The sequence below is a fragment of the Melanotaenia boesemani genome, chromosome 17 (assembly GCF_017639745.1).
Source record: "Melanotaenia boesemani isolate fMelBoe1 chromosome 17, fMelBoe1.pri, whole genome shotgun sequence".
Taxonomy (NCBI): domain Eukaryota; kingdom Metazoa; phylum Chordata; class Actinopteri; order Atheriniformes; family Melanotaeniidae; genus Melanotaenia; species Melanotaenia boesemani.
In genome coordinates, this window is record NC_055698.1 from 31,246,989 (window position 1) to 31,311,085 (window position 64,097).

General features: G+C 39.5%; 4 protein-coding genes across 7 annotated transcripts; 3 read left to right on the top strand and 1 right to left on the bottom strand.

The window, feature by feature from the left end:
• Nucleotides 1-2,657: 2,657 nt before the first annotated feature.
• LOC121656280 (cilia- and flagella-associated protein 69-like) lies at nucleotides 2,658-16,739 on the bottom strand. 3 transcript variants are annotated; one of them, XM_042011303.1, is made up of 23 exons: nucleotides 16,473-16,739; nucleotides 15,222-15,281; nucleotides 15,084-15,149; nucleotides 14,738-14,847; nucleotides 14,585-14,661; nucleotides 13,070-13,168; nucleotides 11,923-12,075; nucleotides 11,609-11,786; nucleotides 11,408-11,531; nucleotides 11,268-11,316; nucleotides 11,058-11,179; nucleotides 9,806-10,037; nucleotides 9,085-9,249; nucleotides 8,882-8,997; nucleotides 8,371-8,489; nucleotides 6,405-6,486; nucleotides 6,099-6,291; nucleotides 5,303-5,440; nucleotides 4,939-5,015; nucleotides 3,907-4,104; nucleotides 3,675-3,761; nucleotides 3,511-3,576; nucleotides 2,658-3,294 (listed from the first exon to the last, which is right to left on the bottom strand). In XM_042011303.1, the coding sequence occupies exons 1-23, from the start codon at nucleotides 16,551-16,553 to the stop codon at nucleotides 3,154-3,156; spliced, it is 2,733 nt and encodes a 910-aa protein (XP_041867237.1). In that variant the 5' UTR covers nucleotides 16,554-16,739; the 3' UTR covers nucleotides 2,658-3,153. The 3 variants fall into 3 exon arrangements, with proteins under 3 accessions (XP_041867237.1, XP_041867236.1, XP_041867238.1); XM_042011302.1 differs by having other exon boundaries at nucleotides 15,222-15,284; XM_042011304.1 differs by lacking the exons at nucleotides 2,658-3,294; nucleotides 3,511-3,576; nucleotides 3,675-3,761 and having other exon boundaries at nucleotides 3,943-4,104; nucleotides 4,955-5,015; nucleotides 15,222-15,284.
• Nucleotides 16,740-16,831: 92 nt separating this feature from the next.
• Nucleotides 16,832-30,067, top strand: LOC121656889 (lysine-specific histone demethylase 1B). Of its 2 annotated transcripts, none has more exons than XM_042012106.1 (21): nucleotides 16,832-17,003; nucleotides 17,274-17,416; nucleotides 19,455-19,576; nucleotides 19,650-19,739; nucleotides 19,826-19,937; nucleotides 20,041-20,154; nucleotides 20,230-20,268; nucleotides 21,623-21,824; nucleotides 21,910-22,094; nucleotides 22,179-22,349; nucleotides 22,441-22,515; nucleotides 22,635-22,769; nucleotides 23,575-23,746; nucleotides 24,885-25,012; nucleotides 25,287-25,418; nucleotides 25,508-25,582; nucleotides 25,658-25,774; nucleotides 25,925-26,050; nucleotides 27,065-27,187; nucleotides 27,981-28,133; nucleotides 28,894-30,067. In XM_042012106.1, exons 1-21 carry the CDS (start codon nucleotides 16,988-16,990, stop codon nucleotides 28,975-28,977), a joined length of 2,514 nt encoding a protein of 837 aa, XP_041868040.1. In that variant the 5' UTR covers nucleotides 16,832-16,987; the 3' UTR covers nucleotides 28,978-30,067. The 2 variants fall into 2 exon arrangements, with proteins under 2 accessions (XP_041868040.1, XP_041868041.1); XM_042012107.1 differs by having other exon boundaries at nucleotides 21,623-21,815.
• A 582-nt stretch (nucleotides 30,068-30,649) lies between these two features.
• LOC121656890 (nucleolar protein dao-5-like) lies at nucleotides 30,650-39,148 on the top strand. Its single transcript, XM_042012108.1, has 10 exons — nucleotides 30,650-30,966; nucleotides 32,616-32,747; nucleotides 32,884-33,006; nucleotides 33,086-33,208; nucleotides 33,296-33,418; nucleotides 33,502-33,627; nucleotides 33,723-33,845; nucleotides 33,926-34,072; nucleotides 36,711-36,854; nucleotides 36,934-39,148. The coding sequence occupies exons 1-10, from the start codon at nucleotides 30,915-30,917 to the stop codon at nucleotides 37,002-37,004; spliced, it is 1,164 nt and encodes a 387-aa protein (XP_041868042.1). The 5' UTR covers nucleotides 30,650-30,914; the 3' UTR covers nucleotides 37,005-39,148.
• Nucleotides 39,149-41,651: 2,503 nt separating this feature from the next.
• Nucleotides 41,652-58,447, top strand: LOC121657029 (probable C-mannosyltransferase DPY19L4). Its single transcript, XM_042012383.1, has 19 exons — nucleotides 41,652-42,032; nucleotides 42,192-42,314; nucleotides 42,954-43,078; nucleotides 43,160-43,250; nucleotides 43,340-43,461; nucleotides 43,827-43,972; nucleotides 44,134-44,257; nucleotides 45,266-45,400; nucleotides 50,777-50,908; nucleotides 50,994-51,095; nucleotides 51,167-51,240; nucleotides 51,336-51,494; nucleotides 52,723-52,842; nucleotides 52,934-53,054; nucleotides 53,183-53,239; nucleotides 54,466-54,548; nucleotides 54,641-54,773; nucleotides 55,147-55,305; nucleotides 57,057-58,447. Exons 1-19 carry the CDS (start codon nucleotides 41,942-41,944, stop codon nucleotides 57,219-57,221), a joined length of 2,262 nt encoding a protein of 753 aa, XP_041868317.1. The 5' UTR covers nucleotides 41,652-41,941; the 3' UTR covers nucleotides 57,222-58,447.
• The last annotated feature ends 5,650 nt before the right edge of the window (nucleotides 58,448-64,097 follow it).

Below are 64,097 nucleotides of genomic sequence, written 5' to 3' on the forward strand. Positions count from 1 at the left end.
AGAACTTTTTCTTTTTTTTTATCATCTACAGAGCGGGATGTTGGGAGAAGTTTCAGGAAGTCTGGAAAGGTGAAGGAAAGAAACCACTGTTGGATGGTCAGGACCTTTATGCCATAATCAGTACAGACACATGGACTCAGGAGAACCTCAGAGAACCATGTTTACTCAGCAGAGTCCATCACTAGATCCAGAACCGGAACCTGGATTACACAACGGGAAGTTATACTGTATATGAAGTTCTCTGGACACCAGCTCATCTCAAATGGACAGAAAGACAGTGGACACATTCCTGTGGACAGGTGAGTCCACGTTTCAGCTGCTTCTGGGAAAAGCTGACATCTGATTCTAAAGAGGAGGAAGATCATCCAGGCTCTTATCAGCGAAAGCTGGGATGGTATGGAGGACTTCATCGCTGTGAAGGTACCACTGATGCAAGAGTAGGTGTTGGAATTTTGAACAGACATGCTAGATCCACATCTGCTTCCTACTGAAAACGTTCGGAGCATCATGAAGGGGAGAATCAGACAACAACAACCACGGACTGTTGAGCAGCTGAAATCTTTGATTCAGCAGGAATAGACAGATTCTTCTGGAAAACTACAACTATCAGTATCATTAGGTCCCAAACCATCAGAAAATTAAAAAGGAAGGTCATGGAACACAATAGAAACACGATCTATCCACCGAGTGTTGCTGCAGCACATTAAAGATGAGTTTTTATTTAAATACTTTAGTCAGTAAAGACATAAAAAAATCTGTTCTTTGTTCTTGTGCCTGCTAAATGTAGAAACACATGGAAATGGGATTTCTCCATTATTGTTTTAATTTTCTTCTTCAGTTACTTTTTAGGGAGAAATTGAGATAATAAAGCCTGTCTGAGTGAAAGGTAATTTCCAATTACATGTTTAAACTCTTTAGATTTTAGAAAATGGACAGAATTAGACAGAAGACAAATGCAAACCATTTTTGTTCCTAACAGGACTTATTCCTATTATAACCAGATGTAAATCTGGGTTTAAAACCCACCAAAAAGGTTAAAAGATCACATTTTTATAGACATTAGAATTTGCATTAACATTTTGAGTCATTAAATGGTTTACTGCACATTGCAATGTAGTTGTTAGCAGATATTTAATTAATGTATTTTTAATAAATCACAGCTGCAATTATATAAAATAGAAAATGTGACAACTTTAACTAAATTTGACCTTAATAAAGCATTTAAAAATCCTTGTATCTGTTTAAATCTACATTATAGTGTCCCACACCACACATTAATGTCTCTTAATACTAAAACCTTTTCACAGTATCAGCATTCTTTAGATAAAATACGTTCTCACAGATTTGGTTGTTCAGAAGTCCTCGGAGCGTTGCATCCAGCCTGGATCCGGGAACCCGCCTTCACCGTCCCCAGACCCTGACGGCATGTGAAGCCCCTCTGCTGTCTGCTGCACTGAAAAGGCTCCTGTGTTTTCCAGCTCTTTTGTACAGCGTGAGCATCCCAGTGTGACTTCATGAAAAAGCTCAGGCCTGTCAGGGATGATTTGGCCATCCAGCCGGTGAAAATGGTGAAAGGAGGGAGAGAAGAAGTGCTCTGTGCAGCGTGTTGCACGCTTGAAGGAACATGTGTGTTAATTCGCTGCAGTGACTTATATAACCCAAAACATGGGAGACAAAACTCTTTTAAAAACTGTTCTAAATTTAGAGAAAACCAGCAGGTAAACCAGCAAGCTGTGGGTGTTTATCAGCTTTCAGTGGATATCAGTAGTTCTTTTGGTGTTACATAAGACCTCTGCTTACATGAAGCCATTTAATTGTCCAGGCTGTCATGTTCATGGTGATCCACTGGTCACATAACTGCAGCACGATGGAGGAAGAATTCATAAAAATGATCTGAAGTTTGAATCATTTATCAGACAAGCTGAAAGAAGACAGCGCTTATTGGGTACAGGTGTGTGTTAGTGCATGTTTTAGCTGTGGTATGAGGACATACGTCTGTCCACAGACTGTGGTAACTCAGCTCACCTTTGCACAGATGGCCCGAAACAAAAAATATGGGGTCCCCCAATTAGTTGTATCAGAAAATTAGGTTATGGTTTGTTTTTCCAATATTTATTTTCTGACTTTCCATATTGCATGTTTATTATCTTGGATTTAATACTGTTCTTACCACGGCCTAATTTTTATCTGTTAGTCTCTATTTTGACACATATTTTTCCTTTTAGCGTGGTCTGCTCTCTTGCCTATGCTATGTATTTATTTATTAATTATGGAGGGGTGTCAAACTCCGGTCCTGGAAGTCTGCCACCATGCAGGTTTCTGCACAATGACCCATCAGGTGTGTTGGAGCAGGAAAGATTTAAAACCTCCAGGACTGCGGCCCTTGAGGACCGGAGTTTGACACCCCTGCTGTTAAGGTTGATCTGCAGACAGCTGATGACATAGTTACTGATAATTCTTTGTGTAGGAGGAGACCTTCACTTCATCTGATATAGATGATGTGACAGAGAGAAGATTCTTTGAGCCGGAATTCCTGAAATGCTGAGCTGCTTTCTGTCATTTATGGTACTCTTCCTGATCAATCGGTTTAATAAAACCCAGAAAGACATTTGTTTGACTTGAGACTCATTCCCTAAGACTTTACTTTACTTTAATTTCCTCCACAAAACCCATAGAACTGTAAAACGACCCTCTTCTGCCACTACCTGCTGAATCTGCAGCCAACGTCAGTGTTGTGTCTTATGAGGTGGGCTGTGATGAAACCAGAAGAAAAGTCTTTTTTTGGGGACTGATAAGAGTGATACACACTAGAAACAGGAAATGACATCAATCTTTTGTCACATTTCTGTCCAAACTATTGTTCCAACCTTTTCTGTGGAAAAAACTGTTTTTAAATGCTGTGTTTTCACGTGTGTGTGTGTGTTTTTCAGGGATGGGTGGCAGACGAGACAACAAGGTTCTGATTGTGCCCATCGCGTGAGCTCATGTCTGCATTTTCTGCTAATTCACTTGATATCTTCAGTAACAGGAAAAAGCTGCACCGAGAAATACAAACAACACAAATAATTCACTGTGAAATGCGTTGATTTGCTTTCAGGTTCAGTTTGTACTATGACATATACATGCTGTACTGAACCAGCCTCCTCGCTGGGATCAATCTTTTACGGTGCTGAAGTTCACCAGGTCTAACGGTGCTGGTTCGGTTCTGATCGGAGCTTTGGCCAGCATCACTTTCATTCCTGCAGGACCCTGAAGATCAGTGCTTTCCATGGCCACGACGTGCCCGATGAAATGCTGAAAGATGCAGCAAAACACAGAGAAATATCATTTAAGAACACATAAAACCTGAAACCGCTTACAGTTGGAGGACGATTTAAGTGTTCAAGGATATGCAGACTATAAATCCACAAAATGATCAAATTAACAAATATTACATTTCAGTGTTTATGCAAATATTTCACATGTGTCTGTAATGTGGGTGAAATCAGATAAAAGCTGTGTCAGTTTGACCTTTGCAGGATGATTTGGTTTTGATCTGATTAATGCAGCATGTTTCTCCCTCTGAGCTTTCTCCTCCTGTGTTAAAAACACATGAAGTCACGGCAAGGCTGCATATAAATAACAACACACATGTTCAGATTCATTCTTAGTAGAATTTGTGAAAAATATGAAACCTTCAGGATCTCATAATTTGAAGTCTTGGAAACATATTTGTTCCAGGATTTGGATGTAAGCTCCTGTTGCCTCAAGCGAGACTTCATCTGCAGTAAAAAAGACAAAAAACACTAATACAAGGTCCTTTAATGAGAACCATGATCAACTAAAATATACCAGAAAGATATTAGACGTTGGCTGAGATTTCAGTAATAGCTTGTGCAGCTGTTGGGGTATTTCTGTTGCCAGCACCTCTCTGTAGACCAGCTTCTCCTCGCTGATGTCCTCTTCCTGCTGCTGCTCCAGGATGCTTCTTTGCTCTGCCATGATCCTCCTCGCCGTGTCCTCTGAAATCCTCTGTATGGTGCTCAGAGCCTCTTCATCAGGGCTGATGGGCCTCACGCCATCCAGACTCAGTTCCCTGCTGATCTCCTCCCACACCTCTCCAACCTGCATCATACCAGGACAGGCACCTTGCTGTTCAAACCACTTGCTTCATCTGAAACTGAAGTCTGTACAAGCAGTGAAGTATTTAAATTAGATATATTCTGCTCTCTGGTCGGTGAAAATATTAATTTAAAGTCTGATCAAACTGATCCTTGAGTTACGATGCAAATGTTTTTAATATTGACACAAATGACAATAAAGAAGCACATTGTAGGGAGAGCCTACAGGAGCTGTCCACACTAACACACACCAGCCTCGCAGAAATACGTGTGGCTTGAACTTAAACTGTTAATCTAGGGGTGTCCAGCTCTTGTTGTCTGGGTCCACAATCCTGCAGGTTTTAGATGTCTCCCTGATCCAAATTAGCTCTCCTCTACAGCTTTTTGTCAAGTTCTGCACAAGCTTTCTGACCCATTAATTTGATTCAGGTGCTGCAGCATGAAACATTAACACCTGCAGGACAGCAGTCCCCGAGGACCACCTGCAGGACACACCTGATCTAAGCTTTCAGAAGTCTGGGTTTAATCTCAGGATCCAGTTTTAAAAAGAATCTGTTCTTCAACATGTTTGCAGTTTAAATCTGCATCTTCAATGCTTTAGTTCAAACCATGTCATTAATGTTCATGTACATGCATTAGAAGACACAGGACACGATTCTTTTAGAGCTGAAGCTTGTACATATTGAACATATTTTATATTACTGTGGTAGAGAAAGTTAGTTCAGTTTTGTTGTTGCTTCAGTCCTTTCAGTTAAATTCTTCAGAGTGTGTATTAGTCATATGCAATGAACTCTTTAAGATGACTTGTATGACATCGTCATCTGTGTTGATCATTTACCTTAAAGTCCAGATACCTTTTGATAATGCTCAGAGTCACATAATCTTCTGTTGACAATCCAGGAAGTCCCTGAAAACCTGTCGGTCCAAAAGTAAAACAGCTGATCGGATTTATTGTACTGCATTTTATACTGAATGATGTACTCTTTTGTAAGTTCTTCAATATAAAACGCCACACTCCCAGGAGACATTAAATCAGCATTGTGTTATACATACATATTATTATTAAACGCTTATGTAAATGTATTAAATACATAAGCTGAAGCTGACCTGTATGATGTCTGAAGAATGTGAAATGAAAAAATACTGCATGAAATATCTTTTAAATGAAGTGAAACTAAAGAAGTTTGCAGTTATTCTTTTACCCAGACAGCAGAAGATTAAATAAATCTTTGCTCGCAGGTTCTCTGATATTTCCAACACTGCTGTGGTTGGTGTGGCGGCAGGAAATGACAACAAGTCGCCGTCCTGCTGGAAACAACTGAGAACAGGACTCTGAGGATCTGAAGGACAAACACAGACATAATAATAAAATATTAAAATATGTGAGACATGTTCAGTATGTTGTGTGACAGAGCAATGGCATATATATATATATATATATATATATATATATATATAGTATATGCAGAAGTTCTGGTTCAGGTCTTGGTTCAGGTTTGTATTTCTTTTTCTTTATCTGCTGTAGATGGTTTTAGTCCTGACTTTTCTTTTGTCCTCCACCTGTCCAGTTTCTTTCTGTCAGCCTGTTTTTATTGCTGTTTTTCAGGGAAAGTAAAGAAACGGAAACAACAAACCTACAGATCAAATTTACTGTAGAACTGGTTCTTTGCAAAGTTGTCCGTTATGTGTTGACACAACACTGGTTTGTCCCTGTTTACGCTTGAATGATTCATAGATCAGTCTTATGAGGCTTAAACAAAAACACATTCCTCTGAAAATGGTCAGGTTCAAGGATGGGACTGAAAACTTTGAAAGGTCTTCAGAACGATGAAGAACTGTTGATATACATACATACATGAAATATTACAACAAAGTCTGGCAGCTTGGAAGAGAAAGATAAAGAATGACTCAAGATTTTTGCATAGGACTGTAAGACTAACAAAGGTATAAAAAGCAGATAAATCTACTCACAGTCTTGCCTTTAAGATGCAGACTGACCTGTAATTCCTCCATGTTGGTTTCGGATCACACCCAGCTCCTTTTCCTCCTCCCTCCACAGCTGCAGCAGGAGTCTTGAAGCTGTCTGACCGGCAGCATCCCTCCAGCTCAGGATGAGAGATGGCGTGTTTGGGTTGTCATGTAGCTCCAGCAGGGTGGAAAGCACAACACCGTGCACACATCTGGGGCTCGTCTGACAAAGATACCCATTTAGATTTCCTGAATCTTTTATAAGACGCAGCATAACCATTTTTTATTCTAAAATAACTTCAGGAGAGGGCAATCTTACAGCCAACAGCAACTTACACTGAGCAAGCTGAGCAGAAGAAATGCCCCGTCTTTAGCCAAAAAGTAATCTTCTGTGCTGCAGCAGCCAACAATGCAGGACCTGGAGGGATGAAGAACACAGCGACAGAAACTTCTGGAGCTGTAGGAAATCCTGCTGGGTAGTTTACTATGAACCAACACGTCTCTGAAGAAGCTCACATAGATGTTTAAAAAGCAAACGGTTTCCAGATGAAGTGATGACGGCGAGAACAATGTGATGTTTGGATGAGAGGAAGGTGAGAGTTCTGGTGTCGTTTGACAGACATTTTATAAATCATAAAGATGATTTTATAGATGTTTATTATCCTCCAGGTTTGGTTCAGATTCGTGAAAAAACATCCTTAAAGTGTCCTTAAAGTAAATTAAATCTTTAACAGCAATCTAAAAGTATTCAAAGCTCCTGATTTGTTTTCTTTTTATGCTTCTTACACATGATGTAAGAATGAAACAGCAACCTAACGTAACCAAACAAACATGCAGGGAGTTTCACATCTGGTCAAATTATTATTTTTTTACTTTTGACATCAACCCAATGTTCATTTTTACCAAAAAAAAGTTCTAAGACTCAATAGTAGAAGCAGATATAGAGATTTATCAAGTCCATTATTAAAGTTACAATCATTAAAATTTTACTTCAGCATCTCCCAAACTGGAGGTTGGGGGTCTCAAGATCATTTCAGGGGATCACCAGCTCATTCTTAATTAAATTAAAAAAAAAAAAAGCCTAGATTTACAAATGAATTTGAGACTTTTATTAGGGCTGTCAAAATTAACACGTTAATACAAAGAAATTAATCTGTGAAATTAAGTCACTCTTTTTTTTTTTTACACATTAAAGCATAAACAACAGTCATCAGTCAAGTCACAATAAAAATCTGAATTTGGCATTATCTTTGCTGGAGGAGCTGATTTTGGGCGTGCAGGCGCTTTGTTACTGCGGTGAACCGAATCCACCAAAAACAACTTTATCCTCCTTATTTATGAAGTTCCTGAACACCAGTGATTGATATCTTGGGGGTCGTGGTTGATTACAGAAGGTCATAGCAAATGTTTATCCATCAATATCCATTAAAAAAAGATTAAAAAAAGACAAAGCAATGAACATTTAAAAGGATGTGAGATATTTATAAAAGGGTTCAGAACAAAAGTGTTTCTGTGCCTGGAACAATCTGCATAAAGAAACTAAAGATGCTAAATTAAATATTGTGTTTAAAAACTGATTAAAGATGCTATGATAAGAAAATAGAAGAAAAATATAAACCTATTTTTTGCTCTGTGGTGATGTAAATAAAGTAAACGAAGTGTAAAATGTTGGAAATCGGTGGCTCGCTGGGCTGAAACTGCTTTTACTCTCATTTTATTATACGTTTGATTTGAATAATGATTTGTTTTAGAGTGGCAGATTATAGAAGGTTTTTCTTCTTCCTTTTCCTTTTCATTCACGCGTTTGAGATTTATGTTTGTATTAATTGTTTTGTTTGCTAAAGAACTGAAAAAAATTCATGAATAAAAATTTTAATACTTGTATTTTTCAGTCTGAACTTTTTCACTTGTAATGGAGCAAACAGATGATGTCTTTTTAAACTAGATGAAGTCTTTTTAAACTAAAAAAATCAGTATTTCTACAGTAATAAAGAATATTTGTTCCTTTGCCGTCTGTATATATGAACACAGATGTTTGTGTTTTTTGTCTGTTTGTTTTTATTGGAAAACATAAAATCAAGCTAACAAATCTGCCATGTTGTGTAGATGTTAACACCACGTCCCTGCAGGTTTTAGTTGTTTCTCTGCTCACATTTAGGCTCAAATTACTGAATCATTAATGGACTTGTGGAGAAGTTGAGGAGAAGCTGTGGAAAGGAGTCTCCAGGAGTCTCCAGGAGATGGGAAACATTTCAAACCTACTCTCAAGGACCAGATCTGGACTCGGTTTAGCTGAACTGACCTCACACAGTCAATGGTGGAAAGAAGGAGCTTATTGTGTCCCAGACCGCTGTAGAACTTGCTGGAGCCTTTCTTCAGGAAGTGAACGGTCATCTCAACTCCCTCTGATCCAAACAGCTCCTGAAACACAACATTAAAAAATATTCCAACATCATTTTTCTTTCTGTTTGTTCAGAAACTGTCATATGAAACCCCGAACAGTTAGAATGAATATGTTCTAACTCTGGTCTCTTTCTGCTGAACTTTTTCTTTTGGTCACTGTTTTGGTCCCAGAAATTTCTAGTCATTCACAGCTGGAAATGTGATCCACACCTCACCACAACAACCCTCAGTGTGCAACACCTGCCTAAAAACAAAGCTTTGACCTGAGCAAACAAGAGAAACAAACTCAAACTACACGTTTGTATTAAAAATGTCAACATAAGGAACAAAATGGTTCAGTAATCACTTACAATTACATTCTCAACTTAATCATTTTAAGTTGCTCTTAAAATAATTTGTCTCTGTTTGACCTTTCTATGAATGTCGGTCTCACACAGCGATGAAAGGATCAGCTGAATATTTGACATTATCTCCGTGGTAACTTCATCTTCTTCATCAGATCGTCCATCCATCTGGTTCAAAACCCCTGAGAAAACACCACAGCTCAGACTGAAGTGGATTTATTAGTGGCCACAGGTTGACATCAATGTATTGATGTCCAGTTTGAAGTTACCCAGAAGCTGGCTGATTATTCCCTGATCACACAGGTCCTGGTTCACAGACTCTTCGCCCAGAGACGTGACAGATTTCAGCACTCTGATACAGTACCGCAGCTGAGCCTTCTTACTGCCTCTGCCTCCGGTGCCATGGAAACTGTGCCCATGAGCAAAGTAAGCATCTGAAACAAAGAGAGGAACATAAGAAACACACTGAGAAACATCGGGGATGCCTTGAGATTTGGTGTTTTACAGAAAGAGACTCTGTGATAAGATAAGACTAATTCTTCCTCTTTCCTTCACCCTCCATTTAGTTATGAAGTCACCATTCACCTGGCCTCCAAAATAGACTGCCAATCTTTTAGCTCTTAAACATTTAATTTTGCCAGGTGCACAGATGATATGACCCAGTATAAAGATTTTTATTGCAATGGGATACTTTATTTCACACTGCTCCTTTTGATTATTGTCTCCATGATTACATCAGCTTGTAGCATCCCTTCTGAAACTCTAGGCAGGTCTTGTCACTGGAGGTAGAAAAGTGTTCATTTAGGTGTTACAGATGAAAGTTGCTCAGAAATCCGCAGTGAAATGCGCTTTGCTGACATAGGCAAGGCAGTTTATTTGTACAGCACATTTCATGAACAGGACAATTCAAAGTGCTTTACATAAAACAAAGACATTACAGATATTTACAGCTCAGCACTTCTTTGACCTCTCGACTTTCTGCTGTCTGACCTGTTCTGACGCACCAGTCCAGCAGAAGCAGCAGGCAGGCGTTTCCCTGACAGGACATGTAGTCATCCAGCATGAGTGGAGCGATGCTGGTGAGGGTGGCCAGCGCCTGCAGCTGGAGCTCCTCCTGCTGGACAACAGACCAGTGATGAAGACCCGAGCGACGCTCAGACGAACCGGCGAGAGGCTTGATAAGCTTCAGCAGAAACAGCATGACCATTTCTTCTTCATAAAGCTAGAAAGATAAGATAAGATAAGAAAAGATAAGATAAGATAAGATAAGATAAGATAAGATAAGAAAAGATAAGATAAGAAAAGATAAGATAAGAAAAGATAAGATAAGAAAAGATAAGAAAAGATAAGATAAGATAAGATAAGAAAAGATAAGATAAGATAAGATAAGAAAAGATAAGATAAGATAAGAAAAGATAAGATAAGAAAAGATAAGATAAGATAAGATAAGATAAGATAAGATAAGATAAGATAAGATAAGATAAAATAAGATAAGAAAAGATAAGAAAAGATAAGATAAGATAAGAAAAGAAAAGAAAAGATAAGATAAGAAAAGATAAGATAAGAAAAGATAAGAAAAGAAAAGATAAGAAAAGATAAGAAAAGATAAGATAAGAAAAGAAAAGAAAAGATAAGAAAAGATAAGATAAGATAAGATAAGATAAGATAAAATAAGATAAGAAAAGATAAGAAAAGATAAGATAAGATAAGAAAAGAAAAGAAAAGATAAGATAAGATAAGAAAAGAAAAGATAAGAAAAGATAAGAAAAGATAAGAAAAGAAAAGAAAAGATAAGAAAAGATAAGATAAGATAAGATAAGAAAAGATAAGAAAAGAAAAGATAAGAAAAGATAAGAAAAGAAAAGAAAAGAAAAGAAAAGATAAGATAAGATAAGATAAGATAAGAAAAGATAGACAGCTGTACAATGAAATTAAAATAATGCAACTGAAGGTGCATTAAAACAACAAAAAAAGAAAAACATGCAGTTAAAAGTCCAAAGAACTGTCACAATTTGCCAAATAAAACTACTTAAAAATGTAATAAAATGCAGAGTAATATATAGAGATAAACAATTAAACCTATACATTAGATACTATAATTGCATTTAAACCAAACTATTGCACAAACTATAAACTTCAGAGTGAAACAGTCGTGATGTGTGACTGTTGAGTGTTCTGACTGAGACTGAAACTCATCGCTCTGATCAAATCTAAACAAAGGCAAACACAGAGTGTGACGAACCTGCAGGGCAGCACAGTCTCTGGACATTACAACTAACAGATTCAGCAGCAACTTCTTCATCTTCAAGTCTTTGTTACTGTAGGTGAGCTTGAGGTTTTGGTCCAACGGGCTGCGACGTTTCACTGAAACACAAATGGATCATTTTCTCTTTTACAAGTGCATCAGTTTATAAGAATAAAACTGAAATCTGGACAGGAAGAGCAGCCTCACTCTCTGGAAACATGACGAAACCCACAAGCTGTTTGGTAAATAAACTCTCCTGAAAATGATAAAGACGTTGTCAGACAAACCACAGCTTATGTAACACAGATACACGCTGGGCAGATATGTTCATCATGTCCTGTACTCACGACAAGCGGAGAGTTTGGATTTCCAGCGATGAACGTTGTGATTACAAGCAGATCATTTCTGAGTTGGAGGTCAGAAGTTTGAGAAGCTTTCAGCAGCAGGTGACAAAATGCTTCTTTCAGAGATCTGAAACACAAATCAACCCGGAGATATTTACTATCTTATTTATCACAGTAAGATTTAAGGATAAATTTAAAACGTACATGACACACTCCATGCTGCTGAGCTGACCGATGATCTCCTCTTTGTTGCCACTCTCCAGAAGGTTCCAGAGGATTTCCGAGGAGCAGAAAAGGACCTGACTGGACCGGCCCGGTTCATTCATGTGGAGACAGATTGTTTCTGCCCCATGTGCTTCTACTATTGATGTGCAGATCTTGTCTGTGATTGCAAAGTGATTGAGATGTGATCAATAATAACACAACATGATCAGCTGAAATCTGCAGTGATTCATCCATGGAAGAATGAATCACTGGATTACCCCCCATCGGTGCATGCAGTGACACCAGCTGCTGACCAGAGGAGCTGGAGAGGATCTGAAGCGTCTGCAGGAGCTGCAGCTTGATGGCAGGCTGGTTCTCCAGCGCAGCCATGGAGAGGAGCAGCGTCTTAGGGAGGTCGCTGCGCTCCAGCAGCTGCAGCTTGTAGCCTAGAGAGGTCTGCTGGAGCCCTGCAGAGACGGAGCGGGAAGGGTTAAAAAAGCCGCGATGCACTGAAACACAAACAAACAGAGATGCTGCTGCAAGGAAAAAAAGTTCAAGAAAAAATGTTTTCATTTAATTTTGTGTCACTTGAAGGATAAATAAGATGGAAGCGTTGATCTTTTTCTCTTTTATTGTGCAATTTGATCTCAACTCAAATATCTCACTGACTACTTCATTTTCTTAAATCTTTGTGAAAATACAGATGATGTCCAGAGGATGAAGCATGATGATTCTGCCATCATGTTTTCTCATGATGTATGAAAGTGAGTCAAGCCAATTCCCTGTGCCCCTCCTTTTGTTTCTTTTGCCTGTTTGTCTCTGTGTTGTTAATGTTGTTTTTGTTTAACATTGTTTAACATGTTTGTTGTTTGCATTTTTAGAGTAATAAAATTAATTTAAGAATAAAAGCTAGCTTTAGCAAACAAAGATGTTTGGCACAACATCCCCAGGGATCACTAACTCCAGACCTTTGGGGCCAGCGTCCTGCAGGTTTTAGATGTTTTCTTGATGCAACACACCTGACTCAAATCAAAGGGCCATTAAGAGGCTTGTTGTAAACTTGACAACAAGCAGCTGGAGAATCATTTAGTTTGAATCAGCAGAGAAACATCTAAAACCTGTGGCACACTGGCCCAAGAGGTCCAGAGTTGGTGATCCTCATCCAGACCATCCCTCTGTCATGATGCCAGACACAAATGATCAATTTGATGATTTGCTGAACTGTGATGCAGCAGCATCTTGAGGGTGAAAGGGTAATGTTTTAAACTCTTTTAAACCAAATGCCTGGAAGGTTAGCAGGATTCTGAGCTTACATCTGCATGTTACACGTTGCACATATGCAAGCAAACATTTCCTCGTTAGTATCTTTGCATGCAAGTACAGAAGCCATGAATGAAAGTGGAGGAGGTTAACTGTGAGAAAGGAAAGTTTGAGGTTATGGTGTGGTGAGGTGGTCCGTACCATCGAGCAGCTGTGGGGGAGTCACATAGTTGTAGAACGACTTCACACATTCAACCACGTGTTGCTTCACTTCATCATGTGAAACCCTCATCAGATACCCTGCCAGCAGAAAGACATCTGCCACAGTCACTCCCCTGACTGATCACAGCAGCAAACAGCAGTAAACAACCATGTGAAGAACCATGAGGATTTTACAATCATGATAAGGATTTGTATTTATTATCACATTAACACTTACATGACTGAGATCCGTGACTGTGCAGCTGTGTGTGTCCTGTGTGTGCGTCTGAGTGTCCAACACTGATTAATGTGCCCTTCATTATAATATACAGTATATTTGTCCTGAAGTTTATCTCAAACAACTGACACATACTGTGAGTTACACTGTGAGAAGCACCATAGATACAGAAATCTAGACGTTCATAATCCTTTTGCTGCTGATGTACGCTGCCTCTGTGTCAGAAAGGACTGAATCTGCTTCTAATCTGATGTCATTTCAAAACCTTTTATTTATCAGAATTTCAACATTTTGGACTATTTTCTTGTGTTTTTCCCCCCAAAGAAAATCCCTCCCAAATCCATTTAAATTATAGGTTGAAATGCAACAAACAAACAAACAAAAAAAAACAGAGCTGGTTAAATCGACAGCCAGAAACTGAACTTAGGTGTCCTCTTCCCCATAACATGGATACACAGACACGTTGGTGAAACCAGAGCCTGGGTTCTGATGGAAAAAGTTCCACATGTGTTTCAGTCCACGGCTGATAAATGTAAAAATGTCCCACTATCTCATCTGATTCACTAAATATCCCTGATGTCACATTTTAAAAACTATATATTATTCTCAAGACTTCAGAGAGAATTGATGTTTTGTGTCACCAGATTCATTCAGGTCAAAGTTCTGCTTTAAATATGTTATTTATGTTAGTGTCTGTTTAATTTGATCAGAAGAATGTTTTCAACGTGAATTTCCTCAAAATACTGTAACTGTTGTGTCGCTGGATTATTATTATTAATGCAGAAATGTGTGAACAGAAGATCAGATATGCTCATTTTTAACTGTTTTGTTTTAGACTGTAGCCAAAAGTAATTAGTTGTTATTCATTTAACAATTACTTCATTTTTTGTTAGTAAAAATAAAAATCTCCACCACTTCAATCTGAAAATGTTCAAGAATCTTTGCATGAAAAATATTTCTGAGGATGGTTTCTGATTCTTTTTTGTCTAATCTAACAGATAATAAAATGAAATTAAATAAATAAAAATCTTTCTTAATTCCCAGAGGGAAATAATAAAACTATTCTTATAATAAATAAATACTTAAGAAAGACAGAAAGAAAAAAGAAAAATATTAATAAAAGCATCTTTATTTAAGTTTCAACTCATGAACTTTATATTTCAAATAAATTGAAAGAGTAGAAATGAAATGCTGATGAAAGCATCAAAACAATCCGTCTGTATGTAAATGTGATTTACAGAAGTATTTAAATGTCCCTTCAGGCCGTGAACACGTACCGATATGAGAGAGGATTTCTGTGGCGTCCTGAGCGTACCTCATCTCATCAGAAACTCTCTCCTTCAGGAAGGGAAGCCTGAGATGAAACAGAGCAATGCTGTGATGATCACATGATCTCAACAGATCTGAGTTTTAATGTCCAAGTTTCTTACCCGCAGATTTTAAGAGCTTCACAGAGAACAGCTGCATATTCAGGGTGATCCTTCGCCTTCTCGGCACAGACGTTGAGAACTCTGGACATGCCTGTCAGCTCCCTGAGCAGCTGGAAATACTTTAAGCTATTTAACATTTTGGTATAGAAGGATTTGCTCATATGAAGGTGGAGGAATCCCTGTGACACTGGGAAGTAATGTGTCATCATGTTGCTACCTGAAGCCAGATTTATTTCCATGACTGTGTCAAGCTAATTTAATGTGGTAAAACTTGGTGATGAATCAGCTGCAGAGGAGCAGGACTTGTTGGAGAGGGAAATCCAACTAAAGCCAGGAGAAAGGATACAAATCCAGTGTGGTTCCTCTCAAATAGTTTCCTCAGTACGAAAAGGTGCTTCTCCTTCATGTTTGTCTTCAGTAAAAACAGGATTACGATCAGCAAAACTTCATAGAGATGCAGATGAATGATAAAAGTTTGACTTACAGTCAAAGGATCCTCAAGAAGACGAACCACCTTACTGATGTCAAGACTTTTAGCAGAGACCTGCTAAGAAACCACAAGACAACTTTGCTCTCACTGTCAAAGCGCTCCTGGGTTTAATAAAACATGCACACTCATTAGGGTCCTCTGAAGAAATCTCAAACCATTCTGCATGCAAGATAAATCTGGGTCACTGGCTCCTAAATACTCTTCACGAATGAGATCAGGTGGTTATTCGGTCAAGTCCATTATACAAAAGAGACTACATACAATCCTCATGATCTAAATAAATCATTCAGAAACAAGTTTTTTTTGTAGCGGAGGAACAACATTTTCCAATGGTAAATACAAAAAGATGTAAGTAAATCATGGGTTTGTCTTAAAATGATGGGTGAGCAGGTGTTGATGTAAAATCTATTGTCTATGTGAAGGACTCATACAAATCAACATGACTTCATTGGAATTTATTTTTTAAGGTGCTGTTGACTGGAAATAAACTTTTCGGTAGATCTGCCGAAATTACGAGATAATGGTACTGCAAACATAAAGTGAGTAGCATTAGTGAACATATTATGTTGTGTTCATTTTTTTATGCTTTCGTTGTTATCTAATAGTGACTTTGTCATTCATGACCTCTTTCATTTTCTGTCCATGTGTTAATATACTGCAGAAACAAAGCGGTTTGCAAAGCTGAATCTGAAAAAACCACAAGACATCTAGATCAATTTCCTTTGAACAGACCAGACCAAAGTGGAGAAAACCAAACAATACAGATGAGCACAAACACTTCATACCATATGTCAAGCAAGGTGGTGGAGGAGTAATGATATGGGCTTGTTCTGCAGCCACAGAACCTGGACAGGTCGTAGTGATTAAGTGGTTCCTGATCGCCTCTGGATACTACAGTATTCTAGAGTCAAATTTGAGTCCATCTGTCCCACAGCTAAACCTTGGCTGAAACCATTTCATGCAACAGGACAATGATCCCAAACATAACAGATTTACAACAGAATGGCTGAAAAAGAAAATAATAAAGGTGTGGATGTGATCCATTCAAATCTCTGAACTCAACCTGACTGAAAGGCCAATAAAGGCCTCAGAGAGTTGTAAAAAAAAAAAAAAAAGATTCCTCCACAAACATGTGAGAAACTGACCTTTCTCAATTCTTCTTCTTTTTTCATTTATCATTATCATTTTCAAGCTGTTGTACAGGTAGAGTTTTACCACGACGACAAGTTAAAAAAAAGTGTTTACCTGCTGGGACTGCTGTGCTACTTTCAGACGCACAGCTGAATTTTCCGACATTTTTATGTGCAGAAGTTTGCCTGAAGCCATTTGTAAATGTCAAGGGATTTTGCCTCAGCGTCTTGATTTGAACTTATTTATTTAGCTTAAACAAGTATTCTGCTTCCTTTTACATTTGTGTTAAAAAAAAAGCGTTAAGACAGAAAAGACCCACGCAGTTTCTGCCTAAAAGGATCGCCCAACATCTTCTTGTTCAGTCCTGTTTATGCTACAGAACCTAAGAGCACAAATCTGTTGCTATGGCGACTGTGCAACACGGACGGAAGGCGACGTGGTACAAAAATAATCCACACCGAAACGCCCATTTCCTCTTAAACACAGGAAGTCGTGGTCTTGTAACAACAGCGGCAGAGATTTCTACCCACAACAATAAAGGGGAAAGAAATTCGGTGATTTTTAAAAAGCGTTTCAGGAACGAGCGGACGTTAAAAAGCTCCGGTTAAACAGAAGCGCGACTGGCCGCCATGCTGTCGGACGCAGGTCAGTGTTCGCTCCGCTACATGCTACATGCTAAAAGTGAAGGCTTGACGTTTGTTTGGTGGATTTAAAGAGCTGTATAATGTTTACGTGTCGCCACCTGTTCTGTGTTTACGAACCCCTGTGCCTCTCGCCTTGGTCATTTTCCCTGAATATATTTGACACGTTATCTGATACAGAAGAGTCTTTATCAGTGAGAACAAAGGCCCGTTTGAAGCTGAGCTGCATTATTTCCCAACTATAACAAATTGAGCATGTTTATTGTTATTGTAGATTATTCCGGGAATGCCTCTGGTGCCCGGAGAGCCAAGAAAAGGAGCTCCGGGGAGTCACCGGGGGAGGGCCAGACCCTGCGCACCTCTGGGAGGCAGATAAACGTCCGGGTGAAGCGCACCAACAACCCTCCACCTGGACAGGTGAGCTGCTGGACATTGGCTCAGTTTCTCTGCCGTTAATTTGTTTGTTTTGTATCTCAAAATTAATATTATCCATCAAACGAATCGTAAGCGCTTTGTTATTATTATTGTATTAAATATATGATAGTCTTTTAAGACCAATAGTGACACAATTTTTGTTGGAGTAATGGGGGAAGTGAGGCTCTGAACCTCATCATATTTCAGTTTTAATCTGCTGTAATCTCTTGAGCAACTCGTTTGCTTTTCTTTGTGTTATTGCGTGTTTTTATGGTTTGGTTCAGTTGCATCTCTTGTGTTGTTTTGTGTCTTTTTAGGTCCTTTTGTTTCACATCTTCACATTTTTGTCTCAGTTTATTCTTTCAACATCCCCACCTAATTGTCATTTATAGTGTGTCTCCTTTACGTCCCAGGTAAATTTGTTTGGAGGCTCTTTCTGGGATTTATCCAGTTCTAAAATCCTGGGATAAGACCAACACCCCTCATCTGTAATGTACTCTTAAAGGGCTGTGTGCTATTAGATTTTTAAAGGGCTACTATAATGGGGTAGATCAACGCAGATGGATACTGACGTGGAACCATAAACGAGACATAAGACAAGTTGCCCTCTTCAGTAATCTGTTCTCTGTGTGGAACTTTAAGATGTAATCAGGGTGTATCTGTATTTTTCCCCAACATCTTCTAGTTTGATGGCTTTAGTCGTCTCCACCTTCACTAATATAATTGATAAATAAGAGTGTAAATGCCATTTTTTCTATGTCTCTTCTTGTTCTGCAGTTTCATGACATTTTATTCATTTGAGCCTGAATGATGTTTCATTATTCAGCATGGAGACATTTCTTAATAATCTATAAAAGTAATGGCATGCACTCATTTTAAACTTAAGCCTTTTCATAGGTTGTGTGCAAATGTATGAACCTCTGCTCATTTCTAAAAACTATTTGCTTCCAATGAGTCAAACTTTTTCTTATCTTCTTCAGGGATGTTGTTACTAGCAGCCTAACGCAAAAGCGATGTTGTGGGTCCTAAAAAGAAAAAAATTAAAATAGACAAGTGGAAGACAAAAGAAGAGTCAGGGCAAAAAATAAAATATCTACAGCAGATGAACAGAATCTGAAAGTGATGATTTAAAGGAATGGGAACCAATCCAGCAAAGACCAGAACCAGGACCCGAGAGATACATCTGGACCTTAAGTTGAGCCATCTTCTGTTGGCTGAAGCCTCATCAGAAATGGTCTCCATGGAAATGTGGTTGTCAAGTAGCCATTCTTAAGGAAGGGAACAAGAAGGAAAGGCTGGAGTAGGTCACATGACATAAGAACTGGACTGAAGATCAGGGGGATGCTTCCCAGAACCTGGTCCTCAACATTATTGAAGCAGTGTGGGATCATCTGGACAGAGAACAGAACAAAAGGCACAAACATCTAAAGAAGAGTTTTCGAAAGTCTTTGAAGGATCCTGGAGAACTTGTCCTGGTTTCTTTAATAAATGACTAATTTTGTCTAAGAGGAGTCAGACTATTTGAAGAATAAAAATGCCCAAATATTGAGAGTTCAGCTTGTTTTGTTTGCACGTTTTAATGAGTCTATATAAAGGAATAAAGACACAATGAGGATTAACTGATTTTAGTATATTATATCACAATATTTCTCAAGAGGACATCAGGCATGACGTCTGTTTCTTTTTATTTAATCTTTCCATCACTTAATTTCCTCTGTTTCTCTCAGTGATGTACAGCCCATTGGATCAATTCTTTGGTGTTTTCATGAAGAATGTGTGATGCAGCTACTGATATCAACTCTCAGACATCTCATAGTCTCTCTGGAATTCCTTGATGTGCATTTTATGTAAAGTGTGATGAATCAGTGACCTGTTATGAAGCCAAATAACTGGAGAAACTCTTATTTGTTGATTGATTTATTAGCAAACATCTCTTTATTGTGGCATCTTTTATCAGGTTGCTGATCGTGTGTATTGACACTGATTCATCATTTGATAAGGGTGCACTCCTCCTTAAAGTGTTTTAAACTGTGGATTACAGAGTAAAAGAAAAGCCACAGACACGGAGGAGGAAGACGACCAGTCTGAGAAGAAGTACAGAAAATGTGAGAAGGCGGGATGCTCTGCCGTGTACCCAGTTTGTTTTGCAAGCGCATCAGAAAGGTAATGAAACAGAATCTGATCCTCACTTGGTCACCTTTCATCGTCTTTAACAGAAGCGCCTTTCTCTTCTCAGGTGTGCAAAAAATGGATACACGTCTCGCTGGTATCATCTGTCGTGTGGCGAACATTTTTGCAACGAGTGTTTTGATCACTACTACAGAAGGTAAAAGGACAGTGTTTATAATTTGCTTTTCCTTTTCAGAAATCATAGAATAATTGTACACCCCCCCTTCTCCCCGCCCATGACAGTCACAAAGATGGCTATGAGACCTTTGCGTCATGGAAGAAGGTGTGGACTAGTAACGGGAAAAGCGAGCCCAGTCTTAAAGCCTTCATGGCCGATCAGCAGCTGCCGTTCTGGGTGCGTGCTCGAAGTTTTCCTTGTTCGAGCTGAGAGTTTGAGTCATGTTAGGAGTTCTCTGTTGCACCAGCTGTAAATGTTCTTGTTTAAATGTTTCTCTCAGGTTCAGTGCACCAAACCAGACTGCAGGAAATGGCGTCAGCTGACGAAAGAGATCCAACTCACCGCTTCTCTGGCGGCAACGTACCGCTGTGGAATGAAGTTCAATAACATAAAGGTAAATGGGGAAAATCAGCCATTCACAGAGCTATTTTCAGTTTTTATGACTGAAATATTGTTTGATTTTCTGCAGAGTGAAGGACCGGACCAGTGCTCCCAACCAGAGGATCTGGTAAGTAGGTGATGTGTATTATCTTATCACCAAACTAAAGTGCAACCAATGCAATTTGGCAAACAGTTAATTGCCTGTTTTCACCACTGAGCTGTCTCCAAAGTTTCATATTAGATCTGCTTATTATCAGCAACTCTGAAGATCTCTGCAAAGTCAGGATCTTTATTTTGAATTTGACCTCAGCATTTAACCTCTGTAAACCCCTGTAAAGGCGGCAGCATGAGATACGACCAGTACAGAAGATCTGTACACACTAGCAAGCACCAGTCCAAACCCAAAGCAATTATGAGTATATAGCAAAAACATGAGAGCAGCTCTGTCCACTTTAGAGCTTCTGCTAATTTCTCTACTTAAAGCAAACCACACAAACAAGGAGTCACATGACAGCAGAAACTCTGCTGGTTCCAGAGACGTCTGTCTCATCTCGGTGGGACAGAAACTCTGGGAGCTAGCGGCCAGAACCAGAAACCATGTCTTACTTTTGCTGTGATTCCAGCTCTAAAACTCTGCTAATGTGTTCTCCTATGACTCTGCCTTTGTTTGAAATGATTTATAAAGAGTTTTGTAGTGAAGGATTCACTCTTCCTATCATAAACTATCTTTGGCTTCACTTCTTTCTGGATCCTCATGGTGTTTCCAAGGTGAATGTGGGGTTCTCCTAAATCTGACCATTGATAGAGGTGTGTCCATCATCATCTGCTGATGACTTCCTGAGGTGTTTACCTGTGTAACACCTCCATTAAAACACCTGGTAAACTGCACAGGGTATTTTTTTAGCTTCTACTTGTGCACAGTTCCTTATCAGACATTACTTTACTCATTCCTAGATTAATTGGTCTGCCATCTTCTGGTTTTCACTTAAAATAATAATCTGGTTTTCTTGAAAGGGGGAGATAACCAGATTAATTTTCTCAAGATTACTTTTTCTGTAGTAATCTCACACGTCTCAGCTTTCTTTTGAGATCAGGATTATAAATACAGCCCTTGTAGTTGTGAAGGTATCCTTAATTTATTTTGGGTATGTCATTTTGGACCGGAGGAGAAAATAAGCCTAGTGAAGAGGGTAACTCATCTGATGGTGTAACCACACTATGAACAGGCAGTATTATTATTGTTGGGTTTGATGTCTTGCTCAATGGCACTTCAGCTGCAACTGAGCATGGAGCCAGAGCCACATTTTGCCTCTCTAGCTTGGCTTTTTTCAAGTGTTGCTTATTTAGGTTACTTCCATCACTCCTTATGAAGGAGGCTGTTTCTGTCACATAACGGTGGCGAAGGTTGTGTGTTTTATGGTTTTATTTTTGGATGGATCCGATAATAAGACCTGGGAACTCTGGTTGTCTCATTCCCACAGAGAGTGGCTGAAGTTACTGACAGCTGGTGGCATTCAATGCTGATTTTGCCGCCGCTGTTTAAAGAAAGTCCGGCTAGCCCATTCCTTTCAGCCTACTACCCCGACTGTGTGGGGATGAGTCCGTCAGGCTCTCCCAGCAATGTGTCCCAGACCGAGCCAAGAGCCGATCACTGCAGAACTGTGCAGCCGCAGAGTAAGTTTGGTGAGAAGAATGTAAACACTGAATTGTGGAGATGTCTGACCAGATAGCAGTAATGTGAGGAAGTAATCATGACTCTGTTCTGCAGTTTTAGGTCTCTGTCCATACTTTCAGCCTTTCTACCAGCCCAACGAATGTGGCAAGGCTCTGTGTGTGCGGCCAGACATGATGGAGCTGGATGAGCTTTATGAGTTTCCAGAGTTTTCCCGTGACCCCACCATGTATCTGGCTCTGCGCAACCTCATCCTGGCCTCCTGGCACAAAAACTGCAAGGTACAGTCATGGCTCCGGTGACTCTAAACATCTGGAAAATTCAGATAAGCACCCAAAACTATTAATACTACTTTTTTTCTGCAGGAGGTGCTGACTGCTCAGAAATGTGCTCAGCACATCATTGTTCGTGGGCTGGTGCGTGTGCGCTGCGTGCAGGAGTTGGACCGGGTCCTTCACTTCATGACCAGGAAGGGCCTCATTAACACTGGTGTACTGGCAGTGAAGCGACCTCTGCTTCCTGAGAGATCCTGCTCTGTTAGTGTCTGCTATGCCTTCAGTTAAGACTCTTCCTAATAATTAATTTCATCCAAACACACAACATCTTATATTTGATCATTTTATGCAGAAGAATGTCATCATCATTGGTGCTGGGGCATCAGGACTGGCTGCTGCACGGCAGCTGCAAAACTTTGGCACTCAGGTAACAAATAAAAAGATCCTCACATTAAATCTAGTCCCTCGCATTTCTTCCAGGATCCATCTTCTACAGTTTTCCTGCCAAGCTGTGCGCTCACATTCTCTAGTCGCTCTGGTCTACAGGTGGTGGTGCTTGAGGCAAGGGACAGAATCGGCGGTCGAGTGTGGGACGACTCATCTCTGGGCGTCACCGTGGGGCGAGGTGCTCAGATTGTGAACGGCTGTGTTAACAACCCCATCGCCCTGATGTGCGAACAGGTAACAGTTAATTAGATTTACTTTTATTACTTTTTTTTTTTACTGAGCATAATAAAACTTGAAAGATGCTGGAGACATTTTTTTCATGTTCATACCATTTTGACTGTGTTGATTGTATATACCTGATATTTTTCAAAGATATTTTCTTTTTAGACAATTTTAGAATTTTAATTTAGTTCCTAGAATTAGCCAAAATGGCTAAGCCACAAAAAAACTTACACATTTTATTCTAAGGACAAAAAAATGTCCTACTGAAAGCCAATATTAATGTCATTTTTGCGCCACAGCTATCCTCATGTTAAGAATTTATTTTGGACTACTAGCCGTCTTTTTTTTTTATGTGTTCATCAGATTTCACAACTTTTTTTCATATTCAAAAACATCCAAAGCATTTAATGAGAATTATTTTAATTTTTGTTTTCTTTTTTTCCATTAAAAACAACTGTTAAGCTCTGGAACAAACCTGTATTAAAATGGTTCAAAACTACAAATTAAAATGATTATTTAATATGTATAATTCAGGCTAAAGTTGTTTTTTAAAAGCCGGACTCGTTTAAAATGTGAAGAAATATTAATATATAATATCTTAAGGCAGTTTTTTGATGAGGTAAAAATTTTCATGTTTGGATTCAAATGTGTGTTTTTATTCTTTTTTAATGAACCAACACTGTATGAAAAATAATGAATGAAAATAGATGTTACTGCCATTCACAGACACACTCCAGGGTCTGATTTACACACGTCTGTTGAGGGTTAAAAAAAAGCTCAGCTTTTATGTTGCTGTTGTTCTGAATCTCTGCTGCAGATAGGCATCAAGATGCACAAACTGCGAGAGCGGTGTGACCTGTTTCAGGAAGGCGGTCGGGCCACCGACCCGGCCATTGACAAACGCATGGACTTCCACTTCAACGCCATCCTGGATGTGGTGTCGGACTGGAGGAAAGACAAGTCACAGAACCAGGACACACCATTAGGAGGTGCTGAAACTACTAAAACTCAAGATTCCTCCAGAAAAAATTTCCAGTTGGAGGAAAATGTGGCATAATTGTTGTACATAAGTCTTATTTTATGTATTTATTTTTAATTTTTATTATGAATTATCTGGAGGAAAAAAAATTTCTTTTGAGATTCCTTCATTTTCTTCATGCAGGTGTGTCAGTCACATGTTTTCCCGTACCTGCAAATGTTTGCCATGCAGTTATAAGACAGTAAAAATACAAATAAATAAATGACAAATATGACATTTAAAAAAGTACAATTTTATTACATAAGCAAGACGCTGGTGCTGAATCTAAAAATTTAATATTTCCAGGTTGGTTATGTCAACAATCTTTTACAGTCAACACAAATGATCATAATCTGAGCCGTTTTGTTTGCCTCTCGTATACTTCTTAGCACCAGAGCTGAACTATTCCACATCTATCCTGTCTGATTTGACAGCTTTACTTCCATTCCTGTCAATGAATTTACTAAAATGATCCCTGCCAGTCCGCCTCATTATGTGCCCATGAAACAAGTCAGAGGAGCAGGTGTCATTAGTCCCTTGCTTTTTCTGTTCTGTGGGGCACCACAGGGGTCTGCTCTTGGACCAGTTTTCTTTTTATTACACATCCTCCCCCAGGCCTGCTAATCAGACCGTTTTCTTCTACAAACCTTAGACAACAATCTGGTTGAGATTAACAACAGGATGTTTCTATATTTTCTTTCTCTTAAATCCAGTTTTTTTCACCTGAAAATCATGATGATCTATGTTCTCTTTCTTTGTAGTCTTTGTCTTCGGTCTTTAACTTTTTTTTATTCCTGGTTATCCACTTAGTTTGTCCAAAACTCTCAGTTCTCCGTTTCAGGTTTTTTGTATCTCAATTAATTTTATTACTCATCAGGTTCACCTTTGGTTAATTTTGCTTTATGTCTCTCATTTGAAAACCTGCCTTTCTCTTTGTCTTTATTATTGCATTAAGCACATTGTAATCCAGCTTTTGAAAGCGACTGTAAGGATTTTTATGTAAATACTGAGCAAGTCTGTAAATGTGCAAACACCGAATCAGCAAAGAGAGAATATGTCTGTTAAAAAGAAAAATATTTGTCACATTTCTGTTTGTCTGTTCCCCACAGAAAAAGTTCAGGAAGTAAAGAAGAACTTTCTCCAGGAGTCTGGGATGCAGTTCAGCGAGTTGGAAGAGAAAGTGCTTCAGTTTCATCTGAGTAATCTGGAATTTGCCTGTGGAAGCACATTAGACCAGGTCAGAGACACTCAGCATGGTTTCTGCTGCTTCTGGCAGCTGTCATCAAAATGTTTATTTATTTTGTCTGAAAGAAACATGCTGATGTATTATTATTCAAATAAATAACAATAAAACATCTAAAAGGGAGACATTTATCACGTTGGAATAAGTATTTTGCTTTTTAAAGTCAACCAGTGACGTGAATCAGATTTGGTAACACCTAGTTTTTAAGGGTTTTGATAGATTTAAAGTTTTGGAATATTCTCAAAGTATTTTTGTGTGTTTTTTGTAGGTATCCGCAAGATCCTGGGACCACAACGAATTCTTTGCCCAGTTCTCAGGAGACCACACGCTACTCACAAAGGGCTATGCTGTTTTACTCCACAAGCTGGCCGAGGGCCTCGACATCCGACCAACGTGTCCGGTTTGTCGTTGAGTGTTTTACCTCACATTTACCACTAAAACTCTTCAAGTAGATCAATCTCATTGTGATAAAGTTTACTTTTGTTCCAGGTTCAAGCCATTGACTACTCAGGTGACCTTGTAAAAGTTATGTCATCTAATGGTTCCCAGTGGACGGCTCAGAAGGTAAAAACCTGCACCGACGTGGACTCATCTCTGTTCTCAGCATTTTAGTTGCTTTAACAGTCGATCTTCTTTCAGGTCCTCGTCACAGTCCCTTTAACTTTGCTTCAGAAGAACGTCATTCGTTTCAGCCCCCCGCTTCCTGAAAGGAAACTGAAAGCAATCCACAGTCTGGGAGCTGGCATTATTGAAAAGGTATTTCTCAACCTTATCAGAAACTTTTAAAGGGAGCTGATCAGATTTCTGCATTTATTCAGGAACAGTTTTGTTAATGCATGGTAAAAAAAAAGAAAAAAGGCCTTCTGAAAAAGAAAGAAAACTAAGATTTCATCAAACATCCTGCAGATTGCTCTTCAGTTCCCGTACAGATTCTGGGACAACAAAATCCAAGGGGCGGATTACTTTGGTCACGTCCCGCCAACTCCTGAAAAGAGAGGCATGTTCAGCGTTTTCTATGACCTCGATCCACAGGTGTGTTTTCTCTTTTTATTTATTTTTTTTTATCGGCATGATCAGACCAATGACTGCTGTTTTTCTATTAATTTTTATTTGTGATGCATATATTTAAATCATGAGTAAAGAAAGCTTAATGCTAAATTTGAGAAAAGCTTACCAAGTCCTGCAAACATTTTTCCATAATTTTTTCTCTTTTGATTAATAGTCTGCACTCATAAGGTGGATGGAAACAAATTTTGTGAATGATTTGACATCCGGCAGCAAGCATCTTCCTGTAATGACTGGTCACATGATCAAAGCAGTGGTGCCGCACCAGCTCAGCAAAATAAGAAAAACTGCTTTTTTTGAAGGTTAGAAGTGAAAATGAAAGACTAAGCTTGAGAAAGAGAAAAGAAGTGTTGTCTTTCAATGAAACCAGTTATACCAGAGCTTAAATACTATCACAGATAGATCTGCATGAGGAACAGATCTGCATGGACAGAGGACTTTTTTTTGTATTGTTTTGTTTATATAAATACGGACCATTTACCATTTTTATTTGTTGTCCCGCGTCCCTTCATTGGATGAAGCGGTTGGATGAAGGTTTTATTTGTCTGAACAACCTTTTTCAGTGTAACAAAAGGTCATTTTTTTGGTCAAACAGCTATTTTCAGGTTACCTCTTCTCTGAATATTAAAGCAAGAAAAAACGCTGCATAGTACAGAAATGTTATAAACATATCTTCTCACACTGGGCCGATGCTTCAGCTCCACATGTCTTTTCACATTAGAAGCTGGCGACGCTGATGTTCTGACTCATTTTTTATGTTTAGGTGGACATAATTTGCAATGTTTGTTTTCATTTTCTGACAGTACATAACATTCCTGTAAATAATCATAAGCGGTTGAGGCCTTTAGCGCCACCTATTGACCACATGAGTGACTCAGCTTATTTTCTCCAAACCAGCTGATGGAAACAAATTGACAAAGGAATGCAGTAAAAGATAAAATCAGAAAGTAAAGTTCTTCTTTTACCTGTGTGTGTTTTTAGGGGAAGCAGGCTGTGCTAATGTCTGTCATCTCCGGTGATGCTGTTCCTGCTGTTCGTGACCTGGAGGACAAGGATGTGGTGGACGAGTGCATGAAGGTTCTCCGTGAACTTTTCAAAGAGCAGGTAGCGCCCCCCTGTGGAGAAAATGATTTGGTATTTCCAAATAAAGTCTTGTACCAATGAATATGAAATGGTAACACCCAGTAATCCCAGCCCCTACCGCGGTGCCCAGTCTCCAGAAGTGCACCCAGGGCTCCTGTCCTGATTTGTTTGGGATTAAGAGGAGGAGCGAAGTGATTTGGCTATATGATCATTCAAACTAACACTGCATACAAAGTGTTTTTTAAAATTTCTGCACAGTTTAAACAATCATCTTATTTCAAGAATAATGGAAGTAACAAACATTATGCACATGCATATGGACACGTCTTGCAGATGTTTGCATTCCAAAGAAACATGTGTGAGGTAGCAATAAAAAGCACTAGTTTCTGCTGAACTCTGACAGTTTTGAAAGGACTAAATGCCTTGAAAGATGAAATCCAGACCTCAGAGAACTGGAAAGAAAGTGGTACAAAAAAATAAAAGGCTGTTCTGCTCCACATCACACCACAGTATTAAGCCAGGGTGCTGCTTGTGGTCTACAGTTTTCCAAGAACTTTCTAGATGTACTGGAAAAATTCATACAGTCAGAAGCCCTTGTGGTCCAGTTCTGCAGAGTCCATCCTCACCTGATATAAACATCTTTCTTGTAGCTATATTTACTTTTCTAGCCACATAGTTTTTTTTATGTATCTAGTTGATTAGTTGGCATCTGTACACACATAAAGACTAATTCCTCATCTTTTAAACTTAACAAACTAAAATTATTCTTAATATTATTTGATTAATTGATCAATGGTTCAAATATTCTTTACAGGAGGTCCCAGAGCCTTTAAATTACTTTGTCACACATTGGAGCAAAGACATGTGGTCGCAGATGTCCTACAGCTTTGTGAAGACGGGGGGCAGTGGAGAAGCCTACGACATCCTGGCTGAGGATGTGCAGGGAAAAGTTTTCTTCGCCGGCGAGGTAACGCTGCTTTTATGTACTTTTTACATATTTATTTTATTTTTATTTTTTTATTAAATATTTTAGTGATCTTGTTCTTATTCCTTTAATTTTTTTATTCTATTTTAATTTGATTTTATGTTATCTAACTCTATTTTATCTTAAATCATTTTACCTTTTTTTATTTTATTTAAAAATTTTTGTCCTTTTAAAAAAAAATGTAATTTCATTCTATTTAATATTTTTTTATTGTCACATTTTACTTGATCTACGTAAATTAAAATTTTAATGTAATTGTCTATTTTATTTTATTTCAGCGGTGCGATCAGTTTTTCCTTTAAAATTTGGCTGGGAGCCGTTTTATTGAACACATGGCAGCTTACCTTTTGAATGCAGTTGAGGAAAATATCATGTTTCATGTAAACAGACTTTGTGCCCACTTGACTTCTAACTGTAAATAACTTCTAACTATAAATATTGTTGTATTGAACCAGCACAAAGGGACTGGTCCAAAAATATACTTGCAATTTTTTTTTTCCCAGTCAGTTCCTAGAAACATTTTTTAATGACGCAGGCAGCTTAAATATAATCATTCATGTACAGAAAATAAATGAAAAAAATGTTTAATTGTATTATTTAGAGTTTAAGAAAAAAAATTCAAATAACTGCTCCATCACGTCTTGATAAGCAATTTGGTCAATAAACTCATTCTGTTGTAATACATTGATTTTAAGTGGCTGTGAGACGTCGTTAAATTTATTTATTGACTTTTATTTCTCAGGCCACCAACCGACACTTCCCTCAGACTGTGACAGGAGCCTACCTCAGCGGGGTCAGAGAGGCCAGCAAGATGGCTGCTATGTAAGCTCAGTTCCAGAGCATCTAAAAACACCAGCACGGACCCACGAGCCGCACCGACCGACACACTGATCATCGACTGCCTGAGTTGCTCCATAAGAAGCTTTTGCTGTAGCTGGTTAGCATGACACCACTGGTTGTTTTCCAGTTGCAGGGTCAAGTAGGGCTCTCCAGCACCTGGTTCTGCATATTTAACAGGAGATGGTGAAGTTCTTTCTTTTCATATCAAAGTCCATCCGGTGAAGTGCTGTTTATTAGTGACAAGATGCAAAAAATCTTCCCAGCAAGCGCAGCTCTGTTTCTGTCCGCTGTGCTGGAAAGCAGGATGCCGTTTTCAGTTCAATCACGTTTGTAATTCACACATCTGTAATGGAATTTATTTTAAGAATTGAGGCTGCATGAAATCTTGGTAAACTCTTTATCATTTAATCATGGTATAACAGAAAATACTGAATCTCCAGGATGAAGTTCAGTGAGATTATGTGATCACATCTTTGAGAGTTGCCTGCCAAAGTTTTCTGCATCCGTAATGATGATGTCCTTTGTCTGAATAATGGGTTGCCATAGTTGATGCGTAGAATGAGTGAAAGGGTAGCTTTTTAGATTTCTTCAATAGCACTTTTGATTTAGCATAGTAAGAAATGAAAACAAGTATGCGAATTACACTAGCATAGTAAGAAATGAAAACAATTATGTGAAGTACATTGTTTGATCAGAATACATCAGACTGTCCCCTTACTTTCTCAGGGATGTTATCAGAAAAAAGGAAAAAAAAAACACACAGAAATAAAAAAGAAAATGGAGGAAGATGACAGCAGTGGAGGGGAAACCATCTATATTTCTCCAATGAACTATGAACTTCCTACGGTTTGGAGTGGGGATGAATCGCACAACCTTGTCATCACTTTCTATGATTAATATTGACTAATGAAACTGTGTGGATTCATATCTTTGTCTGATTTAGTGTATTTACATGTTCATGTCCTGTTTGTCTGATATTTCAGTGCTAGAGTATTTATCTTGTACTTGTCTAATAAACTGAGCTATTAGCTGCCACAAAGATCAGTTTTACTTCTGAATAAATATTTCACTACTTCTGTCCTTGTTGAACCATAAAAGCAGAACTTGATCATCTTGAGACAAAGGTGGAATTAGCTTAAACAGATTATGCAGGCACCTCTCTGTTGTGTTTGAGCCCTACTTCTGAAGCCTGCCTTCTGGAACAGAAGCTGTAACTAATGTGCTGATTAGTAACTATGGTAACAGTCAGGGCTCTTGCTGTGATTGGTTGTTTTGACTCCAGCGGTGGAAGAGGCAGTTTTACTATTATTATTATTATTATTATTGTTGTTGTTGTTGTTGTTGTTATTATTGTTTATTTTAACCTGTGTAGACAGTAAATGAGGGGAAAAAATTATTGCACTGCTCTAGAAACGATTCAACCCATATATTATACAATTTAAAAAAGAAAAAAACATTATAAACATCAATATATTTTAGCTATATTTACTTTATCTCACATATCTTTTGACCAACCATTAAAACGTGAAAGTACAATGAAAGAAAAAGATTTTGAACAAATGTTGCGGCAGAACCATTTTCTAACAACTCTAGCTTAAGTCGTACTTTCGTTGCTAAGTAACTGGGTTTAATGGACCAATGACGTGGTGAATCGTCATCAGAGCTCGCCCTCCCGCCTTCCTCTGAAAACAAACGGAAGAAACCCAAACAGATCTGAACCTGGTACATTTGGACCCACACAACCGGTGAAACGGGTTTTCTGACCAACCATAACTGAAGCTGTAGGTTTGTGGCGCGGTGTATTTTATAGCTACTGGGAAAAATTTTGCCTACAACCAGTCGAAACATCCTGGCGACTGAGCTAACATTAACAAAAGAAGAAGAGGCTAGCTGCAGTTTTGGATGCGGGGCGTAATTAACTAAATGACCAGCAGAATGGACTGCAGCACCGCTAAGATGGCACATAAATCTCCAGGTAGCTACTTCAACAGTAACACACTACTTTTAACCCGAGGACGCCGTCTTGTGTTTGGACTATTTAGCTAACAGCATAGTGCTTACCACGTGGTAATAAGCCGCGACAAAAATATTTTTAATTGTTACTTTAACGACAGAAAACTGGGGGAAAATTACTAACAACAAACGACATAATACACCATGTCATTATTGACCGAAAATATACTTAGTAGACATGCAGAATCAATGTACCAAAAACTGCATCCATGCTTACTGGTTCCAGAGTAATTAAGCAACCAGGAGCTGCTAATTAATGCACTATTTACACCATCAGTGTAAGTTCCTCTATGAAAACACAACTTTGGTCAATTTGCTGTTCTGCATCATTCAGGTGTGTGTGTGTGTGTGTGTGTGTGTGTGTGTGTGTGTGTGTGTGTGTGTGTGTATAAACAGTGCCAAGAATGAATGATCCAGGAGAGGTCCTTTGTGATGTGCACATCCAGGAACTTGCTGCTGCCCACTCACTCCACCGTAGCACCATTGATGGTCAGAGGTGGATGCTGGGAGCACGTTCTCCTGAAGTTCACAACTATCTCCACGTTCAGAGAGATTGTTTTGTTCGCACCACAACACCAGGCTAGGTCAAGATGAGTTGTCTCTGAAGGTGGCTGGGCTCTCCCTTAGAGATAGGGTGAGAAGCTCGGTGATCGGGGGGCGTTCAAAGTAGAGTCACTGCTCCTCAACATCCAGAGGAGCCAGATAAGGTGGCTCGGGCATCTGGTCAGGATGCTGCCTGGACGCCTCCCTGGTGAGGTGTTTCAGGCACGTCCCACCAGGAGAAATCCCCAGTGTAGATCCAGGACATGCTGGAGGGACTACATCTCTCGGCTGGCCTGGGAATGCCTCGGGATCCCCCTGGACGAGCTGGCAAATGTGGCCAGGGAGAGGGAAGTCTGGGCTTCCCTGCTTAGGCAGCTGTCCCCACGACCCAACCAGTGATAGAAAATGGATGGATGGAAAAAGCCTTTTCTCTTTAAAAATAAAATGGGAGCACGGCTTTTGTGGGCAAAGCTGTATCTGAACAAATCCCAAGACTTCTGGAAGAACAAAAAACCAGACCTAAGTGGAGAAAACCAAATGCGGCATATCGACACAAACACCTCATACCGGCTATTAATCATGGTGGTGAAAGATGGATCTGGGCTTGTTCTGCAGCTACAGCACCTGGACACCTTGCAGTCATTAAGTGGTGCATGAACTTCTCTGTCCAAAGTAGGCTAGAGTCTGATGTGAGTCTGCATGTGTGACAGCTCAAATTTGGCTAAAACTGTCTGATTCAACAGTAGCAAACACAGTAACAAATTTACAACAGAATGGCTGAAAGGTCCAGACCTGAAATGCTTTGGTTGGGACCTTCTAAGAGCTGAAGAAACCAATGCCTCAAACCTTAATAAAATTAAGCAACATTGGAAAGAAGAGTGGAACAAAATTCACAACCACGTGAGAGACTGGAATCATACAGAAATTCATTACTTCAACTTCCTGCTGCTGAAGGAGCTTCTACAAGCTACTGAAACACACTCTGTTTTTACACTGTTTGTTAGTAAAATTTGATCAGACTATTGGTAATTTACTGTTGTTGATGACATCATGTCTCTAACTCATCAGGAAAGAACAGCTCTGCCTCTGATGACGAAGATTTCATTCCTTTGTCGAAGATCCTGATGAGACCACAGAGTGAAGCGAAGAAGACACGTGACAACACCCGCCGCTCCAACCCAATTTCAAAAATGGATCAAGGTGAAGACCAAAAAAAAAAATCATCAGTTTTGTTAATGTTTTAGTTGACTATTTTCCAGGAGGTTGTGCTCATTTTATTATTCATAAGTTTTTTTTTTTTTATATATATATATATTATATATATATATATATTTAGCTTTGGATGACTCTGATGATGAGCCGCTGATGAAGAAGAAAAAAACTTTGGGACCAGCAGCGGAACAGAACAAGAAAGAAAACACGCCACCTAAATCTTCAGGCAGAAAAACCAAGAAAGCGGGTAACCACATGACTGCATGTCGCCGTCTACAGCTGTGCTTTCAGATTCATGTTCTTTACTAAATATAGATTTTATCCAGATACTGACCCAGACAACGACTCCGACAACGAGCCTCTTTTAAAAATCGCCAAGTCGCCTTCTAGAGCTACAAAGAAGCCGAGCTCAGCAACACCGAAAAAGTCTGTTGAGAGGAAAAAGAAAGGTGGTGAATTAACTTTCCTGCTTGGAACATCAGGATCTCAGAGCTGTTTAGATTTTTACTCCTTTCTTTATTTTCACATCATTTCAGTGGAAAAGGATGAAAGCTCTGATGACGAGCCTTTGAGTAGAATTGCTAATAGACTTCCGAGACTTGAGAGAAAAGCATCAACCCCAGTAATGAAATCTAAAAGGGCTACAGCGAGGAAATCTGGTGAGTGTGAAACTTGGAAATCTGAACTTGTTTGTAATATTTTTTTCATTGCAATTTAAAGAAAATATGTGATCTTCTTTTAGTTAAATATGCAGAGTCTTCCAGTGAACAGAGCTCAGACTATGAGCCTTCGGCAGTGGTGAAGCAGAAGAAAACTGATGGTCCTAAAGCACAAAAGACCGCGGCAAAGAAGAAAACAATTACAGAACGTAAAGACAATTTACTAAAAAATAGACAGCCTCTTCATTTAATACTGTCTGTTACAGGCAGTTCATCTACTAACTTATTGGATTTTTACCCTCAGACAACAGCTCAGATGATGAAGATGAGCCTCTGGTGAACCTCATCACCAAGAAGAGGAAACCTGCAGAGAAAAGCACAAAGAAGGGCGGCGTGTCGCAAGGCAGGGTATCAAAGAAGAAGCAAGGTAGTCCAGCAGGGAAAATGATTTGAAGAAAACACAAACGTAAGAAAACATTTCCAATATTCCCTGCTGTTGTTTGACAGAACCATCTGATGAAAGTTCGGACGATGAACCTCTGATTAATGTCGCGAAGAAGAGTCGCACAAACAAACAAGCAAAAAGCAAAACAAAGGCAACTCCCAAGAAAAGAGGCACTGCTTCCAAAAAGCCAAGAAAGATGCCTGCAAAAGGTAAAGACCCTGTCCTGCTGCTCTTACATGATGCTGAGTGAAATGATACTAAAGTAGTTTATAGATTCATGTAGGCTAATAATCTGCTGCAGAAAACGGGCTTCTTCTTAGATTGTTGAGTCCCGATTAAGTGAAGTAATCAAGTTTTATTTTAGTGCAGAAAAAATCTTGGAGATTCAGGTTCTGTTTATACAACGTTTCCATGCAAAACCCCAAATTGTTCCCGTTTGGAAAAAGTTGCATTTACATAACAGCAGAGTAAAAAATGCCTCCATGCAAACTGAAAACACAAAGAGGACTGGAAATGATGTAGTGTGCATGCTGGGCCTGTAGTAGGCAGTTAATCTTTGCAACGATGCACCCAGCGCGTGCACCACATCCTCATCAGACCTGAAGACATAACAATGTGTCGTGTAAAAAAAAAAAAATTTATCTTTTAACGCATTAATGTATAAACAACAAAAACAGCAAGGTAGAGCGGTCATCTTGTAACCCGAGGGTTGCCAGTTTGATCCAAGTCAAGTTCATGTCGAGGTGTCCTTGGGCAAGATACCGAACCCCTAATTGCTCCTGATGGGTCGTGGTTGAGCGCCTTGCATGGCAGCTTCCGCCATCAGTGCTTGAAGGTGTGTGTGAATGGGTGAATGTGATGTATGATGTAAAGTGCTTTGTGTATCATTCCAGGTACAGTAAAGTGCTTTATAAATATGCACCATTTACCATAAACTTATTCCATATTAAAAATCCAAATTTTGCATTATCTAGGGGAAAGAAGCTGATTTTGGGCATGTAGGTGCAGTGAACCGAAACCAACAAAAACCACTCTGTCCTCTTTATTTATAAAGATTCTTGGGGGGGTCCACCATTGTTGTCGTGCTGTTCTCTGGTGTAAACAGGGCCTAAGTGTGCAAATGCAAGATGACATGACAGATGTCACCATCGATTCCAGTTTGGGTTTATAGAAAATTTTTCTAGAGCCCGTTCTCAAAACTATTACCACGGAAACAAGAGCCCAAAACTCAACTCGTCCGTTTTAGCATCTCAGTGTCGTGTAAATGGGACCTCGATTATGACGGCTTCTCTGAAATTGTTGCACCTTTTAAAAAATAAAAGGAACTGTAATCCTCTAAAGTTTCTGACAAAGAATAAATATTTGGCTATAAAAGAATAAGTATATATTTTAGAGCTCCCTCCATTTATTTATTTTTTTCAAACAATATTTTTATGATTTTAAACTTTCACAGACACACCTACAGAAACAGAACCACAAAGTGGAGGAAAAAGGGGAAGAAAAACTAAATATCGTTCTGAGCCAATATTTTCAATGCTTACAGTAAAATGTTTAAAAAAGTTATCACATGTGCAATATTTGGATTCATCCCTGAATTTCCCACCAAACGTAAAGTTAGTGTAGAAGTTGTAGTTTAGGTTTGGGCTTTCCATTATGTCAGTATGATGCAGCCATCATCCTTTTTACCAGTTTATTTATTTATTCTTTGTTTTGCTACAATCATACATATTTACCTCCAGGTTGCAAATAAATGTGAGGATTTTTCTTTCCTGTGTCATCAAAATCAATAAAAATGGTTAAAACAAGCAAAGAAACAAAAAAAAGACTAAAATCAAGTTAACAAAACCCTAAACTATGGGGACAATCTGCACAAAAAATACAAATTTTAAGAAAACCCCTGCACCAAGATAGCAGAAACCTCAAGCCTCACGTAGTCTAGGTAAGGCTTTAAGGAAGGGCTGTCTTTGAATGTGCCTGCATGTCAGTCCAGCAGTACCAAGTGTAACAGCATCTGTGCCACTGATCAGCTCGTTGTTGATCCACTGCAATAAAATGTTCATCCTTGCAGCAAAGGTGAAAGCACTTTTTATATTTAGATCTTATTGCTCTTCTTGGAGCCCCAATATAAATAATGGAGCCATTTCCAACTTAACACTAAATATCTTCTCTGTTTCCAGTAGGACATCAGACCAATTCTTACGTGCCATGACCAGTAATAAAGAATAAAGGCCCATTTATACTCTACATCAAAGACGGCTGCCGAACCGTTCGTCCGTCTTCTGCATCTTTTACATGTGTAACTTGCTCCTTCTGGGCCCTTGCAGAAGCTTACCCCGACAGAGTAAACAGAGTAGTACCACCGGAAACCGTGGGGCCAGTGTTGAGCAGTACAGGTGACGATGGTACGACCTGCGAAAAGAACAAAGAAGAAGAAAAAAAACTGCAATGTATTTAATGGCCGATCTCCTCCACAGTCACCGTGTTTGTTATTGTCTGAAACTAATGTCAGAACTGGGAGGTGACTCTGCACTGCCCTCTGGTGGATGTACTGGCTAACAACCATACCAACGTAAAGGATGCGTGAAGTATAAAAGCAGTGAAATTGGAAACCGACGTACCTACATAAGAATGTAAATGGAGCATAAAAAGGCCTTAAGAGTACCCACTACCATTTCACTTTCAAAGAGGCCCTGCAGGACTTTTACAGATTTTCTCAGTGATGTGCCCCCTGTCCATGGCTAGTCCAGCATACATCTTGCATCCTACCTGTGCTGTGAGCTCTTTCCAGCCTGTAAGACAGTCTTACCTTCACATGTTGCTAGTTTTAAAAAACCAACTTTGTTTCAGATTTATCAAGCGACAGTTCAGATGACGAAGCTGTAACGAAGACTGCTGAACACCCACAAGTGACCAAAAACCTGAGAATACTACTGGAGAGGTGTGATGCCAAAGTTACAGGATCAACAGGACGTCTGGAGAAAACCAGAGCAGGTATTGATTTTCATTTCATCACTGATGCTGCTGTAGAAGTCTCACTAACATGACTAACAGAGTCTGCTTTTCTCTAAAGAAACACGAACTGCTGACGAACCCACATCAGAAAACTCGGAGGGTTTGGAGGACTCATCAGGGCACGAATGAGCAAAATGAAGGAAAGTTCTCGTGTTTCTCTGACAAACGCCACAGAAAAACCACAGTAGAGTTAATCAGTGTGTTTTATATGCATCCTTTTATTTAAAACATGTTCAGTCTTAGCTTTCCCCTTTTCTTACCAAATTTTGCAGGTTTCGCAGTTTTATGTTCGGATGTTGATTTTTGCTTGTGTCAGATGTTTCTTTTGGTTTTATGGTTTTTAAGAAAAATAAATGTTACAGAAATGAATTTGTTAGGTAAAAAAAATTGGACCATATCACTTTATAATGTACTAATGTTTTTATCTTTGAGTGAGGAAACAATGTGCCGACTGCAGATTAGAGACATTTACAAAACTTGATTAAACTCTCCTTCATGCTGGGCTGAGACATGGTGAGTTTCCACAGCTCATAAACATCTTGGATGGTACTTCAACCAGACCAGGTCTCCGGCTTCATTTTGGGGACTTCATTCTCCTCGCGGTCGCAGTCACAGATGGATGACTTATTAAAATGAGATTTTGGAGCCAGTGGTGATTCCATATCTCCAGAATCTGGGACCGGTGATCAGCTTGGGCATGCTTGTACGGATGAAATTAAATAAAAAATAAAAAGCTTTCTTTATCCCAAAAGGAAATTGCAGTGTTGTAGAAGTTGCTGGCTGGAATGACCTCCTGTATCTCTGTCCTGAAGTGAACTCGAAGAAGCCTCTGGCTGAACACTTGTTTCTTCACTGTGTTGTGTGGAGGATGTGAAGAATCAGCTCCAGCGACTCCAGTTATCCCCAGCACAGAACCAGCCTTCTTCATCAATTAGTTCAGTCTCTTTAAGTCTGGCTCTGATCCTTCTGCCCCAGCAGATGCTGCAGTTTCCATAACACACTTAAAGAATATAGAACATCCTGGAGCAGACATTGAAGGCTTTTAGCCTCCTGAAGAAGTAGAGTCTGTAGATGCCTCTGAGTTGCAGTTTTAGTTTAGTCTGTTGTCCAGCTGAACTCCCAGGTACTTGTATTCCTCTTCCACCTTTTCTCCCAGGATTTTTAAACAGTGCTTTGTTTTCTCCCGTTCTTCCTGAAGTCGTCTCTTCTGTTTGTGTTCGAGATCGTGATTGTTTCTGCTCCATCTCACAAACTGACCAGTTCTCTGTACTCAGCTTCTTGTCCATCACCTGATACTCCCCACAACTGCAGAGTAATCAGAGTATTTCTGCAGACGACAGGACTCAGTTGTATATGAAGTTTGAGGTGTAGTGTTAAGAGAAATGGTGAGAGTACAGTCTGTTGTGGTGCTCCACATCAGCTCAATTCCCATTTTTTTGCCCTTATGTGACTCATAGGATTTTTGATGACAGTCTGAAGGGCCCAATCCGATTTTTCTGATTTCATCCAATTTTGACGTCACTGAAGTCAAACATCACAACTCTGCTGTTTCATAATGCGAACCACCTGAAAAAAATCTAATTTGATTTAAAAAGACATGCAGTGTCTGCACTGTGGTCTGTTACGTAGTCATAAACCCAGGTGGTTGTGGAGGTTTCCACTCGGAGTTTATGGAGATTCTCACAAAACAGAGCAGCTGAATTGTATTAAAACACTCAAAAATCAAAGAACATGATCCTCAAAGTGACTGGTCCAGATGAGAGTGGGCTCTCTGAAGCAGATAGGTGATGATTCTTCAACCCCAAGAACATTATAAGCAAACCTGAGTCCTGAAAAGTGTTGTCTCGCTCATTGAGGACTGCAGGACTTTCATGATGTGAGCTGTTAGGACAACTGGTCTGTAGTCATGTGGTTCTGGGTGGGATCTTTTAGGTACCTGAACAAGGCAGGATGTTTTCCACAGCACAGAAACAGGCTGGTGTTGAAAACGTGCAAAAGAATCCAGATTAGTTCTGAGCACGTTTTTTATGCATCTCCATAACGTTATTCCCCATTTAAACGTCACAATAACTGTACATACTCTGCATATATTTCATGTTCATAAAACTATCACAGTATAACATGATGATGTCCTTTTTCCTCTTCAGTGGCATCATTGGACCTCTGTGTTGTTTATAACTTGTTTTAGTTTTTCTTTGTTAGCTAAGCCTTTGCATGAACTTGTGAAAATCGGTAGTGTTGACTTAAACTTTGACAATAAAATGAATATCAGATGAGTCGGTCTCTGGCTTCTGTCTCAGTAGGATTATCAGATCTCTGTTTCACTCATTTGAATTCCACTATAGTTTGAAGCCACGTAGGTTATATTTATTCTAAAACTACATATTTGTCTTCTCTCATCTATAGGGAGGTAAATCCCAAGTTTGACCGTGATATGATGGATCGATGCAGCGGATAACAAGTCTGTTGGTTTTCATTACAAATGAACTAATCAATAATTTGATTTAACACAATCACTTCTATTCACGTCAAATCACAAAAACTAAAATATCTAAACTGATTTTCTTCCTGTCAGACATTTAAATGAAAAACGATCTGTTATGTGAATAAAAACAGACGAACCACATTCTGGATGTTGAGTCTTAAAATGTTCACATGTAGAAATCTGGAAGGATGCATTTCCGTTTGTAGGCATTAAAGACCAAATACAGAAAATAGAAACAGTTTCACATGTTTTTCTTCTTAAGAATGTCTTCAAGATGATTACTAGATCCATGTTTGAATTTGTACTTCTGGAACATCGATACTGCATACACAGCCTATTTTCACCTGGAACTCAGATACACGTTGTGCAGTAAGAGCACACACAGGTGGACAATCTTAAGTGTGGACTCACCGTTGTGATATTATAAGACTTTGGTTCACATGAACAACTAATTAACGGAGCATCTGCAACCTTTGGGTTACGTTTTGTGCGACTTGGAGCTTGAAACCTTGGTAGAAGTGTTGTTTTAAACATGGTCAAGGACCCTCTGGGTTAAAAAGCAGCTTTTCTTAAAGGTACAATGTCTAAGATGTACTAAATCTAGTGGAAAAGAATGTACGGTGGCTGTCAGTGACCAAAATTCTTCCAGACATAAACATGTTTTCATCTGTGAGTGGATCCATTGGTCTCAGGTGTAGCGATGACTACCCTACGTCCCCGTTTCCACCAGCAGGTCAGTGTTGGTACGGGGTTTCCACAACCCTTACGTGGTAGGCGGAGAATTGGCCGAATAACAATATTTGTATCACAATTCATGTAATAGCATGATGTCAGAGGACAGGCTGGAATCAGGTATTCTAGTAATCGTTCCCGTCACTTCCTCTGTGGAAATGCAAAAAAATGCATAGCAGCCTGAACCCATTGGTGGAAATGTGGCTTAAAGTTACAGTATGTAAAAACGAGGGGCGTCTAGCTGTTAACAATGGTCACCGATGATTTCAAATGACTGCGCTCATCCCTCACCTTCCACAGTTGTAAGGATGGTGGCCATCGGTGGCCAAATTTCAGAGGGTTCTTTTTCACTTGGCCTGCTGTCCTGAGTTACACTCCTATCTGTTGGTGGTGGTAATGCACCACTTTAACATTGTTTGCTCATTGCCAAAAAAACATAATAATAAATAAATAAATAAATACTTTCAGACCATTTCAAACAAGAGTGTGATGTAGCATAATGTTATGTAATTCATAGCGACACTGTCAGTGATCATACATGGTAACCTGCCACCTCCTGGGCTTTATCCACCACTGCAAAACATCCACAATCTGCCAGGTGATTTGGCTGACGTTGGTAAAAAATGAAAAAAGCCCTGTCTGAAGCATCAAGTGGCAGCAAAGGGGATCACCAGAGTCTGTGGAAGTTTCTGTGATATCTGTAGAAAAGCCAACACGAGCAATGGATTTGTTTGAAGGTGCAAAACGAAGCTCTGCTTGAGTTGCCATGTTGCTTCGGTAGCCTAAAAGGAGCAAACCAAATACTGGTTCTTCTGAGTCTGTCATGCATATTGTGACACTGTAAGTTATAGGTTGTTGGAAGAAATTCAGTTGGTTTCAGTTTGTAATTTCAGTCCCTAGTTGTTAATTATCAGTTTCCAAAATGTCTGAAACACCTGTAAAAACATACTTAAATGAAATAAGATGCTGTTCTTAAATCCTTTGCAGTACATCGATCTCTCTGTAAAGGTAAAACAATGTTTTACCTCTGCCTACTTCTTCCTTATACTGCTCATTCAGCATCCTACCAATAGTGATACACTTTGTATTAATGCAGTTTGTATGCACCCTGACTTGATGTATAAACAAAAAAAATAATTAATTAAAATAAACAAACAAATAAATAAAAAGTTGTAAGTAAGAATATCCAGTCACCAACAAGCGAGTGCTTCTGTTGCGTTCGAAGAAAATTGGAATCTTGGAATTAACGAATTTTAACTAGAATTAACAAAGAAAACACGAGTGGTCGGCTTTCTAAGTTGGTAAGATGGGTAGACTTATTTCTAAAAAGGCAATACGCATAGTATATCAAATTTTTAAATTTTTATAAATTTAATATAAAATTTAGATAATGAAGCTTCTCTGGTTAATGTGTTTCTGAACTATTAACTGTAGTGTAACTTTTAAAATTATTAGCAAACAACATATAAAATTTTAAGGCAGCCACGTTTACCTCCTGTCTGTACGTCTAAACTTGAGGGGGAAAAAACTCTTTTTAATTTCGTTTTTCCATTTCCGAGGTATCTGGAATGCAGCATTTCTGAACAGTCAGATGTACGACAGGATACACAGCAGCCGTGAGGAAGAGCTCAGCGTTTACAGAACATCCCCGTAAAAACTTCAGCTGTGCTGTTGCTTGTTTGCAGGGTCCAGCAGGAAATCGGTCTCCTAAAAATACTCAGATTGTTAGCCTGTCAGTTCAAATCCAGTAGCTGATTGAAAGGAGCTAAGGCCGGCTAACTGCCTGTTAGCTAGCATGCTGCTTCCTCATCACATCAGACTGACGCTCCTGGATTAATTGAACCTCGTCATGACTAAGTTAAGATGCCGGAAATCGGAAAGTTTAAAAGAAGACACTGAAGAAGAAGAACGACAAGATGAGCCGGACCTTAAAACCAAACGTAAGTTGCGCTATTTTAGCTGTTAAGTAAGTGAACTGTTAGCCTCCAGTGCAGAAACATGAAGGCGGATGAACTTTTCTTTATCTAAAGCTGCAGAGATGAACATATTTGATGGATTTTCTGACGTTAGATTGTGTGTTTGTTGTGATGCCTGAGCAGATGTGGACACGGAGGAGGAAAGGGTGAGTGTGTCCAGAAGTGGATGTGATGATGGTGAAAGTAAAGAAGACTCAAACAGACCCCAGTCATCATTCACTAGATCCCAAAAGAGCTCTGCAGCCAGTAAGTGTCTTTCTAAACTCACCTGTGTTGGTCTGGACGTCCTTGAAAAGATTTGAGTCTTAGTTATTAAAAGTATTAAATTAAAAACACACACAAAAAACTGATTTGTTCAGTTTTTTTTTTCATCCACTCTGGGATCATTTGGCTGATTCAGACTCACTTTGACACCATTAATTTAAAAGATTATCCATCTATTAATCCAGAATAAGGTTAATAGTAGTTCTTTGCTTTGGATGACATTAAGATCTGGTCTTGCACTCTTCATACTGAGCATTGTCATGTCATGCTTTCTGTTTTGTAAAAATCAAAATCCCGTCCTCTGTCTGTTAGACTTTGATCTTTGGCTGTTTTTATGGAAATGGTCACAAATGATGTGTCTTTGTGACACTGCTAAAAGCAAAGAGCCTGGTTTGTTGGCGTATACATGTTTGTGATGGCGTGTATTCATGCTCGCAGACGGGTGTGTGGATTTCATCTGGTGCACTTTGTCTACAAGATATGAGGAAATAAGTTTGAATTCCACATAATCAGAGAATGTTTTTTTTTTTTTTTTTATCTTCATAGTTTTTATGTGCGAATCAAACATGTTAAATTTGGTTTGCATCCTACAGAAGTTTCAGCTGTGTTTCTGCTCTTCAGTTGGTCTTTTTCAGTTTCTGGTGCGGGTGGTCTTCGGATGTGTGGCGGCTGTTGCCTGTGGGATGCTTTATGCTGCGTATTTGTCTGCATATCATGACAGGAAGTTTTGGTTTTCAACTAGACAGGTGGGTGACTCGGTTTCCACTGCTCATCCATCTCACTGACTGATGAAATCAGTTCTGAAGACCCTCTTGTGTTCTTCTCAGGAGCTGGAGCGTGAAATCACTTTCCAGGGAGGCAGCGGGCTTTATTACTACTACTACAAGCACATGTTGGCAGCACCGTCATTTGAAAGAGGTATGCGTGTACTCTGCTGCTTCTAAAACAGACCCCACCAATCCGTTAATCACCAGTAGGTGTGATCTTGTGTGTTTTGTGTTCTTCAGGGCTTTATGAGCTGACGAGAGATAACAGGACTGTTTCTGGTCAGACCATAAACGCAGTGGAGCGTCTGTTTCTTTACCCAGAGCTCATAACAAGCTTCATATACAGAGTCACGGACAGCCAGGTAAGGCTTTCTTTTCCTTCTTTTTGTTCCATCTTGTAGTTTTCTAATGTTATTTGTAAGATTGCACCAGTCTTATCATGAAGGAGTCACTGAATTATCAGTCACTTCCACCTCTACATTTACCATGGCAGCTTCTCCTTCTCAAAAAGTAAAAAAAAAAGTTTAAAAAGTTTTCTTCAAGGTTCCCAACTAATGTTTAAAGCCCAACTTCTCATGTTATTTATGTGTTAAAGCTTCTGAATGATGAATTAAACTTAAACAACAGCCGGCCACCATTTTTCTGGTTGATCAGTCTCACAGCAGTGTTCATTATTTAGTATTTACAGACCATGCTGTTTCTCTTCCCCTCGCCTCGGGTAAAACAGGACTTTGTGGAGCCCGTCTACTTCTACATTGGAGCCGTTTTTGGCCTCCAGGCGGTCTACGTCACCGCCCTGTTTGTGTGCAGCTGGGTGATGAGCGGCAGCTGGGTGGCGGGCATGCTGGCTGTGTCCTGGTACGTGATCAACAGGTGAGAAGAAAACTTTTCATGTCTCCTCATTGTTTGTAGAGTGGATCTCCTTTCTGATGAAGAATTCTTAACTTGTCACGTTTCAAGTTTCAGTTTTGAAGCGTTCCCCCTTTTTTTGTCTGCTCCTTGGTGAAATGAACTCCTCTCGTGTTCTCCTCCAGACAGGATACAACCAAAGTGGACCATGCTATTCCTCTGCGGGACAACTGGGCTCTGCCTTACTTCTCCTGTCAGGTCACTGCTTTAACTGGATTCCTGAGCAACAACATCCGCTCTGCCACCGAGGTGGGTGTCTGTTTCTGTGTGAAAGTCCTGATCCAGCCCTCAGTTCTTGATCTTTCTCCTACCAGCAGCCAGGCTTCGTTTGAATCTCCAGCTCTAAGGAGGCCTTTCAGAGTTTGTCTTTGGACATTTTCAGCTTTTTACATCATTTTAAGTCTTGTCCTTGTACCCGATCAAGGGATGAGCCAGGGTTGTGACTTAACAGACAACTTAGCGAAGAACTGGTTTTAAACTGGATCTGTAGTCTATTTGTCACAAAGAAAGATTTTTTTTTTTCTCATTTCTTTAGTTTCATGTGTGAAAACGAGCAAAGATTCAGAAAGTTTCAGCAGCAACACGGTGATTCCCAAACAGCTGGTAGCTGGAAGTTTGTCTTAGCTCAGCATGGAGGCAGAAACTGGACATGTGGAGGAAGTATGGCATTTCATTTCACTGCTTTGCAGATGATTTCTGATCCTTTAAAAGTGAAAGGTGGCTCCATACTTCTGGTAAACCTGAGCTACTAAATGATGCGGCTGGCTTGCAGTCGGCCTCATGCTAGAAACTTCGGAGTGATTATTGATAAGTCTTTTAAACTAGACCAGCAAACTAACCCTGAAGTCAAAAGTATTTTTTTCCTTTTGAGACTGTTGGAAAAATCAACCCCTACCTCCCTAAAACAAAGATTTGGAGAAGGTCACCCATCTACTCGTTATGTCCTGCCTCGACTACTGGAACTCCTTTATCATGGCTTAGATCTGTCCTCACTGTGTTTTAAAATGTTTTTATTATATGTTGTTTTGTATTTTTCTAATTGTTTAAATTGTTTCTTATTTTATTGTTTCATGACTCAGCAATTTGAGCTTCTGGCTTTGTAGTAAATGTTCTATTTATTACATATAAATTTACATTGACATATTTTGCATGTTTCACTAAATCAATAAGAATATTTCCTGGTAATATAGAAAGAAACTGCAGCCCTGTAAGTGGAAAGCATCCTGACTGAAACAGCTGGACTGTGTTTCTCTGCAGATGTTCTGTTATCTCACCATGAGTGCCACCACCTTCACCTTCCTCCTGGTCTGGGAACACGCTCACTACGTGCTGTTTGTTCAAGGCCTCTGCCTGCTTCTTCTCGACTCTTTTGACCTGGTGCCGCCACGCAAGGTAACGTACCAATGAATACCTCTCTTTTCATTTTTGTGCCTCTATTACACCAAAACTTTAGGGATGTGTAATTAAACACCTCACCTCATGAAGAGACTTGTATTTTGGAAGCAGTAACGACTGAGTTTAGGGAGAGCGTGCTTTGAAGGAAAAAAGTTGGCAATCGGCTCTTGTCTGTGTGGATCGGATCTCTGAGGCTGTTTCTTTTCATATTAAGGGAGATTTAGGAATCTTGAGCGTGCAGGTAGTGAAATGGAAGAATTCTACAGTCAGTCATACTGTGGTCGACCTCCTGAGATGGACTCTGTGCACCTGAATCTTTATTATGAACACACTAATTCAAGAACGACAAATCAGATTCGACTAAAGGCGAGGCAAGTTTTTTTTCTGTTGCACATCTCAAGTACAAGACAATTCAAAGTGCTCAAATCATTAAAAGCATTACAGCAGAGTTCAGAAGAGCCATTAAAATACATAAAAGACCATAAAGAGAAACAAAATCAACTAAAATTAAATCTTTTCTTCCCAGAAACAGGGTGTGCATCATAGTAAGACTGTGCTTTAGTAAATAATACATTTCCTACCAGCTTGGATTTATTATTTTCTCAGTTTGTAGTTGTAAGAAAGACGGTAGAAATTCAATTCAAACTTTATTTGTATAGCCCTTTTCATACATTATCATGCAATACAAAGTGCTTTACAATGTAAAAACATATATTAAAAATGTAAGAGTAGAATAACACAAATGCTATCTACTTTACATTTTGAATCACACACATTCACACACGCACACACACACACACACACACACACACACACACACCCAAGCGCGCAAACACACAACACAAACAGATGATGCAACTCTTCTTTCATAGAATTAAAACTATTCCTTCTAGTTCCTGTCTCTTTAACTGAAACGGTTTAAGAACAAAGTTTGAGAGAGAGATCTAAAAGACAAGATAAAAGACGATTGGCTTGACACCACTGTGAGGAAGCAATACCTTGGGGACCCATCCACACCATGAGCGCCCCACCAGCAACCACAGAGGCCATCGCCACAGGAGCCGACAGGATCGGGGCAGGCGGGGGCCCCCACCACAGCCACAGGACTGCAATGCAGGGCCCGTCAGCCATCCCGTCCAGGTCGACCCCCGCAGCGACAACCCTGCAGGCCGGAGAGACAGCCCACGATGTGGAGGATCCCCATGAGGGAACACCGGAGCTAGAGGATAAAAGATAAAAAAGATAAAAGCTGAAAATAAAACACAGTATAAGATACTTAAAAGAGCATAAATAAATCAACGTAATAAGAACAATAAAAGAAAATTAATATATATTAAAAAGTCAATTTAAGACCAAGATACAAATGATAAGTGATAAAAATAGACAAAATGGATAAATAGATTAATTAAAATAACTGAATAAATAAACTAATAATATTGTTAGTCAAATAACTAAATGATTAAGAAGTTCAAGTAAAAGCTAAACTAAAAAGATGTGTCTTGAGCCTCTTTTTAAAAGCATCTACAGTCTCTGCAGACCTGAGGCCCTCTGGCAGGCCGTTCCACAGGCGAGGGCCACGATATTGGAATGTGGCCTCGCCATGTGTTTTGGTCCTCGCCTTAGGAATGACCAAAAGGCCGGTACCAGAGGACCTCAGGGTCCGCGAGGGTTTATAGTCTAAAAGCAGGTCAGATAAATAAGAAGGCCCAAGACCATTAAGACATTTATAAACAAGTAAGAGAACCTTAAAATCAATCCTGAAACGCACGGGGAGCCAATGCAGCGATTTTAAAACTGGTGTAATGTGTTCCCGCCCCCTGGTCCTCGTCAGAACTCGTGCCGCTGAGTTCTGGAGTAACTGCAAGCTAGAAGTACTCTTTTTGGGAAGACCAGAGAGCAGGGCATTACAGTAATCTAATTTACTAAAAATAAAAGCATGCATCAGCACCTCCGTGCTGGCAAGAGAGAGAAACGGGCGGACTCTGGCGATGTTTTTAAGATGATAAAAGCCTGTCTTTGTGACATTTCTAATGTGTGGAGTAAAGTTCAGCTCAGAGTCAAAAAGAACACCCAGATTTCTCACACACTGAGAAAGTTTAAAGTCTTGTAGTTTGCATGAGATGCTCCCTCTCTTGTCTTCAGGACCGATAATTAAAACCTCAGTCTTGTCCTGGTTGAGCTGTAAGAAGTTCTCTGCCATCCATGACTTGATATCTAAAATACAGTTTAAAAGGGTGTTAACTGGTTCTAGGTCATCAGGAGACACAGCGATGTAAAGCTGCGTATCATCAGCATAGCTGTGAAAAGCAACGCCATGTCTCCTGATCACGTCCCCAAGTGGCAACATGTACAGGTTAAAAAGTATTGGGCCTAAAATTGATCCTTGGGGAACCCCACACTGCATTTCATGGATTCCTGAGGAGCATGTATCCATACTTACGAAAAATTTACGATCCGTGAGATAGGAGTAAAACCATTTAAGAACAGTGCCTGAGAGGCCCACCATACTTCTGAGTCTGTGTATTAAAATGTGGTGATCCACTGTGTCGAAGGCGGCACTAAGATCCAGCAGCACCAGAACAGAAAGTTTCTGTGCATCTAAGTTACACCTAAGGTCATTAACAATCTTTAAGAGGGCCGTCTCAGTACTGTGGTTCATCCTAAAACCAGATTGATATCTTTCTGAAATACTTTGTTCATTTAAAAACTCATTTAATTGGCTAAAAACAACTTTTTCAATCATTTTACTTAAAAACGGTAAGTTGGATACAGGTCTGTAGTTATCAAGAATGTTAGGGTCTAAATTACTCTTCTTCAGAAGGGGCCTGACCACCGCTGTTTTATAGGCAGATGGGAAGACACCCGTCTGAAGAGAGTAATTTACTATGTTTAAAAGCTCAGGCTCAAAGAAACCATAAAACCTTTTTAAAAGAGATGTGGGAATTGGGTCTAAAAGGCAGGTAGTTGGCTTTAGCTGGGAGAAAACCCAACCAAGCATCTTTGCATCAACCAGGACAAAACTCTCCAGTGTTTCCTCCGGTAAAAATGCTTCAGATATGTTAAAATCAACATATTGTTGAGATAAAAGATTCAATCTGATAGCACTGATTTTACCTCTGAAGTGGTCTGAAAAGTCCTCACATGCAGCCTCTGATGCTGGCATGGAGGACTTATTAAAATCTGTGTTTATTAAATTATCTATTGTTCTAAAAAGGAATCTGGGGTTATTTTTATTTTGTGCAATAAGGTCTGAAAAATGGAGGGTTCTTGCTTGTTTTACTGCATTATTATAGATGTACTGTTGTTCATGAAAAATCTCAAAGTGGATGTTTAATTTAGTTTTTCTCCATTTTCGTTCGGCTCTCCTGCATTTCCTTTTTATTAAATATAACTGAAATATAACTTCGACCACAGCTTTGTACGCACTAGAAAACCTAGTTAGATTTTAGTGTTAACATTTGTAAATTGAAGATGTCAAATGGGCTTTTTAGCTCCTGTTGTGCTTCTTAATCCATCAGATTTTTATTTTCTTCTTTTAGAGTCAATTTAAATGCCTCTCGATACAAGGAGCTAGTTTAGGGGTAAAATAGAAAAGAGAGCAGCACAGCCATGGTTCCAGGAAATCTCTCTATCTAAAAACTAAGCCCATCATCTTTTTATTGTTGCTTTCTGTGCTGGTAAATGGATGACATATAATAAAGATTTAGAGACGGTGGTTTCATGTTTTTATTGGGTAGAGTTGTCTCATCTAACTCCGGATATTTCCCAGTATGTGCAATATGTTGTACTGCTTCTTTAGTTACAGAAGCAGCTAGGTTACTCAGCTGTCAGAGATTTTATTTTATTTTATTTTATTTTATTTTATTTTATCCATTTTCTTCCGCTTATCTGGAGTCGGGTCGCGGGGGCAGCTGCCTAAGCAGGGAAACCCAGACTTCCCTCTCCCCGGCTACATTCACCAGCTCATCCAGTGGGATGCCGAGGCGTTCCCAGGCCAGCCGAGAGATGTAGTCCTTCCAGCGTGTCCTGGTTCTTCCCCGGGGCCTCTTTCCGGTGGGACATGCCCGGAACACCTCACCAGGAGGCATCCTAACCAGACGCCCGAGCCACCTCATCTGGCTCCTCTTGATGTGGAGGAGCAGCGGTTCTACTCTGAGCCCCTCCCGGATCACCGAGCTTCTCACCCTATCTCTAAGGGAGAGCCCGGCCACCCTGCAGAGAAAACTCATTTCGGCTTCTTGTATTTGTGATCTTGTTCTTTCGGTCACTACCCACAGCTCGTGACCATAGGTGAGGGTAGGAACGTAGATCGACCGGTAAATCGAGAGCTTTGCCTTTTGGCTCAGCTCCTTCTTCACCACGACAGACCGATGCAGAGTCTGCATCACTGCAGACACCGCACCGATCCGCCTGTCCATCTCCCGTTCCATCCTTCCCTCGCTCGTGCTCCACTTGGTGCAGGACCCCATTCCCTTTATTTGATCATTTTTCAATTTTCAGTTTTTAAAATCTGAAATTTTAAAAAATATTTAAATTAATATTTGATCTTATTATATAATTTTATTTTAATATTTAATTTGTATACTCTAATTCTGATATTTTTTATATTCTTTGATATATTTCGATTACTATAATTTTTCATTTTGTTTGAATTCTTTTTTAAATTAATTATTTTTCTCTTCATATAATATTTGATAAGACTGTTAGTGGCTTACAAAACAAAAACTACTACAACGTTGATAATTTCCCTTCAGGGATAACTAAGTATTTTTATCAAGACGTCATTGGCTTCCAGCCTAATTTTGTATTGACTTTAAAATTTTAGTTTTGACTTTCTGGACGGTACATGGTCAGGCTCCCCAGTGAATCGCCGACTCGCTGTGTCCCTACTCCTCAGGCCAGCCTTCGGTCTTCAGGCCAGGGCCTCCTGAAGGTCCCAAAGACCCGTTTTAAAACCAGGGAGACCTGGCATTTCGGGCTGTGGCCCCCAGACTCTGGAAGGACGTGCCCTTATCCCTCCATGTGGTCGACTCTGTGGACGCCTTTAGAAAGCAGATAAAAAGTATTTTATTCAGGAAAGCTTTTTCTTGATGTCATCATTTATTTGTTATGTTGTTTTATGGAACCCATTTTATGTTCAACACTTAGTGATTTTTATCTGTGAAAAGCACTTTATAAATAAACTTTACTTCTCTTTTAATTTTCACAAGACAAAATGATGTGGAAAAGGATTTAAAAGGAGGGCAGTTGTTTTCTTTATTGTTAGGGGTTTTCAATATTTTATTAAGTTTTATTTTCAGATGTAAACAGAAATGGTTCTTGAAGCTCTAACTTCTGTCCTGTTTCTCTACATCGGGGCTCTGGACCTTAAAGATGGCCGACATTCATAAGGTGTACCTGAGCTCCTTGTTCCTGGCCTACCTGTTCCAGTTTCAGAACTCGACCCTGCTCAGTTCGCCTCTGCTCAGCCTTTTGATTGGCTCAGTGCTCGCGAGGTACTTCCAGGTAGAGTTAGCTTCCCCTCACATCAAACCTCCATCGCATGACGGCGAGGAGTGTAACACAGATGAAATCTGTATTTCTGTTCCAGCAAAAGATGAAGATGGGTCCTCTTGTGGCCAGAGTGATGAAGCTCTTCCTGCACTTCCACCTGGTCTTCACCACCGGCATCACCTTCAGTTATCTGGTTAAGGTACCTCAACATGGACTGAGTGGTAGTTACTAAGTCATAGTGGAGATTAACCGGGATGTTTTCATTCACAGAAACTTCTACCTGGAAGTGAGAGCGACTTCATGTTGAAGTTCATTGAAGTAAAATTAGGGCTCAACACAACAACGTGAGTTAGTTTTCTGTTATGATGCAGCGTGGTCTGATTTAATGTCTCTTACCAACAACCTGTTTTTTTTATTTATTTTTTTGCTTCTGTTCCAGCGAGTTTGTCCCAAACTTCCTCTTGTGCCAAGATGGCCTCCAAACGCCCGGTCAGGACTTATTCCTGCGACTGACACAGGCGTCGGTTCTTCCCTTCTACCTGCTGGTGCTCGCTGTCTGCTTGCTGTCCACCCTGCAGGCTGTCTACCGGAGACTTAGGTGAGACTCAGGCTGGTGACAGGCATCAGAGGAGAATCTGCTGGTTATTTAATGGACTGGGAAAGGTCTAACTTCTGAAAACAGATCATCCTTTAAATGTGAAAAGCCTCCATCTTCAGAGCAGAGCTGTTGCTGGAGAATAATTCATGACGATCATCCTGCTTTAGAGGAAAAAAACGCTTGTCTCTGTTTCTTTAAACCTGTGGACACATGCCCATATTTGGAGACACGTGACACACTGTGATCTCTCTTTATTACCCACTATTACCTGACCCTTACCTGACCATGACATTTTCCTGACCATTACCTGATCCTTACCTGACCCTTACCTGACAGTGACCCTTACCGGGTCATGACCCGGTAAGGGTCATGGCCAGGGCCAGATGGGCCTCGTCATATTTTCTTGTCTCTTGTCTCTGTGGTACTTTAACAAATGTGTCCATGTTTTGCTAACAGTACAAAAACTATAAGTTTTATTTAGCCTCGCTGCACCCCTGTCATAATTTTGCCCCCCCATCCACTGGAATATTAATTAATGATTATTTGTAAATTATTTTTATTTATAGATTTATTTCATTCTTTAATGTGTGTTTTACACGTAGGTCCCCAAATTTCAACACAATAAGTCAAATATTGAACAACCAAAGATTTATGCAGTAGATATCAAGCTTTATTTTCCAGTAATACTTTCTATTTCCAAAGAAATGTCAGTATTTGTACCTCTGCTGCTAAATAGCATGAAAAATGCTTTGCCGATATTTAGGGATAATTTATTTACCGTTTCATTTTTGTCAGATCCTTCTGGACCACCTCTTCTACATGCTCTATACTGTTACCTGCATAAAAAAGTTTTTTATTCTGCAAACAAAATACAAGTATACAGGTTTAGATATGATAATAATATAATTAATATACAAAATAAACATTTTAGGTACTACGACTGACCCTTGAGTAGCCCACATGTTATATTCCATATATATGATTGTGTGTTATTTATACAAACACGCTGCGACTTATAAGATCCTCTACTAAAGCTATCATGTCTAACTAGTGGGTAGAACTTTAAAATGATGTATGAGGATGTTCTGTGTTGGAAAAGCCTAAAAATTGAAGATGTTTGTAGGTGAATGTGTTGATTAATAACTGGGTTTCTGTTAGAAGCTGTTGGAAACAATCATTGTTTCTCTTTTTAATGCCACGTTGCTAAAAGCGCTGCCTTCTTTTGCAGTGGTCAGCCGATGAATACCACCCACCGACTTGAAGACGGACGAATAGGAGAGCAGCCGGCTGTCATCTATCATGTTTTTCACACCTTGTTCTTTGGAGCCCTGACTCTGTTGTTTAATGGGTTTGTTCATCTGTAACAGACGCGTTTTCTCAGATAAAAGTTGTTGTTCTCTAACACAACTTGACGTGGGCTGTGCTCTTTTGTGATGCAGGATGAAGTATTTATGGACGCCGTATGTCTGCATGTTTACAGCATTCGGAGTGTGTTCTCCAGATCTCTGGATGACGGTGTTTAAGTGGCTCAAACTGAAATCCATCCATCCTGTCATTTTGGTTAGTTTGTTCTCATTTGCTGTTTAACTTGCACTCTAAATACCCTGTGGGTTACAATACACGAGGAATTATTCATGCTGTTACTTACGCTGTGTTTTTGTGGTTTCCATTTCTTTTTCCCACCACAGTCTCTAATTCTGAGCACTGCTGTTCCCACAATCATCAGCTTCAGTTTGTGGAGAGAGGTGAGATATTCAACCCTTTTTCTAGAGAGGCTCTTTGTATTTTAACACTGAAGCTTCTGTACAGTCAGAAACCTGTGAAAACATCAAGCAGTAAATTTATTTCAAGTACAAGTAGAAAAGATTTAAAAAGTGAAGGAAGGTGTGGGATGGGATGCCCTGCTCTGGTAGTGTTTGCTAGCTTGTTGCACTCTCATTGAGACACAGATGCAAACAGTCTGGACTCTGCTCACAGCTTCCACTTGTCATGTTGGATGTTGGTTCCCAAGATTTCAATGACGCTGAAGTTAGCTTCTGATTCACAGGCGACTCCACTGCTGTTTTTTTTGGAGACCTTGACCACATTAGATCAGGTCCTGATCAAAAGTTACCGACTTAGGAATATTTAAATCTGGACCACACCAAACAGATCCTTGAGATCATCAAGTAATGGTCTACTCTGTAAAGAATACAGTCTAAATCAGCTCATGGTGCTTTCACTTACTACGGTCCTACTCCTTGAAATTCCCTACCACATGAACCACATGAACTCAGGTCCACTACAACAGTATCTTCTCCTAAATGCAGACTCAAAACAAAAAAAAAGCTTTTAGTTTTTAACTATCAACTTTTAGATTTTAAATAAATAAAATTGACTAGACTTGACTGAAATATTCTACAGAGCTTGTAGATTTATTACGAGGGGATATAAAAAGTGTTGAGCCTCACATTTTTTCCAGTCGGATATTATAATGCACACACCGGATGTATTTCAGCGTCTAGCTACTGATTCCATGATGGATTATGTTGCTGGCTGCAGTTGTTTACTTGCAACACTTCAATGAAGAGAAATACCTGCATGTGAGGTGGCAAAATGGACAAAACTGAGTACAGAGCGATGATGTACGGAGAATACCGCCTCCGCGGCTGTAGTGTCCCGCTCTACGCCTGTTCTGTTGCTCACACAGAAGCAGTGTTAAGCAAAACGGCAACACAAGCGTAGCCGCGCGGTGAAAATGTGTTTGATCTGCTGTCATGGTCCAGACAATCTTTTATAGAAAGTGTTGACATTGAGGGTTCTTTACGATTAATTAATTGTAGTGTTTATTGTAAAATTATTTAATCGTCACATCAGTAAAGAAAACCAGCTGAGCGACCACTCTGAAACCCAGACTGGATCGTGTGTGAGAATCTCCCTCTCTAAGCTAACATTGAATCCCTTCAATTTGCTGCTCTCTTCCATGTTGCAGTACTACCCTCGAGTCTTGGCGGAGCTGGCAGATATACAGGAATTCTACAACCCAGACACGGTGGAGCTGATCAGCTGGATCAGGTGGCTCATCAGATCTGCCCAGATCTGCTTTGATTATGACTTTTTTAATTTGTTGTGGTGACATTAAAATGTTTTTTTCCTTCCTCCTGCAGGTCACAGGCCCCGATGGCGGCTGTGTTTGCAGGCAGCCCTCAGCTGTTGGGAACGATAAAGTTGTGCACTGGTTCAATCGTTACTAGTTTACCACTTTACACAGACATGAACCTGCTGAAGAGGACTGAAGAGGTGAGTAATGACTTCTTTTTTTTGTGGGGGGGGCTCTGGTGGCCTTTATTTTAATAGTAGCTGGACAGGAAAGGTGGGTCTCAGTGAGCAGGGATGGACTTGCAGCGAAGGGCCCCAGGCCAACCAGGTAAGATTCACACCAACCCAGAGGTGAGTGATGTCTAGCATTCATTACACAAAACGACACCAGAAAGTAGAACAAAAATTAATTTTAATTTCAGCAATGATGGAAGGATTTAAGATGGTAAACATGGAGAGTTCCAACTGGAGCCCAAATATTTCACTAAGTCTGTCTGCATCCAATGCCTGCCTCTTTCTTCATGGATCAGCATGCATCCGTTACTTAAATATTCTTTCCTCTTTGTGTTTGCAGACCTACCAGGTTTATGCAATGAGATCTGCAGAGGACGTCTATAAACTTCTGGCCGCTCAGAAAACAAACTATGTGATAGTGGAGGAGTCGATCTGTAACGAGCTCACTCTTCATAAAGGCTGCAGAGTCAAAGACCTGCTTGACGTCTCCAATGGACACGTGAGTTTAAAACATTCATGCAGTGGATACACATCACCCGTGTGCTACTGCTTACTGTCCTGTACTGCTGCAACCAGCAGTTTCCCCACTGAGGCACTAATAAAAGTTTTTTTTATTCTTATAAATACTGTATAATGCCAGGTGTGAGGGATTATACACCTAAAATAAACCACCACAAATTACTTCTAAACTTTTCCCATTTTGAATGTGACCTATAACCTGAATGGCTTTTGATTTAATCCCAGCATTTCAGTCTTTTTGGGTTCATCTATTGAAGAGACTGATTTAACTCCAAATAAAGTTCGGACGTCCTTGTAGGATTTTCCTGACAATAACTCAGTTTCCTTAGTTATACAAGATAAGAAGTTTGGCAGCATCTCTTGTAGCAGCTACTGTCACTGGAAAAATAGAAGGTAAATAAGTAATTAATGAATTAAAACTCGTGCAAAGAAAGGTAACAGCGTTGGACGTATGATGGAGTGAAGATACGGGACAACAGTGACACTGAAAAGAACTGGACTCCTAGGAATGAGTAAAGTAGCCATAGGAATGAGTAAAGTAATCCTGGGAATGAGTAAAGTAGTCATGGGAATGAGTAAAGTAGTCCTAGGAATGAGTAAAGTAGTCATGGGAATGAGTAAAGTAGTCATGGGAATGAGTAAAGTAGTCATGGGAATGAGTAAAGTAGTCATGGGAATGAGTAAAGTAGTCCTGGGAATGAGTAAAGTAGCCCTAGGAATAAGTAAAGTAGTCCTAGGAATGAATAAAGTAGTCCTAGGAATGAGTAGAGTAATCCTAGGAATGAGTAAAGTAGTTCTGGGAATGAGTAAAGTAATCCTAGGAATGAGTAAAGTAGTTCTGGGAATGAGTAAAGTAATCCTGGGAATGAGTAAAGTAGTCATGGGAATGAGTAAAGTAGTCATGGGAATGAGTAAAGTAGTCCTGGGAATGAGTAAAGTAGTCCTAGGAATGAGTAAAGTAATCCTAGGAATGAGTAAAGTAGTTCTGAGAATGAGTAAAGTAGTCATGGGAATGAGTAAAGTAGTCATGGGAATGAGTAAAGTAGCCCTAGGAATGAGTAAAGTAATCCTAGGAATAAGTAAAGTAGTCCTAGGAATGAGTAAAGTAGCTCTAGGAATGAGTAAAGTAATCCTAGGAATGAGTAAAGTAGTCATGGGAATGAGTAAAGTAATCCTAGGAATGAGTAAAGTAGTCCTAGGAATGAGTAAAGTAGTCCTAGGAATGAGTAAAGTAGTCCTAGGAATGAGTAAAGTAGCTCTAGGAATGAGTAAAGTAATCCTAGGAATGAGTAAAGTAATCCTAGGAATGAGTAAAGTAATCCCAGGAATGAGTAAAGTAGTCCTAGGAATGAGTAAAGTAGTCCTAGGAATGAGTAAAGTAAGCAGACATCCAGATGAACAAAGAACTGCTTCACCAGAAGAAATGTAAAGGTTTGGAGCGACCCAGCCAGAGAACGGAACCTAAACCCAGAGAAAACCTGTGCGCTGACCTGAAGAGGGCTTTACTGTAGGGGAGACGTTCTCACAGTCTTGACAGCTTTGGAGCAAGTTTGCAAGGACGAGCAGCCAAATAAACCCAAGAAGACTGAATGCTGGGATTAAATCAAAAGCTACTTCAACAAAGTATTAATTTAATGGTGTCCACACTGCGACCAGCTTGTAAAGTAGACATGAATATTTTCCACATTCCTGCAAACCTGTCTCTCAGTCTGCATGTTTTGTCCTGTTCAGGTCATCTACGACAAAGGAGAGATGTACTCCTTCTCCAAGCACGGACGATTTTGCCACGAGATAAAGATGAACTACTCGCCGTACACAAACTACTTCACCCGTGTCTTCTGGAACCGCTCGTATCACGTCTACAAAGTGAACGCCGTCATTTCCTTTCAGTACTGATGGCAGCTCGTGCCTCCTTGCTGACGCTCCGCGGAGCACCGCCCTTCTTCGTGTTCCCGCCATATTCCCAGCTCGACACGCTGCAGACGTCTGAATGCCATTACACGTCCCGAAGCTTCACGCTCGAACCTGCAGCGAACAGCTGAACTACATGCACTGTTAACGTAGGAACGTATGGACGGTGCGGAAGTTACAATAATCACTGTACTGTAGTTTTTTAAACCATGTTTTATTGTCGATGTTACTGAGATATGATTAATGAGGGAAGATCTGTTTATTTATGCTTCATACTGGCGTTGCCATGGCAACAGCTGAAATATCCCATCGGTTTTAGTTCTTTGATGCCAGGGTATCAACATGTTGGAGAGATGTCTCATCAGATATTTAGTAAATAACTGAAAACTTGAGTTGCTTCAGAGTTGAGTCAGTCCTCAGGCGCATGCACGTGACGTGAGCACGCAACCCAACGTCTGTGAGCAGCAAACACACTCCCTCCCTGCTGTTAACTTCTTTTTCTTGACTTGTATCCAATGTCTCCGGCTTGTTCAGTTTAAAGTGACATTGTGTGAACATTACTGACATCTAGTGGTCAAGTTGGAGATGGCACCCATCTCAACCGCTGTCTACCTATTATAGATGAATCCAGCGACTGTTTTGTGTGTAGCACCATCTTGCAGCATCACCATCACTGCGTTGTTGAGTCCTAATCGCCTTGTACCTGCTACCATCTGCTGACAAGGATATGTGGACTGACTACGTTAGACCGTGGTCTACAGTTACAGATAGGGATATCTTATCTGAAGTTATTCTGTTTTCCCTGTCAGTCAGACGTCAGTGCATTAATTTAAACTTCATCTGGCAGAAGCTGCTTTTAATAACTGACAGTCCACACTGGAATACAAACAAATCTAGTTAGAATAAGTTAACACTAGTTGGTAAAGAAGTCTCTTCAAACTTTTGCAAAGGCTGTATATTTTCTTTTTTGTTAGATATTTGACATAGTTATGTTATTTTTATTTTTAGGTTCATGACCTGTTTGTGTGTCTGACCGAATGATTTTTATTTTCTGGTCACACCATTACACTAATAAGAGCAAATAACCTTACATTTCACAATATCTCCCAAAGTAGTCTAGGCAACACCACTGCCCTTGTCTCTTAGGTCATTACCATTAATTATTACAACAAACATACTCATGGAGACACACATAATGGTGGAGTGTGTAACAAAATCAAAGGTCATGACCGAAAAATTTAATATAATTAAAATAGTCGTATCGTTTCTATTGGTATATAATCCCTTTACTAAAATAAATTATGTTTTTATTCTCTTGGAATGAACCATTTACCAGCTACTTGCTGTGGGTCATGACAGCTGCAATACAGTCTCTGAATGGACCTTTAGGTGTGTGTGTGAAGTTTTAAAAACTGCAGTACCAGCTTGTTGGATAGGATCTAGAATGTTTGGGATAAGTAGTGCCTTAAATCAAATCAAAAATCAAATCAAATTTTATTTATAAAGCGCTTTTCATGCAAAGGCAACACAAAGTGCTTTACATAGTATAAATGAATGCATATTAAAATGAAAAAAAAAAAAAAGAAAATCACAGAACAAAAACAATAAGCCCTTTACACACCCAGTTATGTGACAGATTAAACACCTCCCACCCCCCACCCCCTCACCCATCCACACACACACACACACACACAAACTCTTAATATCTGTCTTTGGCTTGGCGCTGCTGTGAGGAAACGGCATTTTTGGGGACCCATTTACACCAGGAGCCAGTCAAGCCATGTTTGCAGAGGGCAGACCAAGCAGGCTTGACTCCCAGAGTTTAGGATCCCCATAAAGAAACACTGGAGTTAAAAATGTTAAAAATGTTAAAACAGTTAAAACAACGATAAAATAGGGAAACAGTTAAGAAGCTATAATAAAATATAATAAAATAAAATAGATAAATGAGACAGATAAGATAAGATAAGATGAGATAAATAACAGAAAATGAATAAAGTCAAATCAAAAGGCTAAACTAAAAAGGAAGGTCTTGAGCCTCTTCTTAAAAACATCAACAGTCTCTGCAGCCCTGAGGCTCTCTGGCAGGCTGTTCCACAGTTGAGGACCAAAATGATGAAACGAGGCCTCACCGTGTGTTTTAGATCTAACTTTGGGAATAGTTAAAAGGCCGGTACCAGAGGACCTCAGGGTCCGCGAGGGCTCATAATTTGAAAACAAGTCAGATAAATAAGAAGGCCCAAGACCATTACGACATTTATAAACAAGTAAGAGAACCTTAAAATCAATCCTGAAGCGCACGGGGAGCCAATGCAGCGATTTTAAAACCGGTGTAATGTGTTCCCGCCCCCCGGTCCTCGTCAGAACTCGTGCTGCCGAGTTTTGCAGTAACTGTAAACTAGAAATAGGCTTTTTGGGAAGACCAGAGAGCAGGGCATTACAATAATCTAGCCTGCTGGAAATAAAAGCATGCATTAGCACCTCCGTGCTGGCAAGAGAGAGAAATGGGCGAACTCTGGCGATGTTTTTAAGATGATAAAAGCCTGTCTTTGTGACATTTCTGATGTGTGAAATAAAATTCAGCTCAGAGTCGAAAAGGACACCCAGATTTCTCACACACTGAGAGGGTTTGAAGTTTTTCAGTCTGCAGGAAATTATCTCTCTCTTGTCTTCAGGACCGATGACTAAAACCTCAGTTTTGTCCTGGTTGAGCTGCAAGAAATTCACTGCCATCCATGACTTTATGTCTAAAATACAGTTTAAAAGGGTGTTAACTGGCTCTAGGTCATCAGGAGACACGGCGATGTAAAGCTGTGTATCATCAGCATAGCTGTGAAAGTCAATGCCGTGTCTCCTGATGACGTCCCCAAGTGGCAACATGTAAAGATTAAAAAGTATTGGGCCTAAAATTGAGCCTTGGGGAACCCCACATTTTATGTCATAGATTCCTGAAGAGCATGTATCCATACTCACCAAGAACTTTCGATCAGCCAGATAGGAGTAAAACCAGTTAAGAACAGTACCTGAGAGGCCCACCAGACTTCTCAGTCTGTCTAATAAAATCTGGTGGTCCACTGTATCAAAAGCAGCACTAAGATCAAGTAGCACCAGGACATTAAGTTTCTGAGAGTCCAAATTACGTCTAAGGTCACTGACAATCTTTAAAAGGGCCGTCTCGGTACTGTGGTTTGTCCTAAAACCAGACTGATACTTTTCTAAAATGTTGTGTTTGTTTAAAAACCCATGTAATTGAGTATAAACAACCTTTTCTATAATTTTACTTAAAAATGGTAGATTGGATACAGGTCTGTAGTTGTCAAGGATGTTGCAGTCTAAATTACTCTTCTTCAGAAGAGGCCGCACCACAGCTGTTTTACAGGCAGATGGGAAGACACCTGTCTGAAGAGAGCAGTTTACAAGGACCATAGAAGAAGATTGTAGACAAGGTTGAAGTAGTTACCTGTAGTGCTGTGTTTCTCAATCCTGATCCCTGCCCTGCATGTTTTAGAGGTTTCCATATTTTCACCAGGAACTGCGGATGGACACTAGCTAGCTAAACTCAAACTCTAGCGAAGTAATGGCTCGTTAGCAAGCTTGCAAAGAATTTGACGAGCAGTTCAGTTAATGTGAGTCAGGTGTGCAGGAGCTGGAAAAAACTAAAACATGCAGGGCAGGGGGTCCCTGAGGACCAGGACTGAGAAACGCTGTGTAGTGCAGTCTTTGATACACCTTACAGATGAAAACATGCTTGTCTGAAAGAATTTTGGCCACTGACGGCCACCGTCCAGTCACAGTTGTGCTTGCTATCTAAAATAATTTCTATGCCCATCTTCACCACTAGATGTCAGTAATTCTTACACACTGTACCTTTAAGGTGATGGCAACATGGATACGCAGAATTTAGTGTTGAATTCATTGTTTTCCCCACCGTTATATAAGTGGGACGCCCTGCTCCCTAAAGAAAGTCAAGTTATTTAAAGTTACCTGTCCTGTAGAACAGGTATGTACTTTGTCTTTTTCTTAAACTAAATAGTCTGATGATATTTATCTTATTCACACAACAGCATGTCATTTCTCTGTTCCCTGTACACTGCCAGTTCAGCCTTTTTCCCTACTACACTGATGCTCTTTACTCGAGTACTCCCCCCACTGCTACAACTACGACTAAAACTAGTGATGCTGGCGTTTCTGTTCGTTGTACAGCCGTTGAAGCTCAACATTCATCTGTCACAAAACTACACCAGTAGTAAATCTATGCAAAGATGTTTCATCACTTTTATTCTCTCATTTAAAAAAATCATTAATATCTTCCTGGACATTATAAAAGGAGCAGTTTTCATTATAAATGTACACTGTAAAGAATATTTCGCCTGCTGCTTTAAGCATGCAGTTTCACACTGAACTCTGCTCACATTAGTGTTGCCCAACTGGAGTCAGGACTCACTTTTCTTTTCACAGAAAACAAATTTTCCATTTTGCAGCTTTATTGTTATCAAATAATTACACATTTAGAGTTTTAGATTAAAAAAATGTTATTTTATTAGCTTTTAAAGCCGTTTATTAAAGACACAAAGCTTCTGTGACCTTGTAACGAAGCTGTGACGTAAAAATAGAGCTTGTTAAAACTCCTATTATATGTCCTAAGTTCTCTTTTGTCTAGCAACAGTAGTTTTGCAGCTGTATGGATTTACTCGTGGAATTCATGGAAAGGAGGAGATCCTGAGATGGAGTTTCTCCCGTTGTGTGTTTTCTGTTGTAGACGGGTGCAACTGAAATCCTCCAGGCTATATACTAGCCGGATGTTATTACCTTTTTAATTTGCATTTAACAGACCTAATTAAGATAAATATAAACCCCAATCATTTGTAATTTCATATCACTTTTTGTTGCAATCACTAAAGTTTTATTCTAGAATTTAAAAGAATGCACAAAAGTAGGTTTATATAGTCACTAGAGGAGTTTTAATCTGTTTAAAGCTTGATGCTCATCAGAAGGAACAGAAATCTGACCTGACAGAAGAAGTTCCTGAAAAAGAGCTCTTTATCTTTTCCTCTGGTGGATGTCCACCCCAGCTATTATTTCGCTTCCTGTTTGTGTAACTACTTCTTCTTCTGAATTATAGCCACCAGCAGTGTAGCCCATACTGCCCCCCTCTGGTGAATCTACAGCTTAGTTTACTCACTTTAAACCACTCCATGGAAACTAGCCAGATTCTTCTTTCTTTCTTTCTTTGGAGCTTTTTTAAACATTGCTTCAGATTTGCTGCTTTAGTGAACAAAAACAAACACTGTTGTGTGTTTGTGTCACATGCATGCGTCTAGTTTTAACATCTGCAGCCTCTGAGACTTTCCTGTAAAACTAATTCCTCTCCCATCAGCTTCAGTCGTGCCTTTTAGCTTCGCCCTCATCGGCTCGCTAACATGTTTTCATTTAAATTTTCACCACAGCGTCTCGTTATGGGACAGTTGTTGTGGTTCGTCTCGTCTGACCTCATCACCCTGACGTGTTTGAGAATGAAGACTTGATTTGAGTGAAGTTATTTCTCTTTCAGCTCTCTGTCCCATTTTGCTTTTGTTTAAGACCACTCAGTGCATGTTTTATGTTCTTTAAAGTGTTTTGTGTACAACTTTCATCTGAAAAAGTGGAAGAAGTTCATCTGATAAGTGTGTGTTGATCTTGAGGTCTGAATTTATTTGCTGCCTCCACATTTCAGAGACAGTTGTGATGACGTTGCAGATGATAACAGACGTATGGTTTCAGGACTGGTGTTTGTCCCTCAGCTGATTCCCCCGGCGAGATGAACATCATAAATCATTAAAAACTGAGCTGCGTCTCTTTCAGCCTTAAACATAATGTTTCCTCCATCATCTGGATGCCTTATGCTGATTGGTTGCTACTCTGGCGTCGTTTCTGATCCTTTCCTGTGTGCTGCTGGTCACCTTTAGTGTTTGGTGATGAGCTTTTCTCGGGGTTGTGAATAACAACTGTCCCTCTGCAGAAGGCCACATGCTGAGTGTTCAGTTTTTCTGAAATACTATGGAAAATTAAAAGTGAGTCGATAAAAACAACAGCACTGTCTGCGTCGTGTTACTCTGCAGCCATCACATATTTCCTCACCAAGTACTGAACTCTCAAAGTTTTTACTCCACTTTTTCTTTTAATCCACTCCTTGTTTTTGCACAGAATTAATGAAAAGCTCCTGAGATCAGAATCCAACAGTCAGTTTTAACATATCTGAAACTAGTTAATTAAACAAATCATACCAAAAAGCCCAATTTTGCACACTTCAGTTAGACATTTCATTGAGTTTCCCCTTTCATTATATTATACATGGTTAAATTATTTCAAGGTTTGGGTTTATTGGTTTCACATCCCAACTGGAATGTTTATCAGGGTTTTTTTTTTTGCAGTTGATCAAAATATGAAAATGAAGAAAAGTGGATAAATTAAACAGATTAACTGCTGGAGTTTCTAGTTAATTTACAGCATAATTTTAGTTTCTTGCAAATATTATGAAGTATGAAAGTAACTCCATAATGAAAATAATTAGTTGTTGGCTGATGACAAGAAGATAAAAGCTTTATACTTTTATTTTAATGATAGTACGTACAGTATAATGTCATGTAAAGTGCTTGACATTCTGTGTGCTCTATACAGGTCATTTATCAAGTTAAGTGAATTAGAAGCTTCATTAGAAATGAACAAAATTAACATAAGAACCGGAAAACAGGAAATAGAAGGAATAAATAAAAAACAAGGGACTAAAAATATTGAAATTGAGAAAGGCATGATTTTATTTGGAAATAAAACAACTTGAAAATTTTCTCAGGCTTTGATGAAATTTTTTAAAGTGGTCTTGAT

Bases quoted from the DNA above. Each gene is read 5' to 3' on its own strand.
- LOC121656280 (XM_042011302.1), bottom strand. From the start codon at position 16,553: ATGGCTTCAGGCAAACTTCTGCACATAAAAATGTCGGAAAATTCAGCT. The intron at 15,285-16,472 runs GTAAACACTTTT...GTGGTTTCTTAG, and splicing joins TAGCACAGCAGTCCCAGCAG to CAGGTCTCTGCTAAAAGTCT. The intron at 8,998-9,084 runs GTAACTTCAAAC...GTGTTTTCTCAG, and splicing joins AATAATCAGCCAGCTTCTGG to GGGTTTTGAACCAGATGGAT.
- LOC121657029 (XM_042012383.1), top strand. From the start codon at position 41,942: ATGACTAAGTTAAGATGCCGGAAATCGGAAAGTTTAAAAGAAGACACT. The intron at 44,258-45,265 runs GTGGGTGTCTGT...GTTTCTCTGCAG, and splicing joins ACATCCGCTCTGCCACCGAG to ATGTTCTGTTATCTCACCAT. The intron at 50,909-50,993 runs GTAGAGTTAGCT...TTTCTGTTCCAG, and splicing joins TGCTCGCGAGGTACTTCCAG to CAAAAGATGAAGATGGGTCC.
- LOC121656889 (XM_042012106.1), top strand. The intron at 19,938-20,040 runs GTGCGTGCTCGA...TGTTTCTCTCAG, and splicing joins ATCAGCAGCTGCCGTTCTGG to GTTCAGTGCACCAAACCAGA. The intron at 21,825-21,909 runs GTGAGAAGAATG...TCTGTTCTGCAG, and splicing joins GCAGCCGCAGAGTAAGTTTG to TTTTAGGTCTCTGTCCATAC.
- LOC121656890 (XM_042012108.1), top strand. From the start codon at position 30,915: ATGACCAGCAGAATGGACTGCAGCACCGCTAAGATGGCACATAAATCT. The intron at 32,748-32,883 runs GTGAAGACCAAA...ATATATATTTAG, and splicing joins AATTTCAAAAATGGATCAAG to CTTTGGATGACTCTGATGAT. The intron at 33,846-33,925 runs GTAGTCCAGCAG...GTTGTTTGACAG, and splicing joins GGTATCAAAGAAGAAGCAAG to AACCATCTGATGAAAGTTCG.